Source organism: Mirounga angustirostris, unplaced genomic scaffold (genome assembly GCF_029215605.1).
Source record: "Mirounga angustirostris isolate CCGP_5_RB_7025 unplaced genomic scaffold, mMirAng1.0.hap1 SCAF_8, whole genome shotgun sequence".
Taxonomy (NCBI): Eukaryota; Metazoa; Chordata; class Mammalia; order Carnivora; family Phocidae; genus Mirounga; species Mirounga angustirostris.
The window spans coordinates 99102635-99174723 of record NW_026991716.1 but is presented as its reverse complement, the minus strand read 5'-3'; positions in this window follow the sequence as shown (position 1 = coordinate 99174723).

Here is a 72089-nt window from a genome sequence, read left to right as displayed (position 1 = left end):
GAGCCTTCAAACATTGCTAGTGGGAATATAAAATGGTTTGGCCACTTTGGAAAAGAATTTGGAAATTCCTTGAATACTTAAAAATAGAATTATCATTTAATCCATTAATTCTACTACTAGATTTCATTGACCTAAACAAAGAGGAAAACTGAGGCAAGCTCAAAGAGATGAGTTTATTTGGAATAGCAGAGGGATTGCGATTCAGGATAAGGAAACTGTAGCAAGCCACAGGCGAGTTCATTGAGGATTTGGGGTAGGTTGTGTTTATGGGTAGAAAATGTAAAGAAGGGGGAGTTCCCCTAAGAGTGAGAATCAAAAACAAATGGAAACCGGCCTTGAAAACTGCCCAAACAGACAAAATCAGTCCAGTTGCACAAACAAAGCTCAATTCAGTGCACTTTGTGAGACAGCCCAATTCAGTGCACTTTGTGAGACCAACACAACCTGGATCATCTCCTGTTTACATCTCTGGAAAAACTTCCCAAGGTGATACGAGACAACCTTTGATCAACCTTCCACCATCCAAGAGAATTCCAACATTATCAGTTTTCTGTAAATCACGCACTTATGGGAACTCAGCCTCTTGGCCTTAAGTTTTGTCTTCCTGCAGGTACATGAATGAGATTTTCCATTTTATAACAACAGTCCTCCAGTCCTATTTTAGATTAAAATTCTTTCACATTTCCCCCTTTTGATCAAGATCTCTTGCAGAAAGCATCACTGATTAATTTTTTGTATATGTCCCATGGAGCTAAGAAGGACCATCCTCAGGCATCTTTTCTCATGAAGGAGGGAAATGGAATTTCATTTGACCTCATTTGACAAGAGAATTGAAAAATGAAGAATCTCAGTATGTCCCTCTAAGGTGGATGATTTAGTTTACATACATTTGGGAAGAAGGCATTTTTACGGAAACAAAAGAAAAAGGTTAATAGTTCGTGCAAATCATAAATTCAGTTTCTGAGTTTTGGAGAGCAGCCAATTGAGAACATTTCAAGAGATGCCAGGTCCAAAGCATCTTCAGATGGAGTGAGGGCAGACAGTGGCAATCTGATAGACTTTTCTGGTTTGAGGTTTCAGTGTCTCTGGTGAGTCTTCTGAAGGGCCACATAGCAGCAGGCATGAAGATTGTCCACACAGGAACTGCTGTGATGATTTCTCTGAAGTTACTATCAAGTTGTCCAGCTTTAGCTAGTATGACGTTGTGAAGAGGGCAGTTTTAGTTTCATAAGGATTCCAAGTCAAAAGAGTGGGAGAAAGTTAGAAGTGTTAGTTTGGGGAGTTCTAGCTACATATTGGAGGAAATTAGAAAAATTCAGAACCCAGTCCAGCTTCTAGGTAGAAAGCAAACCTCAAAGATAATAGCACTGAAATCTGATATCCATAAAGGTGCATTATTGAAATAAAAGTTTTTTTCTACTTATCCCCATTTCTATCAAAGATAACCATAATAAAATTAATCTGTTTGTAAATCAAGTTCAGTCTTAATAAACCTGACTTGATTATTTATGCAAGTGCTGCAAGTGATTGTCCATATAGGCTTTTTAAAATCTGCATTGCTGAAACTTTTCATAAGGAATCTCAGATTGACTTTTCAACGTCTCTTTAGGCTAAAAAGTCAAGTCAAGGACTTGTCCAATTGTATCCCGTTACAAGGAGACCAGATTTTTATTGAATGTATATAATTATATATATATATATATATATATATATAATTATATACATTCAATAAAATATATATATATACTGTTAGGAAAATTAAGGATATTTAACAAGAGCTTCCAAATTCTGGAGAGATCAGGTAGGGAATAAAAGAAGAATGTTTTAACTTTTGTGCAAAGATACATTTTCTTAAAAGAGAAAAGAAAAAGAGATCTTTTAAATCTAGAAAACAAAACATTAAAAAACAAGCAATATTTTAAATGAAGCCATAAAAATTATAATTAGCATTAGCAGTTTATCCAGGCTTATGTATTTAATTCTTATTCTCTTTCATCTATTGTTAGCAATTTTATGAATTCATCAGTTTACACATCAGAGTTTTAGAAATTCTTACCTGGCTCAGTGTTATTATCTTAAAACTATCAGAAACCTGTATTCTAGGGTTCTCATCAAGGTCTTTTCCATGGTTTCTTTGAAGATGAAACCTATCTGTAAAAGCATCAGGATAAAACAACAATTGTCTGCAAATGGCAAAAGACCTAAAAATGACAATGGTTAAAGGTTAGATGAGAGTTCTTTACAATGTAATTGACAAGGAATTTGGTTATTTCTGTGACATACATTTTAAAATCATGACGAATAACATTATACCAGAACATATCAGAATTTTAGGAATCTGATATGACTTCTGGAATATTTATAAAATACACTTACATAAGTACAACATAAAGACGGCCTAGTGTTACTTTTTATTTGATAATGCTTCCCATGAATGGGTATTTAATATACCAAATAAGCCTAATGACTGTATATTCTCCTTTTATACTGAGAGAAAATTATCTATTTAACCAAAGTGGCAATAAAAGATTTTAAAGGCAAGTATAGAAGGTAAGAGCAAAATGTAGCTATTAATATTGAGAAAACTAGGTTTACTTAAACAATTAAAGACCTGATGGTAAAAATAACATAAAGCACAAGGAGATTATTCTGATACATAAAGTCTTTGTTTTCTAGGCAGATTACTTAAAAGATAAAGGAAACTTTTGCTTATGATTTTTTTATTAACAGCAGACCAATAATCTAAGAAAATGTTATGTTTTTAACAGAGAGAAAACCAAATTCTAATTTTGCAGCAATGTGCTTTTGACAGAAAATTTTTTTTAAACTTAAATAAATCCATCCGAATCTTAGTTTGATTACACACAAAGTTCCCTTCTCAAGATTTCCCTTCCAAAAACCTTCTGCAACTTACTCTATCTATCTAGGTTTGGTCCTATCTTTTTCCTTTCTTACTCTGAAACGATCAGTTTACTTTAGGACAAAACCATTTTTGTTTTTCTCAGCAAAAGTACATCTCCATTCCTCATGCCTTCTTTTTTTCAAAAACACACACCCTACTTTCCTTAATTCTTAGACATAATCATCTGTCTTTTCATCAATCATCAGAACTCTGCTCTTCATTTTCATCACTTTCCCAGAGATTCCACCTCTTAGAGTCCCGAGCAGGGTTTGTCGCAAGTGCCTGGATCTTCTGTGGTCTCCTGTGCCCTCCTAGCTTTGCAAAATAATAAACTAAGGCCTCCAGTGTTAAATTTAACATCCTGCCCTCCCATCTGGTCTGCCAGTCCTGACGCCAGCAAAGCAGTGGACACCTGGGCATCCTTCCCTAATCTCAGCTCTTCCACCTACTATTTGTAATCTTTGCTTTGCTATAGCACGTGTATCGTGAATTGTTTGTCATATATTGGGATCCTGTGGTAAATTAGCGAAGTTATAAATACATTTTATAATTTCTAGAAGTACATTTTCTTCATAGTAAAGTTTTCAGTGTGGCACAAAATATGTTTATTAATAGACCCAAATATCTTCAGTTCCTCTGTAAAGGAAGTCAAAAGTAGATAAATTTATTTTTTAGTAATGTTTCAGTATTTTACTTTATTTTACTTTCTTATTTTATTTTATTTTATTTTATTTTATTTTATTTTATTTTATTTGGAAATGACCTAGATACCCAATAAATTTGACTTAACTCATTATTTAACTTAGCAAAACTTTAAAGTTTTCAGTAACCAAAAGATTTTGGAAACTATTTGCTGAAAAGTTCACCTAGAAACTCTTATCTGGTTTATATCTGTTTAAATCATTTATTTTTAACAATCATATTTAGGTTACTCTTAAAGATTTCATGATACATTAAAGCAGTTAACCAACAATTTAAGTTATTTTTCTTGCTGACAAATTTTTGTAACAGAGATAATATGAGCTTATTTAATTTTCAGTAAATTTAGGTAGAATAAAATATTATACTTCATGTTGACAACTCTAAGGACATGTCTGTTTTAATTAAACCGACAAACTTAAGCTAACTTTTATTTATCAAAGATTATTCCAGATCATGTAAACTTGAAAAACATTTGAATTAATTTCTATGTTTCTGAGAATATACTTAATTTATATAAATGCTTGATTTTCTTTAAGCCAGTTAAATGGAGCTCTTTACAAATTAATTTTTCAAGGGAACTTCTATAGCAATCTGTACTTAAAAAGGCTCTTTTCTCCCTTTGTTTTTCTTTTAGCCTCTATGGGCAATGTTTTGAAGTCTATTGAAATTACTATTTAAATTTTTTCCTTCCTTCCTTTTTTTTTTTTTTTTAAGTGCAGGACAATTGTATTTCTAATGTCATGATTTTTTTATTGTATATGCAAATGTCTGAAGGAAAATAGGAAAGGATTTGAGTCGATTTTGATTTCAAATCAAGAATTTTTTATTTTAGGGGCGCCTGGGTGGCTCAGTCGGTTAAACGACTGCCTTCGGCTCGGGTCATGCTCCCAGGGTCCTGGGATCAAGCCCCGCATCGGGCTCCCTGCTCGGTGGAGCTTCTCCCTCCCCCTCTGTCTGCTGCTCTGCCTACTTATGCTCTCTCTCTATCTCTGTTAAATAAATAAATTTTTAAAAATCTTTAAAAAAAAAGAATTTTTTATTTTAATTCTCTCATTTTCTATTTTTTTAACAGGCAAAATTGGAAACAGTTTAGCACTAGATAAGAAGCGGAGGTCAAATAAAGGGAGTTTGGGCGTGGCCCCAGATACTTTTAAAATTTCTTTTTAGTTGTTTATTTGCTTCAGTTAACTTAGAAATAGTATTATGTAAAGAGGCAACTTTAGAATTCTGAATACATTTAGAAGCCTCTAGAGCTAATTAAAATAGCTATAGGAAAACAAGTTTGATGAATTTGCAGGTTCCCTATAAAGGGCATTGAAGTTCTAAATTATCTTTAGTGAGGTTGGTCCATTTAGTCATATATACATATGAAGAGGGACCATAATTTTTGAATGTAAAACTGATGAATGGTCCCTGAAGGAGGGATACCCATTGAGCATTTAGATGACTAGAATCCCATTTCTCAGAGGTTTTACTGAAAGCAAAAGCAAAAAAATCTCTAAATAGCCTGACGGATGTGCTTTTAGGGTTGAGAGTTGTGTTTGTTTCACAGTGTGCTTTTCATGGGATACTATTTCTCCTGGTGGACGACCTTTGCCCCAGTTGTCCAGCCTGTGATCAGGTGTCCCTTTTTGCATGGAAATTGTCTTTCAGTTGGCAGATGACCCACCATAAATGTAGTCTGTTCATCCATGACTAATTAATCCTCTTACAGAAATTTTTTGGGTTTGGTTTGGTTTGGTTTTGAAGTCTCTCATAAGGAGGTGGCAAATGCTTTAGTAGTGTTTATTTGCCCAACTACTCATGACCATGGATATTATTATTATTTTTGTTTTGTTTTCTTCTCAAGAATTCCAAAGGAATTATATTGAAATTCTAGTGTGTTGTCAACAAGAAAATAACCAAGTACTCACCAGAATGGATAAAGCTTTTAAGCAGATCCCAAATAAAGTCAGAGCTCAATCAAAAGTGAGGGAATGTAAAGAGGGGGAAATTCAGGGAGAGTCCATTAAAATCAAAAACAAATGGACACCAGCATTGTAAACTGCCCAAGCAGACAAAACCAGTCCAGTTATACAAACAAAGCTCAATTCAGCCCACTTCATGAGACCAACCCAACCTGTGTCATCTCTTATTCATGCCTCTGGCAAAACTTCTCAAGGTTGACATGAGACAACCTCTGATCAACCTCCCACTATCCAAGAAAATTCTAATACTATCAGTTTTCTGTAAATCAGGCATTTCTGGGAAATCAGTTTCTTGTCTTCCTGAGGGGACATGTATGAGATTCTCCATTTTATATCCTCTGATTCTATTTTAGACTACAATTCTTCCACAGTATATACCCAAAAGAATAGGAAAAAAAGGTACTCAACAAACACATGCACACACATCCATAGCAGTACTATTCACAGTAGACAAAAGGTAGAAATAACCCAAATGCCCATCGATGGATAAATGGAAAAATAAATTGTGGTATATACATCCAATGAAATGTTACTCAGTCAAAACAAATTATGGTATATACTTACAATGAAATATTATTTAGTCATAAAGAGTAATGAATGACACATGCTACAATATAGATGAATCTGGAAAGCATTATGCCAAGCTAAAGAAGGTAGACACAAGAGGTCATATGCCATATGATTCCATTTATATGAAATACCCAGAATAGGCGGAGATGGAAAGCAGATTGGGGGTTACCAGAGGTTAGGTGTAGAGAGTAATGGAGATTAACTGCTTAATGAGTGCAAGCCTTTCTTCTGGGATAATAAAAATGTTTTAGAACTAGATAGAGCTGATGGTTGCACAAAACTGTGAATGTACTAAATGCCACTTAATTGTTCATCTTAAAATGTTGGATTTTATGTTATATAACATTCACCTTACTTGAAAAACATAGAAGAGCACTAGACTTTGAGAAGTTACATCTTTTACCCGAAAGTATGAAAAAGAGAAGTAATTTGAGCTCCATACTCAGGCAGTATGACAGGAGATTGTGTACTATTTTTCTTTTGGCTGTACTGACTCTTTCTGTGCCTCTGTTTATTTTTTGTTTTGTTTTGTTTTGTTTTTTATTGAAAGCAATGTTTTTATATACCTATAGGATGTTTGTTCTAAAACCTATCATTGCCTTTAGGGTTTTGCCTTTACAAGATAAGAAAGGAAATACTTGTAATTGTCAAGAGATCCAAGCGATCCAAGATTTCCTAATGCAAGACAGAATTCTTTTAACCACTAAATAAGTATGCCATCCATTTCTAAAGCTCAAGACTAAAATTTCAAGAGACCTTTAAAAAAGAACCTTAAAATTCAAGTTGTTAAAAAGCAAATTTTATTCAGGGGGAACTTGCATTTATAGTGCCCAGCCAATTGCTAAGATTTGTAAACAACTCAGTTTCTACTGGAAGTAATCAGTCAAAAATTAACCTGAATCCATTTGTTTCCTTCCCTACACTCTAGTCCTGGGTGTTTCAAATTCTTCCATTAGGGTGGCTCTATGGTAACAGTAAGTTTCCACCCAAGATCATCTCCTCAGAAATCATAGATATTTAGTTGGATCAAGGTTTCAAGAAGAGAGAAAGTGCATATTATTAAGCTGTGGGGGGGGGGGGAACAAGATAGAGAGGATAATCAGTAACAATGAAGAATATGGATTAAGGTCAGGATCTCAGGGCTGGAAAAGAAAGGTTTGGAATTCATCAGCAGTAACTAACCTTAATGACTCCTTAAGGATTGTAGAGACAATCCAGAGAGATTGCACAGAGCAAGAGAAGAAAAGAAGGAAAGATCAAACAGCATGGAGTATTAGTATTTAAGGGCAGGGAAGTGAAGGGACACCCTAAATTATATATTGATCTTTGAAAAATACAGGGGAAGAAATAATAGAGAACTTTGACAGAGGCATCAAGGAAATAAAGCAAAACATAAGAGACAAATGGTTCATGCTGTCATCAAGGGATCAAATAAGATATGAAATAAAAATACGCTGAATTTGGCATTTATGGATTAAGTAAGACCCCAGGGAACATAATTTTAGGCAGAAGCCTGATTAGCAAAAAGTAGAGAAAAGTAAGATTCTGAAGGGAAGGAGGTAGGCATCTACCACCTAGAAAAGTAGTTTTCAAAATGGTTATAAAGATGGGAGAGACCTGATCCTGTGTATATGTGGAGGTAAGATAGATAGCAATGAAGGTGTGACTGAAGAAGACACTCGATAAAGAAGAGATAACTGATAAAGGGAAGTACTAAATAGGAAAGGATACAATATAGAAGATAGGAAGAGCTTAGCCCCTGAAAGAAGAAGAAACTACTACTTTTGATCTTGAGTGAACAAAGTACATGAGAATAAGTCTGAGAGGGGCACCTGGGTGCCTCAACTGGTTAAGCATCTGCCTTCAGCTCACATCATGATCCCAGAGTTCTGGGATCAAGTCCCACAGTGGGCTCTCTGCTCAATGGGGAGCCTGCTTCTCCTTCACCCTCTGCCTGCTGCTCCCCCTGCTTGTGTTTTTTTTTCTCTCTCTCTGTCAAATAAATAAATAAATAAATAAAATCTATAGAACAGAAATTTACAGAGACAATCAATAGAAACAAGAACTTCACAGGCAACATGATGACAATAAATTCATACCTTTCAATAATCACTCTCAATGTGAATGGCCTAAATGCTCCCATAAAATGGCACGGGGTTGCAGATTGATAAAAAGACAAGATCCATCCATATGCTGTCTACAAGAGACTCATTTTAAACCTAAAGATACATCAGACTGAAAATGAAGGGATGGAGATCTATCTTCCATGCCAACGGACCTCAAAAGAAAGCTGGGGTAGCAATTCTTACATCAAACAAATTAGATTTTAAGCTAAAGACTGTAGTTAGAGATACAGAAGGACACTATATCATTCTTAAAGGGTCTATCCAACAAGAAGATCTAACAGTTGTAAATATCTATGCCCCCAACATGGGAGCAGCCAACTACATAAGCCAACTGTTAGCCATAATAAAGAGTCATATTGATAATAATACGTTAATTGTAGGAGACCTCAGTACTCCACTCTCAGCAATAGACAGATCATCTAAGCAGAAAATCAACAAAAGAAACAAGAGCTTTGAATGACACACTGGACCAGATGGACCTCATAGATATATACAGAACATTCCACCCTAAAAAACCAGAATACTCATTCTTCTTGAGCACACATGGAACTTTCTCCAGAATAGACCACATACTGGGTCATAAATCAGGTCTCAACAGATACCAGAAGATTGAGATTATTCTCTGCATATTCTCAGACCATAATGCTTTAAAACTGGAACTCAATCACAAGAAAAAATTTGGAAGAAATTCAAACACTTGGAAGCTAAAGACCACTCTGCTCAAGAATGTTTGGGTCAACCAGGAAATCAAAGAAGAACTTAAACAATTCATGGAAACCAATGAGAACAAAAACACATTGGTCCAAAACCTATGGGATACTGCAAAGCCAGCCCTAAAGGGAAAATACATAGCCATCCAAGCCTCACTCAAAAAAATAGAAAAATCCCGAATTCACTAACTAACTCTACACCTTAAAGAACTAGAGAAAAACCAACAAATGATGCCTAAGCCATGCATTAGAAGAGAAATAATTAAGATTGGAGCAGAAATCAATGAATTAGAAACCAGAAACACAGTAGATCAGATCAACGAAACTAGAAGTTGGTTTTTTGAAAGAATTAATAAGATCGATAATCCACTGGCCAGACTTATCCAAAAGAAAAGAGAAAGGACCCAAATTAATAAAATTATGAATGAAAGGGGAGAGATCATGACTAATACCAAGGAAATAGAAACAATTATTAGAAATTATTATCAACAACTATATGCCAATAAATTAAGCAACCTGGAAGAAATGGATGCCTTCCTGGAAACCTATAAACCACCAAGACTGAAACGGGAAGAAATTGACAACCTGAATAGGCCAATAACCAATAACAAGATTGAAGCAGTGATCAAAAACCTCCCAAAAAACAAGAGTCCAGGGCCTGATGGAGTCCCTGGGGAATTCTACCAAACATTCAAAGAAGAAATAATACCTATTCTCCTGAAGCTATTTCAAAAAATAGAAGCAGAAGGAAAGCTTCCAGACTCATTCTATGAGGCCAGCTTTACCTTAATCCCCAAACCAGGCAAAGACCCCATCAAAAAGGAGAATTTCAGACCAATATCCCTGATGAATATGGATTCCAAAATTCTCACAAAATCCTAGCTAATAGGATCCAACAATACATTAAAAGGATCATCCACCACAACCAAGTGGGAATTATCCCCAGGATGCCAGGGTGGTTCAACATTAACAAATCAATCAGTATGATAGAACACATTAATAAGAGGAGAGAGAAGAACCATATGGTCCTCTCAATTGATGCAGAAAAAGCATTTGACAAAATACAACATCCTCTCCTGATTAAAACTCTTCAGAGTATAGGGACAGAGGGAACATTCCTCAAGTTCATAAAATCCATCTATGAAAAACCCATGGCGAATATCATCCTCAATGGGGAAAAGCTGAGAGCCTTTCCCTTAAGATCAAGAACACAACAAGGATGCCCACTCTCACCACTGTTGTTCAACATAGAACTAGAAGTCTTAGCAACAGCAATCAGACAACAAAAAGAAATAAAATGTATTCAAATTGGCACAGAAGAAGTCAAACTCTCTCTCTTTGCAGATAACATGATACTTTATGTGGAAAATCCAAAAGAGTCCACCCCCAAGTTACTAGAACTCATACAACAATTCAGTAATGTGGCAGGATACAAAATCAATGCACAGAAATCAGTTGCTTTCTTATACACTAACAGTGCAACTGTAGAAAGAGAAATTAGAGAAACGATTCCATTTACAATAGCACCAAAAACCGTAAGATACCTCAGAATAAACCCAACCAAAGAGGTAAAGGATCTATCCTCTAGGAACTACAGAACACTCATGAAAGAAATTGAAGAAGACACAAAAATATGGAAAAACATTCCATGCTCATGGATTGGAAGAATAAACATTGTTAAAATGTCTATGATGCCCAGAGCAATCTATACCTTTTTCTCTATACATTTTTCAAAGTGCTGGAACAAACAATCCAATCAGAAAAGACCCTGAATCACCAAGGAAATGTTGAAAAAGAAAAACAAAGCTGGGGGCATCACATTGCCTGATTTTAAGCTATATTACAAAGTCCTGGTCACCAAGACAGCATGGTACTGGAGCAAAAACAGACATATAAACCAATGGAACAGAATAGAGAGCCCAGATATGAACCCTTAACTCTATGGTCAAATAATCTTTGACAAAGCAGGAAAAAATATGCAATGGAAAAAAGACAGTCTCTTTAATAAATGGTGCTGGGAAAATTGGGCAACTATATACAGAAGAATGAAACTTGACCATTCTCTAATACCATACACAAAGATAAACTCAAAATGGATGAAAGACAGGAATCCATCAAAATCCTAGAGGAGAACATAGGCAGTAAACTCTTCGACATCTGCCACAGCAACTTCTTTCAAGATACATCTCCAAAGGCAAGTGTAACAAAAGCAAAAGTGAACTTTTGTGACTTCATCAAGATAAAAAGCTCTGCACAGCAAAGGAAACAGTCAACAAAACAAAGAGGCAAGCCACAGAATGGGAGAAGATATTTGCAAATGACACTATAGACAAAGGGCTAATATCCAAGTTCTATAAAGAACTTCTTAAACTCAACACCCAAAAAACAATCAAGTCAAAAAATGGGCAGAAGACATGAACAGACACTTCTCCGAAGAAGACATACAAATGGCTAACAGACACATGAAAAAATGTTCATCATCATTAACCATCAGGGAAATTCAAATCAAAACCACATTGAGATACCACCTTACACCAGTTAGAATGGCAAAAATTGACAAGGCAAGAAACAACAAATGTTGGAGAAGTTGTGGAGAAAGGAGAACCTTCTTACACCTTTGGTGGGAATGCAAGTTGGTACAGCCACTTTGGAAAACAGTGTGGAGGTTCCTTAAAAAATTAAAAATAGAGCTACCCTATGACCCAGCAATTACACTACTGGGTATTTACCCCAAAGACACAGATGTAGTGAAAAGAAGGGCCATATGCACCCCAATCTGTTCATAGCAGCAATGTCCACAATAGCCAAACTGTGGAAAGAGCCGAGATGCCCTTCAACAGATGAATGGATAAAGAAGATGTGGTCCATATATACAATGGAATATGACTCAGCCATCAGAAAAGATGAATACCTACCATTTGCATTAACATGGATGGGACTGGAGGAGATTATGCTAAGTGAAATAAGTCAAGCAGAGAAAGTCAGTTATATGGTTTCACTTATTTCTGGAACATAAGGAATAGCATGGAGGACATTAGGAGAAGGAAGGGAAAAATGAAGGGGGGGAAATCAGAGGGGAAGACGAACCATGAGAGACTATGGACTCCAAGAAACAAACTGAGGGTTTTAGAGGGGAAGGGGCGGGGGAATGGGTTAGCCTGGTGATGGGTATTAAGGAGGGTATGTATTGCATGGAGAACCGGGTGTTTTATGAAAACAATGAATCATGGAACACTACATCAAAAACTAATGATGTAATGTATGGTGACTAACATAACATAATAAAATTAAATTAAATTAAAAAAATAAAAAAATAAAATACCTCCTTTAAAAAAATAAAATAAATAAAATATTTAAAAAAAAAAGAAGTCTGAGAGATCATCCCTCTAGAATGTGTACTGAGTCCATCTACTCTGTCCACCTCATGAGGCTGCCACCATCTCTCTAGACTGTAGCAATACAGTCTATAGATCCTGTTCTTACCCACTCTCATTCTGTTCCCACAGAATGTGTATTTGTTAATACATAAATTAGATTATGTAGCCTTTGGTTTAAGCCCAGGGCAGTTTCTCATTACAATGACAATTATATCAGATGTCTGTCAGGACCCTCAAAGTTTCTCGTGAGAACTAATCACTACCTGTATTTCCATAATACTCATCATCCTTGCTGCCTTTACTCTCTGATCCAGTCAAGTTGGTTTTCCTTCAGTTTCATGAACACACTACTTCTTTTCATAGATAAGGCCTTTGTGGTTACTGTTCCCTGTATCTGAAATACGCTTCTTCTTGATACTCCACAGATAGCCAGCCTCTTCTCATTTTTCAAATTTCAATGCAAAAATCACTCCAACAGAGAAAACTTCAGTCACAAATCAATATAAAAAAGACCTCCCCCTCTCAAAGCATACCTCCCAATATTTATGACAAATTTATCTGTTTATTTGTTTAATCAACCAAATTATAAACTCAGGGATGATAAAGACACAGATGCTCAATAAACATTTGTTGCATGAATGTCAGATAGTATTTATATCTACTAGTGATACCAAGTGAAGTAGAATTGAGGTGTGAATAGCTGATACCACATTTCTCTGTGAATTAAAATCAAATTCAATTACTTTTGCTAGAGACCCTTAATGAGATTTTTGAGTTTTGTTAGGGGCCGTATCCTGAAGGCTTTTCAGAGGAAACCAAAATCTGAAGGATGAATAAGATTTAGCTACAGGAAGCTGAGGAGGAGGTGTTTATTTCCCTTATAGAGAAAGGGTGACCAGAGGGTCTGAAGAGGGGTCAGAAACTCTTAGTCCAGCCACAGATAGTGTTGACCTCCAGCCACAGATAGTGTTGACCTCCTAGTGGGAGATCTGCCTTGTGATTTTGTTATTGTTATTGTTATTATATTTGTTTGTTTAATTTTCATTTAAGATTCTGAGTCAGTTACAAGAAACAATACAAAAAGGGCAGCATATCTTTTTACTTCATTTTTTAAAATATTTAAACAATATACAGAAAAGCTAAGCTTAAATCACCAATTCACTGCCCTGCCCCTTAATAACCCCCCAGAAATGATCACTTGAAAAAAAAATGAACAAAAAAACTTTTTTAGGCCTTCTGGTGGTCATCCACTACTCTAAAAGATTTGGGCCCTATTTCTTGATCTTCTACCTTTAAAAGTCATCTCTTGACTTCTAACTACTTATCCATCCCTTCTTTAAATAATATTATATCATTCTTCTAATTTCTCTGATGATCTGTGCAGCCACAAATGGTGAACCTAAATTTTTATTACTTGTCCCATCAGACACAGACTCTTTCGACCCCAACTTTATAAAAGGAGGCATTAACCTGCACCATCCCTGCTCTCTTTAGCAGATCAATCTCTAGCCACTATAATATTTTTTCTTGACACAGTCAAAGATAATAACATTCTATCCAGTAATCATAATAAAGATTTCCTCACCCTGTCAATAGCTTGACCTTAAACACTGAAAATCAATGCAATGGGTTATGTTTTTTAAATAACTCACCATCTATTCTGTCCTGTCAGTGATCTGATGATTCCTGCTTACCCACTGAAGCCCCTTAGCCATGGGACAGAGAAGAGAGGAAATTCCACCTAAAGAGGAAGAAATGATAGTTTCGAAATTCCCATCAAGAAAGAAAATAAAATATAAATTTCTTCTGGGTTGGAAGGAAAATAGAGAATGAGAAATATCCATGCAGTAATAATCCACAGGGTATGAATTCTCAGCCTTTACACTACCTCCTTTCCCCATATTTCTCCAAGTGTCAAAATTCCAGGTTCAGAAATATATGAAAACACACAGGTTTAATTGAAACTTCCCCCCACCCTAAAATGTACATTGACAACCCTGTTCTGGTTTTCCTTCATATGCTTATCATTTGGTAAACACGGCAAATCAAGTTCCTAAGCAGAAAGTCTGAAGGGAAAACCACAGAACTTTGCCCTCATTGCTTAGAGTTTCAGGTCAGAAAGATACTATTTTTGTTCACTAAATGTTTACTAGAGTACACACTGTTAAGTAACATAGATAGATGAACAACAACAAAGCATTATCAGAGAGATACATGAAAAGAAGTGAAGATATAGAAAACTTTTCTGATATGTCTAACAAGTTAAATTGCAAGTTCCATTATGTATGTTTTACTTCCTATAAAAAATAAATATGCTTTCTCTGTAAGTGCCCATTGACTGCTATTTTTTTTAAAAAAATCAGTTTTTAGACAATATACAAAAAACATCAGTAAGCAACCATTTAAAAAAAAATTCAACTTTTCAGTCCACATTATTAACAACAAATATAGCAGGTTTATATTAATATTCAGAATCTTACAAATAATTAATTCTTATATAAGTTATTGGTACTATCTTATTTAAAAGGCCATTTATTTAGGGTCTTAAATAGGCAAAGAAATATAGTTCAGTATAGATAGAGGGAATGGTTTGAAAACTGAAAATTATAGCTGGAGTATTTGGAAGAAGTTGGAAGAAGGTAAAAGGCCACCATTAAAATGGGATAAATTTAGAACTAAATATGAATATATTGATCAGCTGATTAAGGAATCATTAAAATGTTGAACCTGAGCATGCTTTGACTTTCAAAACTCACCTTGTTCTCCAAAATTTTATTTCCCCCCATACTCAAGGTTTGAACACTGCTGTGTCATCAGATTCCAAAAACCAGGCTTATCCTGTTTCTTCAGACCTCCTCCTATCCTCATGTACTAAACATCTAAACTCAAATGAAAAATACATGTTAGGAGATTCTCCCTGCAACTTCCCTCCTATATGAACACTGGAGGAAAACATTTTCCAAATAATTATCTTGATGAGATAAATAATAATGATATAGATATTCATTCATTATATTAAAAAAGAATAATGTCCTTTTTGGCTCAGAATCCACTGCCCCAACTATAAACATACTTGAAATGTTTATATAAACAAATATAAACACAAATGAAAGAAAAGTGGGAAGGGAAACAGAGTTTGAAAAGTTACACTACATAGATGCTGATTGCCTGGAAGTGCCCAGGGTCACAGAACCTACTGGCTGCAACAGTTGAAGACAGAGTGGTTTAATTTGTAGAAAACCATTACACTGTCCATACTGCAAAGGCAAAGCCACTGCCATCAATGGAAAATTCTGCAGGCCATGGCCCTAGCTACTGTACAGAATATAGGCTGTCACCTAATCAATGTATATGACTCCAGGTCACCCACCTGTCTTTCTAACCAGGCAAGCAACTGCACTATGAAAAGTAAGGTCTTAAAAATAAACATGGATGATATATTTTACCTGTAGGCAGAAGTTGGCACTAAATATCTAACTCTACATATCTAATATCTACATCTAACATCTACAAAGGGCTTTCTCCCCACTTTGGATTCCCATGTTACAATAATAGAACATTACCTCAAAACTGCAAAATCTTTTAAAGCTTATCTTATTCTGGGAAGCAATCACTCCTATTTTCTCACAATGAATTTAACTTTCATAATAAAGAATGTTTAATTATGGCAGCAGTAACCCATTTGGAATTGAAGTTTGATATCTGCTGTTTTTTTTTTTTTTATGACAAGCTAGAGCTTTTTGAAGATATATTTTATTTTCCAGAAGATTCAAGCAATTCTTCAAATGAGTTTGAATCTTCAATTAGGAAAAAGGCACTTATACAGGCTTGGAGGAAAAGGCACTTATATAGTAGCTTCAATTTTACTTTGCCAGATAATGATATAAACCGCAACACATCAGAGAAGATAATGAGCTTCTAGAGCTTTCACCAAAACCTCATGAGCTTAAATCAGATCTTACTGTCTCTAGCCCATATCTGAACATTCCACTGGACATGCAGAAAATTGCTTAAAGACAAAGATATATGGTTTTGAGGCTTCAAAGTCCTTATAATACAGACACATATCACAGAGATTTTGACAAGCCTCCCTAGATACCAAAGATGAGTTGTCATGGCATACACATCCCCCATAGAAACAAGCTCCAATTATCAATTTCACCACTAATATATCTACCTTAGGAAAACATATTAACCCAATTCTGTGTATAGCAGTTTAATTTTTTTCCCCCAAGGCACTAGAAACTCCCCAAAATGAAAGTTTCTCACAAAAAGCAAAGTAAAAATTTTCTATAGCACACTGTGGGGGGAAAAAAAAAAGTGATTTTTAGTGATCTCAAATGATTTTTTTCACTCATTTTTCTGCACAGATCAAAAATATTTTAATTATATCACCTTCCAAAGCAAGTTTTGTAGCAAAATAAACAAAAGAAAGCAAAACCAATCCAACATGCCCATTAAAAAGTAGCAAAAGAGATCACCAACATTAAATCATTAAACGCTACACATCGTCAGTAACAAAGTGTAGGTCTTATCATTGTGATCAATCCACTGAACAAACACAAATATCGAGATACTTCTAGTTACTGTGAAATGTGGGTTTTCATTTCGCATGCTTTTAAGCTTCCACATGAAAAATAAAAGAGAATAAAATGTGCTTTAAAAATGTACCCTGCTAGGAGCGCCTGGCTGGCTCAGTCGGTTAAGCATCTGCCTTTGGCTCAGGTCATGATCCCAGGGTCCTGGGATCGAGTCCTACATCAGGCTCCTTGCTCAGCAGGGAGCCTGCTTCTCCCTCTCCTTTTGCCTGCCATTCCCCCTGCTTGTGCTCTCTCTCTCTTGTGCTGTCTCTCTCTGTCAAATAAATAAATAAAATCTTGAAAAAAATGTACCGGCTTTAAGCAAAACACAGTAGTGCAAAAGTTAGCTACTAACTTTTGTTTCAGGAGAAGGTATTATCTGCACCAAATTTCTAGCAATTAAAACAATACTGTATAGTAAAAGAAGACCTCCCTAAAAGGTCAATAGACAGCAAACATTACATTCCCAAAGACAGTTTTAAAGAATATAGTTTGGATTCTCTAGGATCTCCAAGAAGAGCATCAGATCCAAAAAGAACACTTTCACTGAGGAGAACTTGCTTAGTAATCAAGAATCTAAGAATAGTGTGTGGCTACCCAGGGGTAGCTACATAATTCACTAGGCTCAGTGCAAATAAAAATGTGAGGGCCCTTGTTCAAACAACAGGGATGGGGGCAGCTTGTTCCTTTTTTCTACCATCTCTCTCTCAACTTGTCTTGCTTTTGTTTTTGTTTTTAAGATTTTATTTATTTATTTGGTGAGAGAGCTTGTGAGTGAGGGGAGGGGCCGAGGAAGAGAGAGAGCGAGAGCGAGAACCTCAAGCGGATTCTTCGCTGAGCAGGGATCCCAACGCAGGGCTCCATTTCAGAACCCTGAGATCATGACCTGAGCAGAAATCAAGAGTCAGATGCCTAACCAACTAAGCCACCCAGGCGCCCCCTCAACTTTTGTTGGTTTTTTATTTGGTAGTTAAAGTTCCACTCTCAACTATGAGAAGAGTCCTGGGCAAGGGCAGACCTCCACAGGCCCACAGGACCTGCTGGGGTGACTTAACACACAGGGAGCATATACCCAATCACCACCCTCTCAGTGCCTGCACTCAGCCTCCTCCATGGGAGGAGCAGGTGGCCGAGAGCCTATCCCAGGGCCAGGAAGAGGTCATGGAAATTGGGGCCTTACCTGAGTAGAGAGTCCAAGTCTCAGTTCCAACTCCATTGTCCCATAAGACTCCAGGTACAAAACACAAATCCAAAAATAAAATTATTAATATTTTAGAGATAGTGATGCAGATATAAAACTTAAGCCCCTTCTGAATGCGTGGCCCTGTGAGACTTCACTGTTTGTAATCCCAAGAAGCCAGCCCAACTCTAGACCGGAGTTTTTGGTGCTATTGACATTTGGGGCTAGATAATTCCTTTTTGTGTGGTTGTCCTGGGCATTATAAGATGTTTCACAGTATCTCTGGTGTTTACTCACTAGGTATTTGCCAGTGTGATAACCAGTAATGTTTCCAGACATTGCCAAATGTCCCTTGGGAAATAAAATTGTCCCTGGTTGAGATCAAAAGCCCTAAATTAATATTTACCTGCACAAACCCAGGATGACATCTATGCACTTCTAACATTCTCCTACTGGTAAGCAGAGGAGGAGAGATTCTAAAATGCACAATTAACATTATGATCATCATTTAGCAGTTACCAATTAAAGAAACAGAAGGCATCAAAAGACGAGACTTATGACAGACTTTTGGTGCTCAGCACTGTCTACCAGGACGACTCCTGCCTGGGGCGAGGAGCAGGTGATTCAGCCTTGTAAGAGAGTTTAGGAAAAAAGCTCAAAGTGCATATTTCCTATTCTTCAAACAGAAGGCATAGAGTCCAGTTACTATGCTATTCATCTCCTATTTTCTTTGAGACAAGTAAATCAAGCAGATCTTCCCCACGTTGTAAGTCTCTTGAGAATTATTGCTTGGATTTTGTAGAGTTGGAAGAAGTAAGGGTAGATCAGACAGCTTTAGGAGTGCCATCTAATAGGGCATTGCCTGGGACACACAGGATCAGGTAGATCAACTTCTGTGGATGCCATACTGATTTTTAGTTTATAAAATTTATGTTTATATTCATTGCGTCTTCCTAAGTACCAAAATCCTAGTACAATAGTTGGCTTATTATGATTGATCAGCAGCTTCTTTTGCCATCTTTTGCCATCTCCTCTCCAACACCTCCCCAGTTCCCCTTCCTCTCCTCCCCACCTTTATCCCTGCCTTCTACGTATCCCAAGGACCCTCTACTTATCATCTGGAGTGACCTTCTTTCAGGGCCAAATCAGTTACCTGATAAAGGGGGAATGGGTATGGGGGGACAAGTACAATAAAGTACACAAGCTACCATTCCAGTCTTGTGTCCCCCCCCCCCCCATTTCCCTACAGGAGCTCACAGACTGATGAAGATGTGTGCAGACTCACAGATTCCACCCTGTCTTGTCTTTCCTCATGATGTGCCCATGACAAATGCTTGCCTCTACACTTGTTGAGCTTCTTTCATTTGTCCAGATCCAGATCAAATGCAGCTTCCGTGGGGCACCTGGGTGGCTCAGTCAGTTAATCGTCTGCCTTCGGCTCACTTTGAGCCTCGCATTGGGCTCCTTGCTGTGCTTCTCCCTCTGCCTGCTGTTCCCCTGCTTGTGCTCTATCTCTTTCTCTCTCGCTCTCTCAGATAAATAAATAAAGTCCTTAAACAAAACAAAACAAATGCAGCTTCCACCTTGAACCTTCTCTGACCATTCCATTCCACAATAATGGCAGGCTTTCTCAATTTCGTGAGCACACGTGGTCTGGGCAGTATATGGGGCATACCACCTGGCACATAGTGCTCAGTCAATTCCCATCTATGGAAAAATAAAATATCCTCACATTTTAAGTCAGTTACACGTTACAGTGTAATGCTTTGTCATTCTTCCTAAAAGAGCAGAAGTTATCCTTCCATAGGATGAATAAATTAATGCATAATTAGTCACTACTTTAATTTTGTGCTCTTAGTTTGTCCCCTTCTTAAACTGAAGCAGTCCTGAAGAAGGACTCTTTATTCTCTATTCTTGAAAAACCATCAGTCCCCAAATTCAGCTCTTCCCAATGCTGTAGATATATCCCCAGTCAAGGAAAACATTGACATTGACAATTTCTGCCAAATTACCGATTATCTATCAGCTCTTGGATTGTGTTATACTGGCTAAATAATCATCCTACTAGTGGCTGTTTTTCCATGTGTTATAGTTTACATACACAGGGCAGGCAGAAACATTGTGATTATTATTTTAACAAGAGAAGCACAGTCCCTTATATTCGTGGAACAAAATTAAGAAGCATAAGAGAATTGTTTATGTCCAGTCGGAGCAAACTGAGAATAATTTTTTGTTAGAGGTATTCAGGTAAATCAGAATGATCTTACAAAAGCATGAATGAACTGGACATCACTTGTGGCGTGATAGAAACAATCATCTTTTTACAATGAAGATAGAACAACATTATGAGATGTTTTATCAGCTGAGCTGATAAAAATGTAAGTTAACAGAGTGAACACAAATGAACAGTTATGGTTTGAGACCGGCAAAACAGTGAGAGAGCAGTCAACCTTTGTGGTGCTAATTGAAACTCATATTTTATTGGTGTATTTGTAATCTCTTCAAATCAAACAATAATTTAGATCTCAAAGGAAATGTTCAACAGTTATAGTCAAACTTGGCCAGGAGGAAGTTATAGTAGTTAATATAGGTCAGTTTTAATTGTGAATACATCTTGATTCCTAGAACACTTGTTGACCTACCGTTGATCACTGCAGAAGAATTATGAGATATGTAAGATATGCAGTTATAAGATATGTCAAGTATATGGTATGATTCTGCCTTTTATAGCTTTGTCTAACTGATCCAGAGATTAGTATTAGGATATCACCCAGTCATTTAAAATTAAGACTACATGTTCAAAAACCTTCTAAATAAAAGTTTTATGATTTTATGTAATTGAGATCTACTAAGTGAGACTCTAAAAATGGAGAGGGAAGGTTTTGTTATGCTAGTTCATTTTTCTTTTAATAGGAAGTACTCAGAATAGATTCTGAGATTTTTTTTAAGTTGAAACATATAATTAAATGTTTTTAAATAAACTGGATATATCAATTAAGGAAAACTAGAGAAAAGAAGAAATAAAACAAGTAACAAAAGTGACCAAAAAGCAAAGATGTTTATGTGCCAGTGAAAAACAGGGATATGGACTGGAAGAAGAGCAGTCACGATATATTCCATCCAGAACAGATGGACCAGGGAAGTCCACCTGCACCAGAAGCTTCAGAGGAAACTTAGACCGACTGGATTTTGAAGATAGAATGCTTTACGTTTCCAATCCCATAGACACTCAACAGGAGAGAATTGCCATCAATTCACCCCAATTGTCACATTTTGGCGCATCTGAGATCTGCCCATGTGGAGGTCCAAAATTTGTAAATAAGCTGTTTCAAGAATATATGGGGGGTAATATGCAGTGTGAGGACCAAGGAGTTGTTGGAAACTCCTTGAACACGTAGTTTAGGTTTGAAAAAGCTAAATATCATTTGGAAGTACCAGATAAGAGAACATATTTTCAATCCCAAAATAGATTTTCTCTTTCTGGCTCTGTCTCCCAAGTCCAAGAAAGGATGTGCTTAAAGGTGCTTGTGAAAGTTTGTACTTTAATGAATGCAGAGCAGCCAGGCTTGAAAACGACCTTCTGGATGTATTCCTGGAATCCTAGTGTGTTGTTCTAATGAGATGAGTGGCAGTCAGAAACTTCGTGTTTAGCTTCTCCTTTGACAAGAACCCACCCATCTGCATGACCTTTTTGTCACCCCGCGTATGTAAAATACCATAGTAGACACTATTAACACAAAAATTACCCTTATGCATAATGAATGCAGGAAGAAACATCCAAATGACTCAGAAAGTTACTTTTTGGACTGCAAATTCTCCTATCATATCTTGGGGACAAATTGCAAATGCAAAGATGTGACCTCTTGTGAGATGCTTGGCATGCTATGCACTTTATGTATAGTCTTTTCTCCTTCTGCCTGCCACAGAAACCAAACTGCACTCCAAATGACTCAGCTAAGTGGTATTCATTCACTCACCCAAGCATGGCTCTTTGACAAATGACAGACTCAATTTTATTCCAACATTGGAAAAATGTGGAATAGTGTTTAATATGATTGACAGAAAATTCATCCTTTCTCCCTCTCCTTGTTTTTCAGTAATCAGCAATTTCTGTATTATAGAAACATCAGAATCAGCCATTCTTAAAGTGAATAACATTTCTCCTACTACTTAAAATTGTATGTTCGGGAAAAAAAATATGTTGCTGATGTAATTTTCTTCTCTGTAGTTGATTAAAATAGTACTATATTCTTAAACATTGGTATATGATCATTAGCATAACGATTAACATAATGCTCAAAGTACCTTATTAAGTTTTTTAAAATAAAAAGTTTACTTTGGATTAATGTAGAAAAACAATTTATTATTTTTTATTAAAGTAAGTTAAGGCATAATGTTCTTTAGAGCAAATAAATACCAGTGGGAGAAACAGATAGATGAGAGATAGACAGAGAGAGAAATACAAAAATCATTCCTATGTTATCATGTAGAAATAAGATAAAGCTGCCATTTTAGAACTTCCAAAAAGTGGACCCTACCAGAATCAACCCAGAAATTCTAAGAAGGGAATTTCTGGTTGTCTGGTCCTTAAGAGATGTGGATGATCCCACTGTGCCAGGTTTCCAGCATTCTACCAGCAATCCCTCAATAACTCTTCTTTTTTTGATATGACGACTCTGAAAGAAAGTTGTATTTTATAAGTACAATTGATGCCACATTATATAGACTAGACTAGGGCCAGTGAAACCTGTTGCCAAATATCTTTGCCATTTCATCACCTAAAACAACAACACAGAAGACTTGTCAGGATTGTCAGGATCCTGGTTCCCGAAGGGTGAAAAATACACACAACCATCATATTCACAGAAAGCAATGCCCATGAGTGATAAGAGTTCAAATGGAATACTTTTTAAGGAATTCAAAGTATTAATAAGTACTCTAATATCATGTATGAATATTTGACAAAGAAATACTATTTTTAGATTACAAATAAATACAGGTTTCCCCTGCTATCTAAAGTAGAGCATTCTTATGAAAACTTTTTAAAGCCCAAATGGCATAAAGCAAAGAAGTAATTATCATTACTTTATATGGAAAATTTTTTGAGCATTCCCAGACGCCCAAAATAACCTCTTTTAGGGTTTTCTGATACCTTAAAACACATCTTGCTAATAGATGCATGAAATAAATTGAGATAAAGCCCAGATGCTTGGGCAAAGCTATGGTGACTTGCTGCTGAGATGCTGAGTGGAGTTCCAGGGCAGGGGGCTTGGTCGTGCTGCCCTCACTGCTTGGGATGCATGCTACCTCTGTAAGGGCTCTCTGCAAAACAAATGCTAAACACTACTTTTGCTTTTCAACTGTTGTCAATGCAAAAATCCTCCTCAGATTTCTTTTGGTTATGGAAAACAGGTAGTAACGTAGATCTTTTGTACAACCCAAAGGGCATAACGCAATCTTTCATAAAGCAGAAACTACCTATATAAGTACAAAACAAATTCATGCTCATTTTCTATAATTGTGGCCCTAGACATCAGTAGATATCAATCCTCCTTCCTTTATGCAAATGCTTCCAGGATACATGCATTACGATCTTTAATCTTTTCAAAATATTTCACAGTCAACACATTCTTTTGAAAATAAACTCATCAAAAAGATTGGATGAGTAGACAAATTCTACAGTCACTGAGTTTTGACACTCAAATCCTGGTATTGCTTTTATTCTAATTGTGTGCATCAGGGTCTTGGCAGGAAACATAGACACACTTATATAGGTTAATTGAAAGAAGTTGAATAAGGAGATGTTCATATGTGTGAGTCAGCTTCAGGGAAATGGACATGCCAGGCTGGCTTCATGAGTCTGCCATCTCTACAGTTGCACAGGTCCCCATGCTTCAATGCCCCGTGCTTGGTGTAATGCTCTACTGTTGCCATCTTGAAATTCTTAATAATTTTTGAACAAGGGCCCCCACGGTTTTGTCTGCCCTGCACTCCACAAATTATATAGTCAGTCCTGTCAACAGGAAATGTTGAAGTACTTGAAGGAATTCTGAACCAGACTTCCTTCAGACTCAAGACTGCAATATTAACTCCTCTCTAGGTCTCCAGCCTGCAATATTAATTCATCTCTAGGTCTCCAGCTGGCTGACCTCCCTTACTGTTTTCAGACATGTCAGGCCCCACAATCATGTGAGCCAATGACTGAAATAAAAATCTAGATTGAAAGATCTAGAGATAGATAGGTAGACCAGTTAACTCTCTGGAGTTTCCTGTTCCTTCCTGTTCCTTTAGATGTAGAAATGATAGTCATCTCTCTCTCTCTTTTTATCTAGTTATAGATATATAGAGATGTATATAGAATACTACATTATATATATATATTATAGATGGTAGGTAAGTAGATAGATGATACATAGATACATAGATACACAGATACATAGACCCAGTGAAATAAATACTCCAGACCTAACTCTTCTCTATCCTAAAATTTCCCTCTCAAATTCTCTCTTTGACTTAAGCTAATTGGAAGCTAAAGAATAGGAGAATTCACTTATGTAACCTACAAATATTGCCTTTTGAGGATCAGAAAAAGATGGAGAAAAGTGAGAATGGATCTAGAGGGCAAAATAATAATACCCATCATTCTAATATAATTTTCTAATTGTAAAATTCTATAGTTTCTAGTCAATGTAGTGTATGGTTATCAGTATAATGATTATCATATTGAACTTTTTTTTTTTTTCAAATTCATGAGATATAGTTGCTATTCCCTCTTCACAGAGTCTTAGAAAATTTAAGTAATGTGTCCAATATCATACAGCTACTAAATGATAGAGCTGGGATTCAAATGCTAGTCTGTCTGATCCCAGAAACAATGATTTTGGCTCATTCCTAAGCTGATGCGTGTGTTTTTCTTCAGTGCGCTCTTATCCTCAATACACCCTCAAACAAAATATTCAAATTATTTCCAATATCTCCCTTATATCTTATGATCAATTTATATCCTATACTTACAATCTTATTCTCCTGGTGGGAAATTATTTCTGCTGAGATGTCACCTAATAGCATACCCTAGAAGGTAAGGAGAAGTGTTCTCGAATACCAGGCATTCACAGAATCTGCAGTTGACTGCATGAAAAACATTTTTCATATTTATGTTTTTGTGAATATTCATTTTCTTACCAACTTTTTTGAATATCCTTTTAAAGGAAAGAAGAATTATGAGGTTGTTTTGTTTTGTTTTCTTTCCACACCTTCTACAACTCTTTACTCTGACAGTATGAATAGCTGACAATCAACATCTAGTGATTAAACATTTTCATAGCTAATAATCTGGGTGGTGTGTTTGATCATTTCCAACAGGAGATTTGAGCATGGAGAGTCTTGACCTTGTCTTAGTCCTACCCACTAAAGCAGGAAAAAGTATCAGGCATCAACTTAGCCATGAGTTTTGATAAGAGATTAAGTAGGACAAAGAAGCAGAGTTTAGTCTCTGCAAATCTCCTGCAAATGGGCCTCCAAGATAAAGTGTAGAACTTGGAGGCTGCTGCATCACAGAAGTTCTGGAACATGCAGTCAGAGGCATCTATCAGAAGTGGTAGAATTCCATTCAAAGGTCAGGGTTTAAGATCAGAGCTCTTTTTTTTTTTTTTTAAAGATTTTATTTATTTATTCATGAGAGACAGAGAGAGGGAGAGAGAGGCAGAGGGAGAAGCAGGCTCCCAAGGAGCAGGGAACCCGATGCGGGACTCGATCCCAGGACCCTGGGATCATGACCTGAGCCGAAGGCAGACGCTTAACCATCTGAGCCACCCAGGCGCCCAAGATCAGAGCTCTTGATTCAGGAGTGAGAATGACAAGAGCAAGTTACGGTCCATAAAGAGAAATTGCCCTGAATTCTGAGCAGGCTACTAAAAAGAAGGACAATTTTAACAACTGTCACAGGAGTAAAGAGCAAGGTAGAGACCTATTTATCCAACTTAAACCTCATACCAAATCCTCAGAGTGAGGGTTAATAGTAGTCTCAGTCCTGCCTGCCATTCTTGGACCATGCCTGGCACAAGATAAATCAGACTAGAGCAACTGATGGAGGCAGAGACTCTGTATCAGACTGAATTCCATAAATGCAAGGAGCCTTTATTTCAAACATCAGATGATATTTATTTTTTAACTTAGATACAAAGCAGAGTCCAATTTGGAGTAATCAGATGCCCTAGACTAAAAATTCATTGACTCATTAAGAGCATCTACTGTGTTCTGGTTTTGAGCTCTAAAGCCCCAATGAGTTCAAATCTTCTTAGTCAAACTAAGAGAGAGGCTAGATGGAATATTAATTTTGAACCTGGGGGCTCTGATCAACTTTTGTTCTTTAATTTCTCTGATTATTTATGAGTTTAATATAATGATTAATATGGGGGTGGAGGGCTATGTATACATAGTCAACCTCTCAGAAGTGAATATCTGAGTTACTTTCTCAGACATTTGGGAGTTTGGCCATTGGCCTGCTACACTTATGTAGGATCACCTATGTATCCAGAATTCCCAGATTGTAAATGGTTAAATTGTTGTTCATATATTTATGCATCACTTTATTTAATCTCTGTGGTGATAATTATGTAGGAGATTCTGAGTTGTTGGGCCCAACAATGGGTTGTACATGATCATTATATTCATTTGATGAAAACCTCTGGACTATCTATTACATCAAAGGTTAAGTGGTTCTGTCCATTTAGGGATTGAATAAAGACATCTATTGACACCTTGATTATATGATTGATAATCTGGTATAACCTCAGGATGCAGAGAGAATCTGCCACTGTTATGAGATACTACTACTCTTGTGAGATCAGATTTGTGATGTATGCAGAAAATGGAGGCTCTAATTTGAACATACTTCACAATTTTTATATTATTGGCCTTGTTCATTCAATAGCATGTAGATCCAAATCCACTGAAGCCATTCACTTTCCACTCTATGTGCTGGAGTAGATATTTAGATGTATAATTCTTTTCTATAGGACTTGACCATTAATTCCTGTGGTTCTAGAAATCTTGGGAAGTTTGAGTTTGAAATGATTTTTTGACTGTAATAAAATTTGCTAAACTTCCTTGAAGAAAGTCAGGCACATATAGTAAGCACCAAATCAAAAATATCAATGAACACCAATTGTACATTATAAACAATCACTGGGAGTCAAAATCCTCTCAGGATTAAATATTTATTTTAGAAGCTATTATGTTAATGATTCAAGATCACCACATTAATACAAGGACACCACAAGCAAACAGAAGAAAGTCTTAGGACAACATGATGATTACTGCTTTTGTGGACAAGTTTACTGAGGGTTACCCTAAATTTATAAATACCAGTAATTTTTAGAATGTGTATTAGTATCATTTAAGTGTAACTGACAAATCATTTAGATCTGTGCTGATCAGCTATACTCTAAGTGCACTGGGACAATGATAATGGTCCACGTAGCTGCTATAATTTCTTATTTATGAGTGGTATATACATATAGTTCATTAAAGGTACATTCAAGGGCTCCTTGGATTTCTCAAGAGATAGGAAACATTTCTCAGGGAAATATGGCCAAGAATTTTTTAGCAATTAACTATGAGCACCATATAGTTTTTGCATCACAGAAAAAGATAAAACAGTGAAGTTTGCGAAAAGCTGACCTAAACTGAATAGACGGGTTTTTTAAAAAAAGGTAAGTAGGGCGCCTGGGTGGCTCAGTCGGTTGAGCGACTGCCTTCGGCTTAGGTCATGATCCTGGAGTTCCAGGATCGAGTCCCGCATCGGGCTCCCTGCTTGGCAGGGAGTCTGCTTCGTCCTCTGACCCTATCCCCTCTCATGTGTTCTCTCTCTCTCTCATTCTCTCTCTCTCAAATAAATAAATAATATCTTTAAAAAATAAAAAAATTAAAAAAAATAAAAAATAAAAAAAAGGTAAGTAGAAGAAGGATCAGGACTTCTGGACTCTCTCTAAGGATAAACTAAGAATTCGCTGCTGGAAATTATTGAATTTACCAATAGAAAAGAGCAGACTAATAAACCAAAAGACTATATTTTTTGCAGAAAAATTACATCCTAGTTAAATCATTTAGCTACCTACTCAAAAAATAAAAATGAAACCTCAAACAACATATAAAAATGAGAATGTGGAAATAATCAAAGACATAAGGGATTTAAACAATTATGAGATTACTTTGTTTATATGTATACAAAAATGTTTTGAAGATCTGACTAAAATAGGTTTTTATATAAAAAATATAAATATGCTCATTGCCTCAAAAAAATTCTCAGTGAACTATTCTCTCCAAACATACACCAAATAATTGTAAAGATTAAGTCTTTCAAATATATGTGGAAAGAAAAAAGAAAATCTCTTTTTCTTGTTTCACTTATGAGCTGCTTGGGTTCAAAATCTTAGTGCTATATAAGATATATAAGATTTGTTAAATAAAATCAAATATCTAACAAATACAACAATTTTTTTAAACCACTGAAATCTTATCTATAAATCTTAATGTAAATGTCACAAACAATAGCAAAATTATTTCATCAATGCAATAAATGGATAAATATACAATGAAAAACAGATTTTATACTGGAATTCAGTGATAACAGTCTAGGATTACAATTTATTGAATTTAAATATTAATGCATATAAGTGGTTTAATAATATTTCATGATAAAAAGTTTTTTAAAAACAAAATTATATAAAAAATGTTTCTTTCTATAATTACCACTTACATAGAGAAAAGAAATACAGATAATTTTAAAAGAAACAAATGAAAACATAAAATACAGTATTTAATTGTATTTTTTTTTCTAAAAAATAACACTACAGGCAACTAATACTTTTAAAGACATTCTCCAAAAGGCCCTGGAGAAATAGACATTTTCCATAGAAGAATTCCCTTTGAACTGAGAAAAAAAAACTAATCTATGTAGAATTAATGCTTTTTAAAAATAAAATTGTTCTACATTTAAAGTGCCCAGAGCGACTAGAAATAATAACATATTCCTTATGTTCCCTTTATGTTAATAACTACATTTTTAAGAAAAGTGAGACCAAAAAGTTATTTTGGTTCAATCATCATCAATATAAATTCTCATATTATGAATTTCATTCTTACAAATAGAACCTTTTGCTACCATGAATTATTTTCCAATTTTAAACTCAGTCTAGAATCATGAGATAACCTTTGCCTGGACCTCTTGAATTCTTTATTAACAAAGAAAAGAAGAAGGAATACATATACAAAGAAAAGGTAGGATTCTTTTTTTCTTATTTCTATATTTTTAGTTTATTTCTACATAAAGTATATAAAAAACACTCCTCAATCTCATACTCAAGAGAAATAAAAAAGCAAGCATTTGTTGAGAACCTCATATATTTCCCAAATTGTGTAAGGGTATATGGAAACTGAAAAGTATACAAAATGGCTTCTCTCTTTAAGAAGCTTATGATACAGTTAAAGGGAACAACACAACCATAGCTGAAATAGTTTGAGAACATGTGGTACTTAAGGTGTAATGGCACTGTGGTCTCAGAGAAGAGGTATGTGACGTCTTTAGGGAGGATGTAAGACTTGAGCTGAGCCTGGAAGTTTCAGGGGATCTGAGTGGGTAACAGGGATAGCACAGAGGGCTGTGATCTTAAGGTGAAAGTCAGTGTCTGATTTTTGTAGTGTACTACAGAAATTGTCCTATTGGGAGTCTAGAATGCTTAAATGGGAAATGAGATTTTATGACAAGATTCAGTTCATATTATAAGTCAATCTTTATAATATAGAAGAAGGTTATGGGCAGCATTAGAAGTGAGACAGCGGGGTCAACCTGAAGCTGGAGCTACAGGAAACTTTAAGTTCTTGAGCAGAGAAGTGACATAAAGAAAGATAACTCTTAGAAGATAATTTGGTTACTCTCTGCCAACTTGATTTAAAGAGAGAAAATCTTAGGGTCAGGAATATCTGCCACGGATCTGTTGTAGCACTCCAGATATTAGAAGGTTTAGTAGTTTTAAAATGTGCACACCAATTCTTTAATACTCCTCCTTTCAGTAAGTGTAGCCTAATTCCCCTCCCTTCGAGTCAGCTAGATTTAATGACTCTTTCAGTATATTCCAACCAACAGAATAAAGTAGAAGTGATGGTATGTCACTTCTGAAACTATATCATAAAAATATATTATGGATTCCTCTTTGCTTTCTTTATCAGGTTAGTTAGCTGGCATGTCATGAGTATTTTTTTGGAGGGGCTCATGTGGGGAGGAGTTAAGCTTTCCAACCAACACACAGCTAGAAAGTGAAGCCTCTATATCACAGCCATGCAAGTGAACCTTCTTGAAGCATATTCTTCAACCCCAGTTAAGTCTGCGGATGACTACAGCTCTTGCCAGTATTCTGACTACAACCTCATAAGTGGCTCTGAACCAGAACCAACCGGCTAAGCTACTCCCAGATTTTTGACATTTGAAAATTATGTGAGATAGCAAAAATCTTTTAAGTAACTAAGTTTTGGGGTAATTTATTATACCACAACAGAAACCAATAACAGAATGTAAGTCTAAAAGAGCTAACAATAAATTGTTGGTTTTCTCTTGTTGTTTGGTTGGTTTCTAACTTTTTTAGGGAGTGTGGAGAGAAATATGTGTAGAATGCAACAGTTTGTGTGTGGTGTAAGGAAATGGTCCAGTTTCATTCTTCTGCATGTGGCTATCCAATTTTCCCAACACCATTTGTTGAAGAGACTGTCTTTTTTCCATTGGACATTCTTTCCTGCTTTGTCGAAGATTAGTTGACCATAGACTTGAAGGTCCATTCTGGGCCCTCTATTCTGTTCCATTGATCCATGTGTCTGTTTTTGTGCCAGTACCATACTGTCTTGATGATGACAGCTTTGTAATAGAGCTGGAAGTCCGGAATTGTGATGCCGCCAGCTTTGCTTTTCTTTTTCAACATTCCTCTGGCTATGCGGGGTCTTTTCTGGTTCCATACAAATTTTAGGATTATTTGTTCCATTTCTTTGAAAAAAGTGGATGGTATTTTGATGGGGATTGCATTAAATGTGTAGATTGCTCTAGGTAGCATTGACATCTTCACAATATTTGTTCTTCCAATCCATGAGCATGGAACATTTTTCCATTTCTTTGTGTCTTCCTCAATTTCTTTCATGAGTATTTTATAGTTTTCTGAGTACAGATCCTTTGTCTCTTTGGTTAGATTTATTCCTAGGTATCTTACGGTTTTGGGTGTGATTGTAAATGGGATCGACTCCTTAATTTCTCTTTCTTCTGTCTTGTTGGTGTATAGGAATGCCACTGCCTTCTGTGCATTGATTTTATATCCTGCCACTTTACTGAATTCCTGTATGAGTTCTAGCAGTTTTGGGGTGGAGTCTTTGGGGTTTTCCACATAAAGTATCATATCATCTGCAAAGACTGAGAGTTTGACTTCTTCTTGGTATTTACCCCAAAGATACAAAAGTAGGGATCCGAAAGGGTACGTGCACCCCGATGTTTATAGCAGCAATGTCCACAATAGCCAAACTGTGGAAAGAGCCAAGATGTCCATCGACAGATGAATGGATAAAGAAGATGTGGTATATATATACAATGGAATATTATGCAGCCATCAAAAGGAATGAGATCTTGCCATTTGCAACGACGTGGATGGAACTGGGGGTATTATGTTGAGCGAAATAAGTCAAACAGAGAAAGACATGTATCATATGACCTCACTGATACGAGGAATTCTTAATCTCAGGAAACAAACTGAGGGTTGCTGGAGTGGGGGGTGGGGTGGGAGGGATGGGGTGACTGGGTGATAGACACTGGGGAGAGTATGTGCTCTGGTAAGCACTGTGAATTGTGCAAGACTATTGAATCTTAGATCTGTACCTCTGAAACAAATAATGCAATATATGTTTAAAAAAGAAGAAGAAGGTAGCAGGAGGGGAAGAATGAAGGGGGGGAAATCGGAGGGGTAGATGAACCATGAGAGACGATGGACTCTGAAAAACAAACTGAGGGTTCTAGAGGGGAGGGGGGTGGGAGGATGGGTTAGCCTGGTGATGGGTATTGAGGAGGGCACATTCTGCATGGAGCACTGGGTGTTATGCACAAACAATGAATCATGGAACACTACATCTAAAACTAATGATGTAATGTATGGGGATTAACATAAGAATAAAAAAAAAGAATGCAACAGTTTGGCCATTTCAAGTAACAAAAGAAAATCTCAAATGGTTGATATAGTATCTTTGGTAAGGTTGGAAGATATTCTCATTTTGACCTAAAGCCATGTTGGTAAGATCACATCTTATGGAATCTGGTCATAGTTTTGATATTTCAAGACATAAAGAGATCAGGCCCTGAAAAACAAAATCAGGAGATCAAACTAAAGAGTCAGAAAAAGAAAAACAAAACAACTACAATGGGAGAAAAACTATGAAGAGGGTATGTAAACTTGTCCTTGCTCTGGGCTCCAGTCCAAAATCCAAATCCATGGGAAATCAGTTTATAATCAGATGTGAATTTGGCAAGCATAGAATTAAAGAAGACATATCTGATCTAAGTGATGATATAAACTAAAACTTCAAAATAGAGAAACTGTTTTGTGTGACCTCCATTCTTTGTATTTATTAGCTAAGTTCTCTGTGCCTTAAGCAGGGTTGAATAAGTTCTTAAAAACATGCATGCCAATTTCTTAGTTGATATACCCCACAGCATACAGCTTGTTGATACTGATTATCTTTTATGTTGGTTGCTTCTTGATGATATACTATACACATTTATCCTATTAGTAGGTTATCTCAACAACTAATAATAGGTAATTTTGTCCCTAGAATTAGCACTGTGTACTGAGTATGAAATCTTTTCTTTTTTTTTAAAGGTATTTGTTTATTTATTCATTCATTCATTCATTCATTCATTCATTCATTTATGAGAGACAGAGGCAAGAGCATGCATGAGTTGGGGGGAGGAGCAGAAGGAGAGGGACAGCAGACTCCACGCTGAGCACAGAGCCTGATGCAGCACTCAATTTCATGACCCTGAGATCATGACCTGAGTGGAAATCAAGAGTTGGAGCTTAACCAACTGTACCATCCAGGCACCCCAAGTGTGATATCACTTATCCTGCCCCTATCAAAATAAATATGGGGGCACCTGGGTGGTTCTCTTGGTTAAGTGTCTGCCTTTGGCTCAGGTCATGATCCCGGGGTCCTGGTACTGAGCCCCACATTGGGCTCCCTGCTCAGAAGGGAGTCTGCTTCTCCCTTTCTCTCTGCCCCTGCCTGCACCTTCCCCCCACACTCGTGCTCGCTCTTGCTCTCTCTCTCTCAAATAAATAAATTCTTTAAAAGAGAAAAGAAAAGAAAAGAAAAGAAAAGAAAGAAAAAAAAGAAAAGAAAAGAAAAGAAAAGAAAAGAAAAGAAAAGAAAAGAAAAAAAATGATGTTGGGGCACCTGGTGGTTCAGTCAGTTAAGCGTCCCCAACTCTTGGTTTCGGCTCAGGTCATGATCTCAGGGTCATAAGATTAAGCCCTGTGTGGAGCTCTGAGCTGGATGTGTAGGCTGCTTAGGATTTTCATTCTTCCTCTCCCTCTGCCCAAAAGAGAGAACACCCTGCTTGTGTTCTCTCTTAAAAAAAAATTCTTTTATGACTTTTATATGTTTGAATTCTACAAAAATGACTCAATGGAATTGGGAAACATAGTCAATAGACTGAGTTTTGATATGGACAGAGATAAAATTGTTGATATTACAGCCAATTTTGAATAGAAGAAAAAGTTATACTAAATTTGTGTTCCCAAAGGGTTTTTATCAGGTAGTAGTTCAGCAAGTTAATAGAATTTGTTCAAAAATAGATTCTGTAGTCAAAATATTTGAGTAGCAAAACCTGGCACACACATTTTGGTATGTGATGAGCTATATGTCAATTTTCAATGTTTGAAAGCTATGATAAATTCAGTTTAAGTCATATAGATGGAAATAACAAAAGAAGAGCACACATTGAATCATGAATCTCTAGTAACAGTTTAAACAATACCACAGTGCTCTGAAAAGTTGTAATTATCTCTACCACACTGATTTAAAATGAGTATAAAACAAGACATTTTGTGAGATGGATCCATATGTCTCTCCCTATTTCCCTCTATTAAAATTGAATTCCAAAATTAAAATAGCTGAAAGGCATTATATGAATCCAATAATGTGCAAACAGCTTCCTTGTGCCTAGACAAATACAAGTTGTCTGGATTGTGATGTTTTAATGATTTAATAAGTAGGAAAAATTAGAGGGTTAATAGAATCAGTAGGCAAATATGAGTCTTGTTATAATAGTCATTTCCCAATATTCCTAAGATACAAGAGAAGCAATTTTCATATTTTCCATGGTAAATAATCCTACTAATTAGCAAAGCAATACCCATCATTGCATGCAATGAACTAAAAGGAAGATGAGACATTTGCAATTATAGCAAATGATTAGAAAAAGGCCTCGGGATACAAAGTATCATCAATGTGCCCTGGTGATATATATAATGGAACAATGTGTCTATAAACTTTTCCACTGAGTAAATGTCCAATCATCTATATTCTATTTAACATAGGTTCAAAATAGTATTAAAAAAAAAAAAAAAAACTCTCTTGGAGCTCTGAAGGTAAGGTTGAAGGTACACTGTACTCTGTTTCCATTATGTTCTTATAAGTTTCAGTCATAGTAGAAATAAGCATTTGAAAATTTCCAGTATGCTATTTCCCTTCCTTTGTGGAGTTGAAAGTTCTAATATGAACATCTAAACTTTCTACTTTTTTCAAACACTTAGTAACAGAAACCTCTTGAAACTATTTATAGAGCAATGATTTGGTACGCCTCATGCCAACACACAACTTTTTACAACGAATTGTCAAGTTTAGTTGCTGTATTAATTTCAATAGGTAGGGTTTTCAGATCAAATATATGACACCCAGAGAAATTTGTATTACAAAACAACAATAAATACATTTTTGGTTTAACATGTCCCAAATATTGTATAGAACATACTTACACACAAAAAAGGTTTGTTGTTCATCTTAAATTGGAATTTAATAGGATGTCATGTATTTTCATTTGATATATATGGTACCACTAACAACGGGCAATTGCTTTTATAAATTAACTAAAAAATAGGTAGTGTAAAATAGGAAAAATAATATTAGATTAAGCAAAGAGATGAGTAATAGACTGTCAGAAAAACATTTTCATTGAATTCTAATAGACAATAAAATTGCTTTCTTCCAAAAAAAGGAATTTATGTATTGTGAAGTAAACTTTAAAGTTTGCTGTGCAGTTTCCATTTATGTAAATATAACATAATTTTCTATGTGGTACCTTTCAAATAAGCTCAATTATTTTTTATAACACCTTTATTGAGTATAATTCACATACCATAGAATTCACCATATTAAGGTGTACAATTTAGTGGTTTGTAGTATATTCACAGAGTTGTACAGCCATTCCCAAAATAAATTTTAGGCCATCTTTATCACCACAAAAAGAAAAGTACACCTATTAGCAGTTCCTCCCCATTCCCCCATACCTAACCTCAAACCCCAGGCAAACCTACAATCTTCTTCCTGACTCTATAGATTTGCCTGTTCTAGACATTTCATATAAGTGGAATCATATAATACGTGGACCTTTGTGACTGGATTCTGTTATTAACATAATATTTTCAGGGGTTTTCATGTTGTAGAATGTACACTACTTTATTCATTTCTATTCTTGAATAATATTCCCTTATATGAATATACCTCCTTTATTTATCCATTCATCAGTTAATGGATATTCAGTCATTTGCAATTTTAAGCTATTGTTAATAATGCTGCTATCAAAGTTGCCTACGTATGTTTGTGTAGACCAATGTTTTAATTTCTCTTCAGTAGATTCCTAGGACTGGATTATTGGGTCATATGGTAACTCTATGACAATTCCTTTGAGGAACTGCCAAATTGGTTTTCTAAGTAAATGAACCGTTTTACATTCCCAACACCAATTTACAAGGGTTCCAGTTACTCCACATCCTCTCCAAATTTTCTTATGATCTTTTTGTTTATAGCCATCCTAGTGCATATGAAGTGATATTGCATTGAGTTTTTTGTTTTGCCCTAATGATTAATAAAATGTTGATCACCTTTTCATGTATTTATTTGTCATGTGTATGTCTTTGTTGGAGAAATGTCTATTCTGATCTTTTTCCCATTTCTTAATTTTGCTGTTCACCCTTTTATTATTGAACTATGTAAGGAACTAAATTCTCCTTAGGGCCTCCAAAAAGAACACAAATCTTCCAACTGATTTTAGATCTTTGTGAGGAGACAGGTGAGGTCTAACACTCTACCTTGGTGATGTCACTGTCTCCTGCAACCTTAATGAATTTATTTATCAGTTATAACAGTTTCTGTTGTTGTTGAGTCTTTAGAGTTTTCCACATATATGATCATTTCATCTGGAAAGACAGATAATTTTATTTCTTTTTTTTAATTTGAATGCCTTTTATTTCTTTTTCTTGCTACTTTCTCTGGCTAAGATTTCAAGTACTACGTTGAATAGAAATAGCAGGAGTGGGCATCCTTGCCTTGCATTGCTTATTAGAAGAAAAGCTCTTATTTTTCCATGGATTATGATGTTAGCTGTAGGTTTTTCATATAAAGCAATATCAGCTGTCAAAATATAGTAAAAGAAACAACTAAGAAATCGATATATCGAAAAATACCTATTTAAAACAAAAGTAGTGAAGGAATAGAGCGGAAAAAAGACGTAAAACATAAAGAAAACAAAAAGCTAAATGGTAAACAAATATCATACTTTATCAGTAATTACATTACATTTAAATAAACTAAACATTCTGATCAAAAGACAGAAATTGGCACATTTCATTAAAAAAATCCAACTACATGCTGCCTATAAGAGATACGGTTTAGATTCAAAGATAAAATAGGTTGAAAGGAAAAGGAAGTAAAAAAGAAAAATACATACTATGAAAACAGTACCAGTAAGACAGCTGTGTAAGATCTTGATCTAGATTTTTTTTTTTTTTGCATATAGATGTCCAGGTGTTCCTGCACTATTTTTGAAAAGACTATGTTGGCTTCATTGCATTTAGTGCTCCCTTATCAAAGATCAGTTGACTATATTTATGTAGGTCTGTTTCTGGACTCTCTATTCTGTTCCATTTATTTCCCTATTCTTTTGCCAATACCAGACTCTTCCTCTCTGTAGCTTTAGCATGAAGTCAGGTAGTGTCAATACTTCAACTTTGTTTTTCTCCTCTGATACTGTGTTAGCTATTCTGGGTCTTTTGTCTCTCCACGTAAACCTTAGAATCAGCTTGTTGATATCCTCAAAATAAGTTGCTGGGATTTTGATTGGGATTGCAGGGAACCTATAGATCAATGGAAATAATTGATGTCTTAACAATATTGAGTTTATTCATGAACATGGAATATCTCTCCATTTATTTCTTTGATTTCATTCATCAGAGGTTTGTAGTTTTCCTCTTACGGATCTTGTACATATTTTGTTAGATGTATACCTAAGTGTTTTATCTTTTTGTGTATGCTAATATAAATGGTATTTTAATTTTAAATTCCTCTTGTTAATTCCTAGTACATAGGAATGTGATTGACTTTTGTATATTAACCTTGTATCCTGCAACCATGCTATAATCATTTATTACTTTCAAAAGTTATTTTGTTAATTCTTTCAGATTTTTCTGGATAGGTGATTATGTCATCTGCAAATAAAGACAGTTTTGTTTCTTCCTTCCCAATCTTACATTGTTATTATTACTACTATCATCATCATCATCATCATTGTTTTTCTTGTTTATTGCATTAGGTAGAATGTTCAGTTTGATATTGAAAAGCAGAGATGAAATGAGACATCTTTGTTTTGTAACTGATCTCAGTGGGAAAGCTTTGAGTTTCTCACTATCAACTGTGATGTTAACTGTTTTTTGTAGATATTCTTCATCAAGTTGAGGAAATTTTCCTCTTTACCTAGTTTACTAAGGTTTTTTTGTTTTGTTTTGTTTTTAATGAATGAGTTGGATCTTGTCAAAGGCCTTTTCAGCTTAATATAATCATGTTTTGTTCTGTTTTTTCCTGTTGATGTGATAAATTACATTAATTGCTTTTTTAGTGTTAAACTGGCTTGCATACCCGGGATAAATCCCACTTAATGGTGGTGTACAATTCTCTTCATGCATTGTTGGATTTAATTACTAATAATTTGTTGAGATTTTTGTATCTGTGTTAAAGAGAGATATTGATCTGTAGTTTTCTTTTTGTAATATCTTTGGTTCCTAACAGCATGATTTAGGAAGTATTATTCTATTTTCCTAAAGTGATTGTAGAGAATTGGTATAATTTCTTTTTTAAATGTTTGATAGAGTTCACCAGTGAACTCATTGAGCTTATTTTTTTCTGTTTTGAGAGGTAATTAATTATTGATTTGATTTATTTGATAGATATAGTCCTATTCAGATTGTCCTATTTCTTTTTTTTTAAGATTTTATTTATTTATTTGACACAGAGAGAGAGAGAGAGAGATAACAAACAGGGGGAGTGGCAGGCAGAGGGAGAGGGGGAGAGAGAAGCAGACTCCCCGCTGAGCAAGGAGCCCAATGTGGGGCTCAATCCCAGGACCCCGAGATCATGACCTGAGCCAGAGGCAGACTCAGCTCTGACTGAGCCACCCTGGCGCCCCTGGATTGTTTATTTCGTATGTTAGTTTTAGAACATTATGGCTTTCAATGAATTGGTCCATTTCATCTAGGTTATCAAATTTGTGGGTATAGAGTTGGTCATAGCATTCCTTTTTCATGCTTTTAATGTCTATAAGATCCCTAGTGATGTCCTGCCTTTCACTTCTGATATTATTAATTAGTGTCATCTTCCTCTTTTTCTTAGTTAATCTGACTAGAAGCTTATCAGTGTTATTGATCTTTTTGAAGAGCCAACTTTTGATTTCCTTTGATATTTTCTATTGATTTCTTCTTTTCAATTTTATTGATTTCTGCTCTAATTCTTTTTTCATAAAATAAGATGTAATTTACATATAAAATTATATTAGTTGCAGGTATACAGCATAATTATTTAATATATGTATATATTGCAAAGTGATCAATAAGACACAAAAAGTCTCTTTAACATCCATCACTACACATCATTATAATTTTTTTCTTACCACGAGAACTTTTAAGATCTATGTTCTCAGCAACTGTCCAAAATACAATACAATATTATTAACTATAGTCATTTATAGGACTTATTTTATAACTGGAAGTTTGTTCTAATTCTTAGTATTTCTTTTTTTACACTTCCTTTGGATTGTATTTGCTATTCATTTCCTAGTTTCCTCAGGTGGAAACTTAGAACCTCCATTAATTTTTAAATATTAAGTAATACATCCTAAAAGAAATCCTTGTATGGTAGTTGGAACTGACAAGTACTATGGGTCTCATTTAAGTTGTAAATAAACAAGGACAAAAACTTAAAGATTTATGTGACATATCCCAGAATCTTGAGTAGCATGTTGATAAATTAGCTATAAATATTTAACATTTCAGATATTTATTTTTATTCTGGAGTCTTTATAGGTTTTCTCAGGATTTTGCCCTTGTAAAATCTCTTTGGAAATGGAATATGCCTCAATAAGATTGAACAAACTACAAAAATATTTTTTGGAGGGAATCCTGGTTTACTATTTCAGATTCTAATTGCTCGTTTATGATGACAATGGGCTGCACAGATGTGACAGCACATTATAAACAGGAAGTAATGACAATAATTTTATAAAATACAAAAACTAAAAAAAAAAAAAAAAAAAAAAATTCCTGTAAGAGAAGCAATCATTTTTCCAAGTTTCCCATAAATAGTTTCTAACATTTTTTACTCTGAAAATCAGGAACACACTATAGCACGCAGTAATTTTAGAGTTCATTTTAGTTTTGGTAATACAGTTAGTTCTGTTGTAACATGAGGTAGTACATTTTTAAACAGGTCAAATTGTGAAGAAATACACAAATACTGCAATAAATATGGTACTGTACCTTGAAAAATACCTGAAGGGGCGCCTGGGTGGCTCGGTCGTTAAGCGTCTACCCTCGGCTCAGGTCATGGTCCCAGGGTCCTGGGATCGAGCCCCGCATCGGGCTCCCTGCTCGGCGGGAAGCCTGCTTCTCCCTCTCCCACTCCCCCTGCTTGTGTTCCCTCTCTCGCTGTGTCTCTCTCTGTCAAATAAATAAAATCTTTAAAAAAAAAAAGTTCCTATAACCTTTAAAAAAAAAAAAAGAAAGAAAGAAAAATACCTGAAGTTTACTGGTAGCAGTGAGCATAAAAAGGTTTTCATCTTGTGAGTTATTGTGAAATGAAAGAATAGGTTTATCTCAATGAGGAGGGACAGTTGTAATTAGAGATGTGGAGGAATATCTCATAAACATGTGGAAACTGGTAGATACTTGAGATGTGCATATGTGTGTTTGGTGTATCTCTTTACCTTGGTGTATTCGGCTAAATGTATTTTTTCCATTCATCTGGTGTTTCTTGTGGAGGAAACTGCACATAGGCAAATGCAGGATTTGTGTTAGGCTCCAATTGTTAATTATCTGTTGCACTGGAACAAATTTGAGTTTTCAAAGCAATCATAGCAGAGCTAACTATATCTGAAAACTTCCACATTAAAAAAAAAGTCTGATTGCATACTCACCACAGATGTATGCTTGAGTAAGGAGATTGAGCAAATAAACCCCCCTTTTCTTGTTGGCAATCCAGGGACTGTTTGGGAAGTCATTTGAGCTGACACCATTGAGGTGGTGAAGGCATGTGATGGATCTGTTGGGGAAACTGAAGATGTGCTGCATGAGAGGCCAGCCACAGCATTTGTAAACCTCAGAGAAAAACACACCTGCCCAGTCAGGTTTCACTCCAGCCATGCTTGCACTCCACTAAACCCCGGGTCATGAGTATAATGCCATTCTCCTAAACACGGATAAACAGTCTTTTTTCTTGGTGCTAAGGTAAAAGCATACACCTCATTTCTAAGCTTTCTTGGAGAATAATTTAAAGAAAGCTGATTTTATTTCAGGCCACCAGCCTGTTACACTAGCTAATACATTCTTCTGTGTATAAATTATATAAAAATAGAATCAAAACTTTAACAGTATCTAACTTCAAAATGGCCAAGATGTCTTCATTTGCATAATTTCATATTCTTAAAAGATTTTATTTACGGAAGTAAATATGTAAGAGGTAATACAAGATTGGTATGAGGAGGTTACAAGTTTTTTCATTCTTTTTTTCCTTTCTCATAAATATTTTTAGGGCTTTGGCATAACATCGTTCATATGCTCCTTTGTTCCTGTCCTATCTTACAGATAGCTTTATGTTTCATTAAATAAGGCATACCTTATTTTAGTACTTTTTGTCACTTTTTTGTTGTTAGTATTGGAATAAAATATGAGATATTTCTCACTTTCAACTATTCTTATAGTCCTCTGACTAAAATATTTTCAAGCCGCATTCAAGCTTAAGTGCTTGAATATTTGATGTATTTAGATGAGATTTAAAGCAGGTGTTATATTTTCTATACTTGATTTATATATTTATATGTATTATATGTATATATTATTTATATATTATAAATATGTAATATATGTCTAAATGTATCATCTATTTATATAATTTATATATAATATATAATATATAGGTACATATTTATATATACGATAGGTTAGCCTGGTGATGGGTACTAAAGAGGGCACGTACTGAATGGAGCACTGGGTGTTCTATGCAAACAATGAATCATGGAACACGACATCAAAAACTGTATGTATCTTAAACAAAAGATGTAATGTATGGTGATTAACATAACATAATAAAATAAATAAATAAAAATCACTCTTAACCTCAAAAAAAGAAATATGTATAATTTATATTATATATATATATATAGACATTACATATATATAATTTGGAAGAGGTGAGCCACAGATATTTTCCAATATTTTTTACAGTGACTTGTTTACAATTAAATACATAAGATGCAAAGCTTCAGAGATTATAGTATGTTCACCATATCCAAGCAGACAGGAAATATGTTTTTAAAACTTCATTTCTATAATGTAATGGTTTCTAAACCAAGAATTATATTATTTTCCCCTTTGGTTCCTTAGAATTTGGAGTAAAGAAAGTAATTGCATGGTACTAGGTTTAGGGCCTGCCAGATGTGACTGCCATTCAGTCTTTCTTTTCTGGACTAAACTTCAAGCAAAGAGAATTATCCAAATCCTGTTCTCTAATTATTACTGGGAAATTCTCAGCCCAAGTATTAGGCTTGTAGGCAAAATTACAGGTGCTGGCATTCTTTGGGTGTTTTGTTCCCTTCTGCAGCCCATGATTACAGCTGGTTTTGGACTTTACTCCCTCACATTAGAATAGGTTAAATTATACTATCAAATAGCCTAGCAATGAACTCATAGCTCTAGTATAATAGCACTAGACTTCTTCACATGTCCTGAATGTAAATTGGATTTCCAATGGAAATTTCCTTCTTAAAAACAAGATTTTACCTTGCCATCCCTTTAAATTTTCCTTATTTCATATCTCATCTAATAAATTTAGGATTTCATTTTAGATTTTTAGTTCTTATAGTCTCCCTGAATATTTGGTAATATTCAAATATTTTTGCTTAAAAAACTTTAAAGATTTTTTTGTCCATAATTTTAGAATTTTTAGATAAATTCAGAACTTCAGAATTTCACAATATTGATCTTTGCTTAGGGTAAAGCATTTTATTGTACTTATAATTATTATTTACAAACAACTAATTCGAGGATTAAAAAAAGCTATGCCCATCACATTAGGTTAAATGCAGAGATCTCAGTTCAAAAGCACTCAGATTCTCTAATTCTATATTAAGACTTTTATTTACATAATAAACTTAGGGAATATATGAAATCACATGCATTCAAGTAAATTACTGAACAAATGAACTCCATCATAATACATTATTTTATAATTACTTTGGTCAAATCATTCCATTGAAAAAAAGCTAAACAAGAAAACCTGGTGTGACAATAATAACCTCAAAAAGGAATCAATCTAAAATTCCAACACTGACAACATCAAAGTGTCCTATGACAGACACTTTCAATACAGCAAATTTTGGCAGAGCCTCACACTAATAGAAATTTTTATCTTAAACTAATTACTGATTTTGTAACAAAACATGGAATGCAGCTATTTAGTAAAACTACATGCCCACAAGTGTTAGAAATTTCTCTGAAGCAAAGCTTAATGTTCTTAAGTCTGATTTAATTTTATTCTAGTATTTTGACCAAAAAAAAGATTTTTTCTTCTAAACCTTACATTTCATGATACATTAGTCATATAGTTCACCTACTAACACTCAGATTTTATTATGGTTTCCCTGAAGCATTATTTGCATTATTTCATATTTCTTTATATCCAATATGTCTGATGCCTCTCAAATGAAAGAGTCAATAAAATGTGTCACCACAGCATCACCCTCCTTCCTAAATCATGATTGCATCTCTCAAGCTCTGGGCTACTACTTGGACACATACTTACGTATTCATCCATATATTTAAGCAAGCATTTATTTAATATCTACCTTGTGCCAGATAAATATTGTAGGTGTGAAAAATCATCAAGATGGAGTCGCCATGGGGCTCCTGGGTGGTGCAGTCGGTTAAGCTTAAACGTCTGCCTTCAGCTCAGGTCATGATCCCAGGGTCTTGGGATCAAGCCCAGTGTCAGGGCTTCCTTCTCACCAGGGAGTCTGCTTTTCCCTCTGCCTGACGCTCCCCCTCCTTGTATAAGCTCACTCACTCTCTCTCTTTCTGACAAATAAATAAATAAAATCTTAAAAAAAAAAAAGTTTAAGTTGCTAGTTTCAAGATGCTCAAAGGAGAATAGGGAGACAAGTAAAAAGAAGATAAAGGTGCACACGGTATATCTGAAAATAAGCATAAACATAAGAAACTATGAATTTCCTGGATTAAATTACACTGGATTAAGTCCTGTATCAATAAGATTTAGCCATGTGGAAAGTGAAGGAGGAAGTGGGAAAAAGTACCAGGAGTAAAAAGAATATCCTGTAAACGTTTTAGAGTACACAACATGTTACAGGCGGGTTGATGATCATGGGTAGAAAAGGTAGTGTTGGAAGAGGAGAGAAGGAATGGGATGGCGAGGAGGCAGCAAATGCAGAGGTGAGAACAAGAGCCATGTGTCCAAAGTCCAGTGAATCACTGAAGACTTCAAGGGAAGTGTCTCCATTAAAGTTTTATTTTAGAAAGATCATAAAGGAATAAAACCAGAAAACAAGCTGAAATGTGAAACTAGAAAATTGTGGCTATAATAAGGAGAATGCTGTAATCATCCAGAACAGAAATGTTATGAGAGTGTGAACTGGAGACAGGGATCACGAATAGACCTTAGCAAAGTCCTGGAGTTGATTTGTATTTGACTTGCAGCTCATTTAGAGGTAAGGAGTGAAGGAGAGCCATGGATGACCTCCAAGATTCTGCTTTTAGAAACAAATGAGACATTAATGAAAAGGAGCAAGTTTAGACAGGAAGAAAATTAGTGCACTTTATCCGTTCAGTTTTAGATACCTGCCTTAGAGATGTTCTTTATAGGGTTGGAAATGCTGATTGGAAGCTAAGAGAAAATGGGATTAGTGAGAGAGACTTGGGAGTAATTAGCACATTAATGATAATTCTAGACTTGGGAAGAGATGACCAAGAAAGTAAAGATTCAAAGGTTACCAGGTTGTTTTTTGAGTCAGTAGAGTGTCTATTAAATGTTTGCATTTGAACTTTTTTTTTCAAAAAAAAATTCTTTCATGAGGAAAGACCTCTCTAGTTTGTTCCAGCCCTCACCAGGCACCATCTCATGAAACAGCCTGCTCCACTCCCTTCTGTTACTAGCCTGAACCCCAAAAGCAATTGATTGCAAAACCCAGAAGAAGATAGGAAGAGGAAGGATTGATCTCTGAAAAACACCAACATTTAAGTAGTGGACAAAGGAAGATAATCAGGTGAATGATACTGGAAAAGGGATCTACATAGTGAGAAAAGGAGATTCGGAATAAACCTGCTGGTATTGGGATTCTTCAACTGATTTGCTCCTCAGTTGCTGTTTCTCACTCTCATATATATTTAATTGGCTAAACAAAGGAAAGACCTTTTATTCTTCTTAATAGTGTGGATATCCTACCACATTCTTTCACTAAAGATTCAAAGCCATTTAGGGAAATCATAATATAGAAGTATTGGAGATACCAAGAGTTTAGGGTGGTTCTCCTTCATTTTTGTTCATTCCCCTCTTTCTTTTGTTATTTGGAGAATAACTATTGCTAAGATGCCCGACATATAGAAGCTTCTAAACACGTGTTTATTCTTTTCTTTATATAGCATTTCTTTTTTCTCGAAGTTGGGAATGTGGATGTGTGTAATGGCATCCTTTACCTCATTAACAGCAAATTTTTGTAAAAAGGAAGGAAAATGAAAAAGAGAAAGGGCTGGAATAGGGAGATATTCATTTGTTTATTTGTTCCTAAAAGACAGTTCAGATTGAATTTTTTTTTTTTTTACTGGACAGAAAAAAGTGTGTGGAAGAATAGAGGTGAGAGAAAACTAGTCCCATCTGATAATAAAATACATTATTAAATAGCAGTAATAGAAATTGTACTTGACAAGGAATAGATGCAAACTAACAGGACAAAATAAAGACCCCAGAAATGGGTCCTTATATTCTTAACTATCAGATAAATGAGGACTGACAAATGTAATTATATAAACATTTAAAGCTAAGATAGTAAGAAACACCATTTACTTGGCAAAAATGTAAATAAAATACTGGGAGGATAATTTTCAATATTAGTTTTTAGAAGAAACATGGAATTAGTTTGCCACAATAAATAGTTTATATGAGTAAATAAGAAAAAGACATAAGCCCAAAGAAAATAGGCAAGGAAAATAAATAGGCAACTCATGGAATGAAAAAAAAAATGTTAAAGTATGCTCAATCTCACTAGCATTTGAAAAACTGCAAATTCAAATAATGAACTATGTCTTTTTGTCCAACACCTGGGCAAAATGGAAAAGATTGATTGCATTTATTAATCATTCATCACGAAGAAATAGCCCATTCTAATACTATATTAGTAGAGGGTAAATTGGTTCAGCTTTTTGGAGATCATTTCAACAATACTTATTACAATTTTAAATTTTCATACACTTAGATTCAATTTCTACTTCTATGTACCTATCCTAAAGAAATACTTGCACATGTATATAATGGCATGTATTTTAAACAATGCAACTGCAACATTGTTTGTAGTACTGAAAAAAAGATCTCAGCACTATGGATATACTTAAAGGGTACCAGCATACTAAGGAATATATTACCTAGCAATTAAAAAGTGTAGAGCTACTTGCACTGACCCTGGACTTCTCCAGGTCATGTGAAGAAGAAGGAGAAATAATAAGGTTGCATGGAGATTGGGGTGGATGTGGGGGTTGAAACTGTTTATGTCAGTGTTCCTCAGTTGGAGGTCCATAGCTAGACTGAATCGCATGGGATCTAGTGTCAGACTAGGAATCTCCATTTTGACCATGTTTTTCTTTTTTCTCTTTACTGAGGCATGTTTTTACATATTATATAATTCACCCATTTTATGTGTACAACTTAATAATTTACAGAAATTTTACCAATGTGTGGGGTGCCTGAGTGGCTCATTCCGTTAAACATCTGACTCTTGTTTCGTCTCAGGTCGTGATTTCAGAGTTGTGAGATCGAGCTCTGCATCAGGCTCTGTGCTTAGCATGGAGTCTGCTTGAGATTGTCTCCCTCTGCCTCTCCCCATGCTTGTTCTCTCCCTCTTTCTGTCCTTCTCTCTAAAATAAATAAATAAAATATAAAAAAAAAAGAAAGAAATTTTACCAATTTCTGCCACAATCACTATAAATCAATTTTAGAGTATTTTTATCATCTTAATAAGATCCCTCATGTCTTTTTACTGTTCATCCTCATTCCCACCCTCTGCCCAGGCAACCATTAATTTACTGTCTCTATCAATTTGTATTTTTTTGGACATTTCATATAAAAGGAACCACACAGCATGTCTCAAAGTTTAACATGCATAGGAATCACGTGGGAATCCTGTTAAAATGCAGATTGAGCAGGTCTGGAGCAAATCTGCAAATCTGCAGGTCTAACAACTTGTCCTGATCCATGGACCACATTTCCTGGAGCAGGGCCCTGAGGGTGCTTCTGATTCTTGCATGCAGCAAATTTTGAGGACCATTGATAGATACAATGAACATTCATTCCTATTTTACATCTATCATTTTTTTAAAGAAGAAAGTAAGGTAATAGGTAAATTTATAACTCTATCTAGTAATAGCAAGAATTTTAGACTGGGAACACCTGGGTGGTTCAGTCCGTTAAGCGTCTGCCTTCAGCTCAGGTCATGATCCCAGGGTCCTGGAATCGAGCCCCACATCAGGCTCCTTGCTCAGCAGGGAGTCTGTTTCTCCCTCTGCCTGCCCCTCCCCCTGCTTGCACGCTCTCTCTCTCCCTCTCTTTGACAAATAAATAAAATCTTAAAAAAAAAAAAAAAAGAATTTTAGTCCAATAACAATAACTGAAAACTTTATTAGGTTCCTGAAACCTTTGCAACTTCCCTAATTTTATCAATTTGTATTGTGTTTTATTTTCTAAAGAAAAGCTAATCATAAAATATGGGGATTACTTGGGGCAGCAGGAACATGGAGGATCCACCTAATAGAGATAAGGGTTTCAGGAAAGAAGAAAAATATTGAAAAAGAAAAGCACACCAAATGAATTTCTGGGCCTGTAGTCAGGTGGCTGACCAAAGAAAGACTGAGGTAGGACCCAGGCTGCTCCCCACTCTTGATACTACAAAGAAGTGACAAAAGGTATTTTACTTATTTATACCCTCTCTTGACAAGTTTACTTTTAGTGCCTGCCTTTAAATTGTTTTTCCTACCCGATTAGTGGTTAGACCAATTTATTTATGGTTTTGGATGGATATTTTCTATTTGTTGTGTAAGATAAACTCCTAAGGCAGCACTCTTCTATTATTATGTACCTTTATTTGGGGTCTGAAGAACGCATCACCAGCTATGTTAGCATTTGGTTTCTCCCTGAAGAATATCGTTTTATGAACACAAAGGAAGAACAATAGAAGATGTCTAGAACACTGTTATCCTTATTGTGAATTCTTGGTTGAGTAAATCTAAATCATACTTTAATCCAAGCCAATCACTTTTACTCAGTGTGTATTTACCATACTCCATTGTTCATCTCTCTCTTCTTTTCAATGCTACTATTGAATTTCCATATGAAGAAAAACTGTGGTTTGGGTAATCCAAAGCAATAGTGAAATCAAAATATCTAGTTTTGAAATGTTTTATCAAATTCTGTTTTTGTTAGCTTGAGTCTCCAAAGCCCAGAAGTTAGGTATAGCGAATGCTGGAGATATAAAAATTATCTGAGGAATATCAGAAGGAAAGGAATACAATATATATTTTTAATTTTTCCACCCCTTTTTGCATTCCTGAAAGTATGTCTTTTTTCATAACAATCATTATTTGTTTTATACAACAATAAAACATCTTTTGGCCTGTGATTTTATTATACAAAGAATTTGTCATCCCTCTAATGACCTTAGCAGATAAATTGAAGTTTTTTCTTAGGAAATGTTTTCATATTTGAGCACACAGTATCACTTCTGCAAATACACATGAGAAAAAAACCTTGAAAGCAGAAAAACTTTATATTTGAAGATGCTCATCACATTATAATATAAGAGAGAAAATACTCAAAACAGCCTAAATGCTGGATAATATGAAAATTATTAAGTAATGATGGTATATCTGCTTGATTAAGTGAGCCAAAACTTAAAAATAGTTTTTATGGTAAATTTTAACATGTATTGTTTTTAACTGTATTCGTTAACTTATTCATATATTTAATAAATGTTTTTAATATATGCCAGATTCTATATAATAAAAAGTATTCATATGATAAAAGTTCTGAGACACAGCATGCAAAGTTATAAATTATATATTATTGAAACTGTTTTAGTACCACGATGACAGAAATTGTGAATATAAAAAGACCAGAAGAAAAGGGAGTCACAATGAAAAATGAATGTTTATCTTCCAGTTTTCAGTATTTTATCATTTATATTCTGACTCTTACAAGGAGTAGTCAAAAAAATTTATGAATAAGTAGAGCTTGAAAACCATGGCTTACAAAAATTAGTGACAAATAAAATACACTTTCTAGGGTATATATATATAATTTTTTAAATGCACTGTCTTTTTCAGTTCTCTCTTCTCTTTATGCATAACAGAGCTTGTCTACTCTAGTTATTTTCTATTTCAATATCAATGATAACCAGGCCAGAGGGCTCCCAGTCTTTGAAAATGTAGTATATAACAGATTGGGTATAGGGTATCAGTAAATTGGATCTAAACCCAAGGCATTTCTCACATGCCTCTCAATGTTGTTTTTCAGATTCTTAGTTGTAACTTCAGTAGCAGCACAAGTAGAAAGCCAGCTTAGCCTACAGAAAAAACCTTTTCAACTGATATTAATTTTTATGTCCAAAGTAAAAAATTTCAGGGGTTGACTCACGGGCTGGCTACATTAATTTCAAACCAAGTGAAGTTCCTGTACAGATACGGACATAAGTTTTTTGCAGAATATATCTGAATTTTCTGGCCACAAGACAATGATAAGGGAAAAAGTGCACTGAGTGGCAACTGATTTAATAAAAAGGTGTGTTATCTGCTAAATACTTTACTTCTATCTCAGAAGCTGTGAAGACCATCTGTGATGGCTAATTTCATGTGTCAACAACTTGGCTGGACTATGGTACCCAGGATTTGGTCAAACATCATTCTACATATTTCTGGAAAGATCTTTTGGGGATGGAAATGACATTTAAATCAGTAAATTTTGAGTAAGCAAGTTGCCCTCCATAATGTAAATGGGCCTCATGCAATCAGTTGAAGGACCTGAGAAACAAGACTCTCTCTCTTTCTCCATCTGGAATCAAACTGCAACTCCCCTGTGAACTTGCTAGTCTCCACAACCATGTGAGGCAATTCCTTAAATAAGTTTATCTCTTTTGTTCTCTGAAATATCCCCCCACACACACTCTCCACACACACACACACACACACATGCTCACACACTCTATTGGTTCTGTTTCTTTGGGGAACCCTGACTAATCCATCATCTTATGTCACCTTTTTATCACACTGGCTATTATCAACACCAAGTGTACTGGCCTTCTTCTCTAAGTATCATAATTAACAGAGTTGCTTGTGGAATATAAAATAATTAACCATGTCATAAATTCATAGGAAATTCTGTCATAATTCAGCTGGTGAACCAGGTCCTAGTCCAGGTGTCAGGTGTCTTCCCCATCCACCCCTTTCAAATACATTGACCAATAAGAGGATATTTGTATGCTAGAGCTAAGAATAATTGCCATATTCATAAAACCGTAAGTGACTGAGGTTTTGCCAGGAAATTTTTAAGCAAACAAGTCATTTTATTTGGAAGTTTCATTGTAGTCTAAGTATATCATAGAAATGGATGTTTACGTTATTTTATTGACAATACTTGCAAGGTGAAGGAAGTGTCTTTCAATGTACTTAGTTATGGTAAATAGGTAAGTCCACGTGGGTTTTATAGAACTTTACCTCAGATCTGAAGCCACAGAGACCTTCTGCAAGCTTTGCATATGCTGTGAACTCATTTTTAGGACTTCCTGTCAGGAATAAGGCTTCTGAGCTATATGACTAGCCTTGTGGTTAAGGTTGACGCAACACTGCTTTTCACAGTTTGTCTAAGAGCGAAATGGCATCTTAAGTAATTTTACATTTAAAGAAAAGAAAAAATTACAAGACCACATCTGCTCCAATCTAAGAAAAAAAAAATATTTTTCTACCCAAAGTCTTCATTTATAGCTCTTATCTGCAACACAAAAGATAATACTTCAAATTAGAGAAACCCAATCAGAATTAATATGACCATCTGACATACTAAAATGAGATCAAAATTAAACTCCATATTTAAAGGTTTCATTGATTGGATCAGATATTGGGCATATCCATTAGTGATTTAAAAGGAAATATTAGATCTGTAATGTTTCCCAGTTCGTTTGCTTTCACTTATAGCCACAGTTCACCAGGATAAAGATTTGAGGGCACAGAAAGTGAATGCATCGTAATACAAGGGCTTTGTGATATACTGACTGTATTGTCAAGCTTATTCAGAGATATGTGGTGACAGAATTGTCTGCACAGCTTTTGTAGAACTTCGTATCTTAATGCTGTTTACCAGGCCTCTCTAAGCTACTGAAAAAAAAAAAAAATACATAGAAAACTTGAGGATAGATCTTTGTAGCCTGAGCTCCAGGGGTTAAGATAGCCAAGTAAAGGGAAGGATAATCTCAGTGAGAGCTAGATGGACAGAGATAGCTAGCCTCATATGAAAGAGTGTGGCACACCTGGGCAGGCAAACAGCCACTGAAGTGAACAGTGTTCTGGTGTATACCAAGAAAAGTCATTTATGTTTCTTCCAACCTGACTCCAAGATACTTCACAGAAGTAACCTATGGAAAGTTGGAGAAATGAGCCAAACTACCCTTACAGGTTTTACTATAACAGTAAAATGAACAGAAGTCAAGAAGCTGCTAATAAGTAAAGCAGCTTATAAATAAAGTGAGAACAGAAACATGGTTTAAACAACAGTAAGAAATTTCTACAGTCAGCCCTGTGAAAGCATGAACCACCTAGCAGCAGTGGGGATAAACAAAACAAAACAAAACAAAACAAAACAAAAATCTGCTGGCAGCTTGCACTTCCAATAGTTCATAGGGAAGTTGCACAGGACCTAAAGCCATTATAGCTACTCAAATCTGGATTGTTCCTCGAAGGAGTCGAGAAGCAAGGGACATTGACCCAAGGTACTGTATTTAATTCATCTTATTTTTTTAAATAGCAAAATGATGCACAATATTAGAATATTGGCTCAACATGTTTTCATAGTACACATTTTCATAACTGACCAATAAAGAAGACTGGTGAAATTCTTATTTCCCTGAGAAAATACAGTCAAACAATAACTTTGATTTGAAAGAGTAACTTTAATATTGCTATAGTGGTCAACATAATTGCCAGCTCCCCTTGAATGCAATTACCTTATTAAAAACAAAACGTTCCAAAACAAAAAAGTTTAGTACTTAAATAATAATTTCTCTCGGCTTTTCTAGATTTCCCCTTGTCTTGATGCTACCTCCTTCTCAACCTCTGTGGCAAGGTTCTCATTTATTCAGATTACTTAAATAGCCAGGCTTCTCAGCATTGAGTATCAGGCTCTCTTCTCTTCTCCCACTGCACTCTATCCTTCGACTTTTTGCCGGCTCTTATGCCTTCAATTCAGTTGGCATCTACTGGCCAATGACTCCCATATCTCCAGTCCAATCACGTTGCTTATTTCATATATATATTATACACACACGCACATATAAAAATCATATGAGTAGAGGCTAGACTATATGAGTAACTTAGCATGTTGGATGTCAATTTGGGCGATGTACAACAATTTCAAACTTTTGAATATTCAAACATTTGAAAACATGAATTATTAATCTCTGTCTGCAAAACTTGCTTCTTCCCAGTCTTTATTGTATCAGTAAAGGGCATTTACAGCCTTGTCATTTCCTTCTCCTTCATTTTCTGCGGTCAGTTCATGACCAAGTCCTCTAGCCTCTACTTCCAAAATATATATCAAAAGTATGTGGTTCTCTTCATTCTTACCATCCACACTCTAATCCCATCCATCACTATGCCTTACCTGGATCATCACTAAAGACTCTTAACTGGTCTCCCTGCTTCTTCTTTACTTTTACTCTAATTCTTCCCGCACATATGCTAATGCGACCCTCCCAAAATATAATCTGGATCATATCACTCTCTAGCACAAAATCCAGGTCCCATTATATTCAATTAGTATCTAAAAACCCTCCACATGGCTTGGATGCTCTTTACAGATTCATCTAATGCCATAGTTCATCTCCACCTCCACTGACCTGCAACCCTTTATCACTCAACTTCAGACCCATCAGGCACCTCTCAGTTCCTTAAGTATGTCAAGATCTTCTCTGCACAGCTCCCAAAGGTACAGTCCCCTCTAATTGGATTATTCTTCCTTTCTCCCAGTCTCCTTCCCATGATTGGCAGGGATAGATTTTTAGTATCTACCACATCACAACTTCCTCTAAGAAGACTTCCCTAAGCACTTAACCAAAGTTAGAATCCTTATTTTATTCTCACATTGCACACGGTGCTTTCTTAGAACACTTATGTTATATAATCATATATTGGAGTAATTATGTGTTTAATATTGTCCTTTCACCTTAGACCCAGGAGAATGGAGTTATATTAGTGTTGTTTAGTATTATGCAATTAGTTAGTAAATGGCTCATGTTAAATAAAATAAGGGTTTTATTTTATTCAATAATAGTATGAAATATTCATAATGACACTGACACAAGTTGTTTCCCTCAAAATGCTTTGTTTAATTTTATAGCTTAACATGACTTAGGAATTCATAAACAGTTGTTAAAATTCTTTATGAATAATCTATCTTGTTCCATGAAGGACTTCTTGAATAATCTCAGTCATAGGATTTAAGAGTACTTGTTCAAAGGTTAGTTAGTAGTCACCTTGTTTCCTTTAGAAAAGTTATTTTCCCTTAACTTTAGTGTAAAATCTCTGAGGATCCCCCCCATATTTAAATTACATTGCATCTTTTATGCAGACAGACCCTGTCTACTGCCAGATTTTTTTCTATCCATAATTATATGGACCTGGCATGTGTTATGCTATTAAATTTGTAGTCATTTGTATTTTCCCAAGTGCTGTCAGTATGCAGATCATAAGGGCTGCATAAGATAGGATACCTCACTAGAAAAACATTTACAAAGAAAAAAATAGTTATGTGGCATTGGCATAGCTACTTCAGAAACTAGAGTGAAGTATTTCGGTTTTAATAAGATATTATTTGAGAGAGCTAGGGTATCGTTTAATTTTTGAGTTTTGTTGCTTTGCTTTTATTCTTACCAATTGTGGTGTAATTTGCTCTCTCAAACTAGGTTTTCTATGAAAAGTCTGGAACTGTACATTACTTCCTTTGACCAGTAACTTGCTCCCCCTGGTGGTCTTGCTAAGTTCAAACTGTTGACCAAACAAATTTAATTTCTAATTTGGCTTTTTTTTCTTAAAGTTTTCGAAGAATGACATCGCAACAGCGTATTTCTAGGATAAGATGAGTTGTTACTGAACTTAATGTTAAGAAATGTCCATTACTATGGAGGGATCATTCCCGTGATAGCTGTATTTCAAAAATCTTTCATTATTATAGTCCCTAAATCACACCATTTTTATGTGCTGTTGTATGAGTTAACATTAACAAGCATGGTGACAGGACAATAACTGAATGCTTATCAGAAGAATCTATCAAGATGGACCAATATCTAGAAATGGGGGATGGAGGAGGCAAAGAATTCTTGTTTGGGAACAATCTTCCATCTTGACCCTGTAACATTATTTTGCATTTTCTTGAATATTATTACAACTCAAGGAATTCCTTTTGAAATCACTGAATATTTCTGACATAAGAGATACAAGTTGAAAAGGATTTGGATTAAGGGTAGTAGCACTTACTTGAATCCAGTCTTTCAAAATAAGGTAGAACATTAAAAATAAATGGCCACATTTCTAAAGATCATTAAAAATAAATGGTCTTTTCTAATTTGACATCACGTAAATACTTCAAATGTTTAATGGTGGCAGAGTACAAGCTAAATTCTGAGTCAAATGCTAAAACAGTATATTTGTGTCAAAATGTCATATTGGCTTCCAACTTAAGAAGCCTTCAGCGAAATGCTCAGAGCAAAGGGGAGGGGAGCTGTCTTCAGCTGAATATATGTATGCTCCCAAGCTGTACTTGAAATGTTTTACTCTGGGCTCTTCATGCTGGAGGAGGCATTCAGAAGGAAATCTACAATATATTTTCCTCAGATGTCTTATTGTGAAGACTTTGCATTTTTTAAGCCTCCCTATCTGTCAGAGCCCAGTGAAAAGATGGATTCACTCCAGTAAGTTTTGAAAAAACTACTGGCCATTAAGAATAATGCATAAAAAAGGAAAACAGAAAGAAGGCTGAGAACAATAGAGGGAAGTGAGTTGAGCATTTACATCTGAAATATAAAGGACTCCAGAATGTTTTGGCTTAACAATGTTGTTTACATAACAAATACTCAAGCAGATTTGGAACTCCTTGGAATCATAAGGATTTAGGTGATTTTAGCGACGTTTCATTCAACCACTATTCAGCACAGATTTATATTAATGCTACTAGACTTATCCCATCAACATTAGCTGCTTATGGGCTAGTAGGTACTGTAACTGTGCAGAAATAATAACTAGTAACTGTAGCGTATTAAGAATCCTCTGGAGAAATCATCTGTGACATTCTTTTGTAAGATCAGGACATCTATGAAGCTCTTCTGTATTGATTTGGAGATATTGGAGAGTCTGGAACGGGGTTAAACCTTTTCTATTTATGGTAGCCCTAATCTTAACAGAGAGCCAGCTGGTCCCTGCAAAGCCCTCTGTTACACTTAGCATGAGGCTTTATTGTACATAGTTCTCTTGAGTCAATTAAAACTTGACATTTTGTACCCTCTGTAATTAAAATGCAAATGAAGGGGAAAATTTTGTTTTCACAAACAGATTACACAGGTTAATTAAGATGAAAACTTACCTAGGCCAAGGTTTACAGATAAGTAGTGCTTTCAAAGACCCTACTCACATGGTAGAATATGAATTCTGAGCCTGTGTTCTACATCATGGAAAGATCCATTATCTACATGACAAAGCAAGGGAAGGAAGGCCCAGAGACTATAAAATATAATTATTAGGTATATTCTTTAAGTAATGGTGAGGAGAAAGCCATTCACCCCTTTCTGTTTGAAATTAACTTTTCCATGGTTCCACTTTGCTTAAGACTTAGAAAATACTAGCTTTAGAAAGCACGGAGCTTTTAGATGGTATGGAGAATGAAAATTGCCACAATGGATGCATTTATGAAAACCATAAACTTTTGTGCACTCTATTTTTAATCTGTCCACCTGAGTAATTAAAGGAAAGCTTCTGGACACACTAGAGACATTTGGGTCACAATTCAAATACATAACCTCCCTCCCTAAGAGGAAAGGTGAACAAAGCTAAGAAAAGCAAACACTTTAGAAATGACCTTGCATTATTCTTGGTGCTACTGCAAAAAAAATGCAGTTCTAAGGGTGATGATGGAAAGGAATAAAATGCAACATTCATTTTCCACACTGAAAAGCCAAATAATGCTTTGTTAGTGGTTTTTCTAAGGGAGCATTTTCTAGTCTTTGCCACTTAATCATAGCTGAACTTCTTGCACATAAAAAACACAATGTCATATTTAATTTTTAGCCATTAGAAAGATGGATACTGTGTAAATGTTTAAAGCAGCAAAGATAAAGAAACAATTACATGATATTTATGGCATAAGAAAGAAAATATCCCCAGATACCACAGATCAGATGCAATAATTATTTTTAAAACCAAAAGACCTAACACCAAATTGAAAATTTGGGCATAGGATAATTAACAGAGGGTTAGAAAAGGTCACCATAGCTACCTTGAAACTAAAACTATTGCTACAATATAAATTAGGCCCTTAGAAATTGAGTGTGGGAGTTGAACCAGCATCCACAGCATGATACAGCACCCTGGAACATCTCATTAAATACTTCAAATTGATGAAGTGCTTTAACATCCTTATGTTTTTATTTACTGATTTAAATTTAGTCCTACAAAGCAGAAAATAAGACAGAGTACATTCTAGAGCGAAAGGAGAGCTAAGAGGAAGGAGACGTTTTCACTGGATACTTCAGAATATATTTGTTTCTTATGCAAGTTACTTCAGTGGGATTTTAAGGCATGGTTTTTCTCAAGAGAAAATGAAGACTGCAGATTTTTCGCTCATTGAGATATTTATCCTCCTCCATCTCTCATGCTTTTTTAAAGAACCAAATCCCTAATTTCTTTTACCTTTATTCTATAATTTGGACATAACCAGATACTTGAAATCCCAACCTAATAAAATCTGTGTGCTTTTGGCTTTTAATAACAAATGAGTTTCCCAAAGATATTGCTTACCATTTTCATTAAACACTCAGTATGTCAGGCATTCTTTAGGATTTTTGTTATGTTTTACACACACATACACACACACACTTTAATATTTTATTCTCTGGGAAAGTTTTCTTCTGAGCCTTATAAACATTTACAAGCATGATAAGAGTCTTTACTCTCAAGTATGTTATATTGGTTCTCTTTCTTTGTCAGACTTCTTAACTCCTTGCTTTCAATCTTTAGTGCACCCTTATCATTTCAATCATGTGATTCCAGAAGGCTTTTGTTACAGGGTATCCAGATGTGGCCAAACATGGGTCCTCTGTATGGCAAACTAGTAGATCCTGGTTATTTAGGAAATGCAGCCCTTTGATCTACTCTAAGAGCATAACAGGAACTCACAAACCCAATCCAATCTGGTTTAAATTGCAGAAAGGCACTACTGATTGTGCTCCTGGGACTAGCTCACATCCTTTCATTCCCCAGCTGCTGGTCAAGTCCTTTAAAGAAGATGATGGGCAGCAATACATGAGTGTTGCCAGGGGAAATTCCACCAGCCCTGAAAACAAGCAAACCACCCCTTTGGGATAAATAGAGACTTGCCACAGAGTCAGCCTGGCTTCTCCCTCATTTACTTTCTCTCCTCGGTGACTGCATATGCTGCTCTCAGAAACACCTTGTTTCTCTTTCTAAGAGTTTCTTTCAGTTCACCCCAGGGGAGATTCCCTGTTTACATTTTCCTCCCGTCCTAGGGAAGACAATTTTCCTTAGCTACTAGCTACTGTCTCAGTAGGGAATCAGGAATCAGTACCACGGATCGTTACTTACAGAATGAGTTTAGAGTTCTCTGGCTCCTTCTGAAAGAAGGAGATTTCCCATCCACCGGAAACCACTACAATTTACAAAGAAGTCTTCTGTCCCAGGAACTGAATTATCTTTCCTCTCTAACCTTAATCTTGAAGTTTCCAGAGACATTATAAAATAATGAGTTTTCATGAACAGTTTGTTGGAACTGTGAAGAGCAGTTCATCTGCCTGCATCATAGATCGTCTGACAACACCTGGAACCTGGCCCGGTAGAAATGGCATTACAACTGAACAACAGAGATACATGGAACTCCAAGATACAGCAATACCACCACACTTGACACCCTTATCACCCTTAATCAGAACCCGAAGCCTAGCCCTTCACTCGTTTTCATATAGCTTTGCGCTTGATTTCCCTAGTTAGCCTTCACTGGCTTTCTCCTCTCAAAACTTTATCTATTCCTTCTAAATCCATGTTCCATGGTAAGCAAGGCAAAACAAAATAAAACCCTCTTTCGCATCTCTTTGCCAAACATTCCCTCCAGTTCCTTGCTTTTGCTGAAAATTGTCTCTTCTTCCATTAATTCCAGCTTTCTGCAATGGAGACAGAGAAGTCATAGGGACAAAGAATTCATGCATCAGAAAGGGGGCCAGCATTCTGCTACTCCCCAGCTCCACTCCATCCCTAGACTAAGCACTTGAGAACTCTTAATCCTCCACTCCCATAGATACGGACTGCCTTGCTCATATCATCCATTTGGCTTCACAATCCAGAGTCATGCATGAGCCTCTAAGTCATTCCTCCATATTGATTCAGCACCATGCTGTGGTCTTACCTTCCACTTAAATTCTTGTCAATATTCTGTGTTAGTTCAATGCCCATGCAGGAGACCAGTCCATTTGCTTATTTCACAGTTTTGGGTTTTTTGTTTTGTTTTGCTTTTTGGGTTTTTTTTTTTTTTTTTAAGTTTTTCAACTCTGGTGACTTGTATCCATTTTGCCATAAGCCCTCAAACTCAAAACTCCACCTTGGATCATGTAAGCACCTAGAACTACTCCATCTCTAAAGTGTTCAGCTATAAATTTCAGCACCTATCCTTCCATTGTCTCATTTATTTACTCCTATTATGGTTGTAATTGAAGCCTGTAAAACCTCTCATTTCTTCTGTCCCTACCATGCCTCAATCTATGAAAAAACCTCCATTTTCCTTCTTATCTAGTCTACACCCACCAACATGGATGTATCTCTTATTGACAATATTAACTTCCTTTCCTCTTCTGCTGACCCTGCTCTGAAATAAAGCTGCAGCCTGGATCTGGAACATCCCACCTCCTCTATGCTTACATGAGAGCTACTGAAATGAAATTGGAGATAATCACAAAGCTGTGCACATTGGGCCATAGTAAATTACAAGTGTCCAACCTCAGCTTGGCACCATACCCTGCCTGGCAATCATTCCAGTTAGCTACCTTGTACAGTTTACAAATACTGGTTACTTCAACTAGTCTCAATTCTTGTATTCTGCCACAACCACATAAATTTTAAAATTAACATGATACAATTAAAAATGCACAAAATTTTACAACTTGATGGGTTTTCAAAAACTTAATATGCTTGTGTAAACCAACACCTTAACTAGGAAACCAAGTATTATCAGCAACCCAGAAACACTGCTGTGCTCCCCAGCCTCCCATTCAACTGACTTTGAACAGTACCAGTTGCACTGTATTTTTTAATCCTTTTTTCTTTTTTCTTCTCTCTCTTTCTCTCTCTCTCTTTTAACTATTCATTTATTTTTTTTAATCATATACCCTGTATTCTTTTGTCTATCACTTCAAGATAATCTTCAAGATAATGCTCTTGAGATTCATCAGGGTTAGAGTGTGTAGCTTTGTCATTCTCTATGATGTGTAGTATTCCATTTTATGAATATGCCATAATGCATTTATCCATTGTATTATAGAGAGACATTTGATATGCTTCTAGTTTTGGAGTATTAAAAATAGCCTGGTTAAGTGGCTCAGTTGGTTAAGTGTCTGCCTTCAGCTCAGGTCATGATCCCAGGATCCTGAGTTTGAGTCCCATATTGGGGGTATCTGCTCAGCAGGGAGTCTGCTTCTCACCCTGGCCCTCCCCCCTACTCGTGCTCTCTCTCTCCCTCTCTCTCTCACTCTCTCTCTCTCAAAAATAAATAAACACAATCTTTAAAAAGAGTAAAAATAGTTCTGTTATAAAAATTCTAGTACATGTCTAGATGAACATAGTTGTACACTTCTAATGGATGTATACTTAGGAATGGAATTAGATTATATGGCCTCCTATGTTCAATTCTTTTAGATAGTGCCAAACCACTTTCCAAATTGGGTGTACCATTTTATACTCTTATACAGACTTTGACCCCATGGAACTACTTTTCAGTGAAAGAAAATAAATAAGAAGTAAACAAATAAACTAAATAATTACAAGTTGCACCAAGTGTTACGAAGGACATAAACAAGTGATGTTGATGATAGACAGGACTTGGAAAAGTAAAAGTGTTACATGTGTAGTGAAGAAAGAACATTCTGAGGAGATGACATTTGAGACTGGACTGGACTTATATTAGGGAGAGATACCCACAGGAAGAACCAGGAAAAACACATGCTAGGGAAAAAGCAGAGCAAATGCAAAAATCTGATGCAGGAAAGAATTTGATATGCTTAGGGCACACAAAGGAGGTAAGAGACCCAGTCAGCTGATAGCTTATTAAAAAGAGAGAGAAGGACATGAGTTTTGTGTTGAGTTGGAAAAGGTGAGCAAGAATCAGCTCATGCAAGGCCTTACATGCTATTGGCTGGAGTTTGCCTTTAATTGTATGTCCAGTAAAAGTCTACAGGAAGTTTATATTCAGGGTCAAGTGGGGAGGGTTTACTGTTTACTCTTCACTCCTTCCTTGTTCCAAGGAAGAACAAGCCGTATAGAGACAAGGGTGGAAACAAGAGCATCCATTAGGAGAGTGGCCATTCATCTTGGGGCCCTTGAATTTTGTCTAATGTTCCATCTAAATATAAACAACATCTTTTATCAGTCTCAAAAATGTTTTTTTTTCTAAGTTAGGAAGTTAAGTATATGGTCCCTATCTTTTAAGGGATTTAGCAGGAGTATAGAAGGTAGATAATATTGGCCTGAACTGGGATGGTGGTGGTAGAAAGAGAAAAAAATTATTAAATTCAAGACCTATTTTGAAGGTAGCACTGAAGGACATATTGATGGATTGTATATGAGAGGTAAGGAAGAGGAACAGAAATTTCTAGATTTTTCATCCTAAACTGATGGTGATACCATTTACAAAGATAAGGGTGTCTGAGGTAAAAACAGGCTTGGGTAGAGAAAGACAGGTCTACCCAACTGACTGAGAATCAAAACAGGAGAGATGAAAGAAAACACAAAAGATAAAATTGCCAAAATAGACATTTACCTCTTTTCTTCATCTTTTAATAGAAGCAAGGCCTCCCCCAATCTGAAGTATAACCTTCCACTTGTTTACTGAATCTTCTCCCCCTTTCTCCTTCATCTGCCTCATACTCTTATTATCCCTAATTCGATGCTATCTTCACCATCTTCTAATTTGCTTTCTCTGAAAGTCTATAGATATGAACAATTATAAACCATCTTAAAAAGAGATGAATAAAAAAGAAAAAGAAAGCCCTCAACTTTCCATGGACCTTATACCTTTTTCTCACTTCCACAATTCCCTGGACCTTTAGAGCCAAGTTTCGGAAAAGCATAATCTACATTCAAGTTCACTGATTCTGTGACTCTTATTTCCATAAAATCCCTGGCACTATGATTTCCATCCTCATCACTTTGATTAAAATCTTTCCCAACAATAACCGCCCCATGTTAGATGAGTGGATACTTGTGAGTTTTCATTTATCAGATTTTCCACATCCTTTATCACTTTTGTGCTCCCTCTCTTTTGGAACTGTCCTCACCCCCTGTTAGTCCCTCTACCCCTCTTTTGAATTCTTTTTACTCAGTCTCTAACATTTTTTCTACCCTTCCTTAAAATTAATATTCCTCAGGAATCTACTTGAGCCCAATTTTCTTCTCATTTTAAAAGATATTCCTACAATGGGCGCCTCAGCAGCTCAGGTAATTGAATGTCTGACTCTTGATTTTGGGTCAGGTCATGATCTCAGCATTGTGAGATGGATCCTTGAGTTGGGCTTCACATTCAGGGTGGAGTCTGCTGGAGAGTCTCTCTCTCTCCTTTCCCTCTGGCCCTCTCCCCACTCTCTCTCTCTCAAATAAATAAATAAAATCTTTAAAATAAAATAAAATAAAAAATAAAAGGTATTCCTCCAAAAGCTTCCTCTTGACTCTTATACTCACTTCAAAAGGGTAATAAATATACTTCCTATTTTGATTGTGGTGATATTTTCATGAATGTACACACAAAGCAAAGCTTATGAAATTATAGACTTCAAATATGTGGAATTTATTGTAAATAAAGTTGTTTTAAAAGTTACCTCTTAGTTTAAATGAATTTCGGCAGAAAATCCATCAAAATCCATCCAAGGAAAGATTTGTTCCCACATCACTCTTGCTATGGTAGAAATTCTCTGATCTCCAGTGGGACATACTTGGTAATGTGAGTTAAATTATCTATCACTAGCTATTTATCACCTAGATGTGGACAATCTGTTCCTAGAAGCAAAATTCAATAAAACTGACTTTAGTGACATCAAGTATGAATTTGTGACTTTTCAGGTGAGTCTGTTATGAAGCTTCTTTAATGGATTTTTTTTTGTCATGAATTCCTCTCTCCCATCTTAGGTCCAAAGAACCAAGATGAGTTAGCTCTGTTTTCTCTCTGAGCCTCCAAGTTACCACAACTTATTTTCAGAGTATGGTAGTATGCTAGAGAGTACTCCATTATAAAATGATAAAGTTCCTAAAGTAGACCTCCTGCCTCTCCTACCAGAAGGGCTCCATTTTTCCCTCCTGGTATGACACTGAAACTCCTAATCACTTTGTTAGGCAGCAACCTTCAAGCCTAGGGTTTCATCATTGCTGTGGTGTGCATTCCAAAGATCTTCCAAGGTATTACCTTTGCCAAAACTTTTAGGATGAAATAATATCAAGTGTTTGCTGCCTCCGAGGTTCTACACATTCACCCTTGCCAGGGGGGGCTTTAGTGCTCTGACAGCACAATCTGTAGGACAGAGCAAATGCATCTCTTTTGCTCAATCCTAACCCCAAAATAAAGTCTGGAATAGTCTCATAGAGCTGCCATTTTGAAATTCATTGTAACTTCCAGCATAGCACTAGTTAAGACAAAAGGGAAAGAGACATTATCAGTCCACATTTAAAAGGCAGTGTATACATATGCTTCTGATCATTATCAATGGTGAACTACTTCAGCAGTAAAACTTACATTTAGAAATGGGGCATCAGACTTAGCTGTCAGATGGGTTCCTTCAGAAAATGCACCTTTCCCTAGAGAGCAAATGTAGCACCCTGAGCTTTCCAAATTGGCTTCAGTGGTGCTATGAAAACGTTTTGGGTGGTCAGGAAAACTCAATATTGGAATAACTCAAGGTCACTTTCAGGCATTCCCTGTCTCTTATCTGATGCTTATATTTACTTTTTGGGTATGTATATTGATATTCACTAAATGTTAGCATCTACTATTTTGCCTAAAGCAGCCCTAGGCCAACTTACCAAGGATAATCCCAAATTCACTATCACTAAAAGTAGTATCTAAATTTCTTTGATCAAGTACTTATATCATTAACAATTAATTAATTTAAAAATAAATATAAATAATAAAATAACAGTTATGTGATCAGAATGTAATATGCATTCCTTTTCTTTAAAAATTATACATGTGTACTACTATTATAAGCTAATGTCTCAAAGCACAGTATATGGTTAAGATGAGGTTTATTGTTAAAAATAGTGTATGTGGGGGCACCTGGGTGGCTCAGTCATTAATCATCTGCCTTCGGCTCAGGTCATGATCCCAGGGCCCTGGGATCGAGCTGTGCATCGGGCTTCCTGCTCAACTGGAAGCCTGCTTCTCCCTCTCCCACTCCCCCTGCTTGTGTCCCCTCTCTTGCTCTCTCTCTCTCTCTCTCTCTGTCAAATAAATAAATAAAATATTTTAAAAAATAGTGTATGTGAATTTACTTCAAATAGTTTTCTTACCAATATTATAATTTCAAAGAATTTAGCTGACTTTCTTTTTTTTTTTTTAAATCAGAACTAGTTAAGTCTTCATTGATTTTGCCTTGAAGTACAGTGGGAAAATGCCCATATTAGCAGCAAAAATTTCAACTGTGATTTTTTTAGGAGGTAGTGAGAAAGGCTGTTGTTTGCTTATACTTAAAAATATTATCTTCAAATTAAAAAATTCATGGAAACAAATGAAAATGAAAACACAACTGTTCAAAATCTTTGGGATGCAGCAAAGGCAGTCCTAAGAGGAAAGTATATAGCAATACAAGCCTTCCTCCAGAAACAAGAAAGGTCTCAAATACACAACCTAACCCTGCACCTAAAGGAGCTGGAGAAAGAACAGCAAATAAAGCCTAAACCCAGCAGGAGAAGAGAAATAATAAAGATCAGAGCAGAAATCAATGAAATAGAAACCAAAAGAACAGTTGAACAGATTAATGAAACTAGGAGCTGGTTCTTTGAGAGAATTAATAAGATTGATAAACCCCTGGCCAGACTTATCAAAAAGAAAAGAGAAAGGACCCAAATAAATAAAATCATGAATGAAAGAGGAGAGATCACAACCAACACCAAAGAAATACAAACAATTATAAGAACATATTATGAGCAAATATATGACAGCAAATTAGACAATCTGGAAGAAAAGACGTATAAACTACCAAAACTGAACCAGGAAGAAATAGAAAACCTGAATAGACCATAACCACTAAGGAAACTGAATAGTAATAAAAAGTTTCCCAACAAACAAGAGCCCAGGGCCAGAGGGCTTCCCAGGGGAATTCTACCAAACATTTAAAGAAGAATTAATACCTATTCTTCTGAAACTGTTCCAAAAAATAGAAATGGAAGGAAAACTTACAAACTCATTTTATGAGGCCACCATTACCTTGATCCCCAAACCAGACAAAGACCCCATCAAAAAGGAGAATTACAGACCAATATCCTTGATGAATATGGATGCAAAAATTCTCGCCAAAATACTAGCCAATAGGATCCTACATACATTAAAAGGATTATTCACCATGACCAAGTGGGATTTATCCCTGGGCTGCAAGTTTGGTTCAACATCCGCAAATCAAAGTGATACAATACATTAATAAAAGAAAGAACAAGAACCATATGATACTCTCAAAAGATGCAGAAAAAGCATTTGACAAAGTACAGCATCCTTTCTTGATTAAAACTATTCAGAGTGTAAGGATAGAAGGTACATACCTCAATATCATAAAAGCCATCTATGAAAAACCCACAGCGAATATCATTCTCAATGGGGAAAAACTGAGAGCATTTCCCCTAAGGTCAGGAACACGGCAGGGATGTCCACTATCACCACTGCTATTCAACATAGTACTAGAAGTCTTAGCCTCAGCAATCAGACAACAAAAAGAAATAAAAGGCATCCAAATTGGCAAAGAAGAAATCAAACTCTCACTCTTTGCAGATGATATGACTCCACCCCAAAACTGCTAGAACTCATACAGGAATTCAGTAAAGTAGCGGGATATAAAATCAATGCACAGAAATCAGTGGCATTCCTATACACCAATAACAAGACAGAAGAAAGAGAAATTAAGGAGTCGATCCCATTTACAATCACACCCAAAACCGTAAGATACCTAGGAATAAATCTAACCAAAGAGGCAAAGAATCTGTACTCAGAAAACTATAGAATACTCATGAAAAGAATTGAGGAAGACACAAAGAAGTGGAAAAACGTTCCATGCTCATGGGTTGGAAGAGCAAATATTGTGAAGATGTCTATGCTACCTAGAGCAATCTACACATTTAATGCAATCCCTATCAAAATACCATCCACTTTTTTCAAAGAAATGGAACAAGTAATCCTAAAATTTGTATGGAACTAGAAAAAACCCCGAATAGCCAGAGGAATGTTGAAAAAGAAAAGCAAAGCTGGTGGTATCACAATTCCAGACTTCAAGCTCTATTATAATTCTGTAATCATCAAGACAGTATGGTACTGGCACAAAAACAGACACATAGATCAATGGAACAGAATAGAGAGCTCAGAAATGGACCCTCAACTCTATGGTCAATTAATCTTTGACAAAGCAAGAAAGAATGTCCAGTGGAAAAAGGACAGTCTCCTCACCAAATGGTGTTGGGAAAATTGGATAGCCACATGCAGAAGAATGAAACTGGACCATTTTCTTACACCACACACAAAAATAGACTCAAAATGGATGAAATACCTCAATGTGAGACAGGAATCCATCAAAATCCTTAAGGAGAACACAGGCAGCAACCTCTTCGACCTCAGCCGCAGCAACTTCTTCCTAGAAAACAGTGCCAAAGGCAAGGGAAGCAAGGGCAAAAATGAACTATTGGGACTTCATCAAGATAAAAAGCTTTTGCATAGCAAAGGAAACAGTCAACAAAACCAAAAGACAACTGACAGAATGGGAGAAGATATTTGCAAATGACATATCAATAAAGGGCTAGTATCCAAAATCTATAAAGAACTTATCAAACTCAACACCCAAAGAACAAAGAATCCAATCAAGAAATGGGCAGAAGACATGAACAGACATTTCTGCAAAGAAGACATCCAAATGGCCAACAGACACATGAAAAGTGCTCAACATCACCAGACATCAGGGAAATCCAAATCAAAACCTCAATGAGATACCACCTCACACCAGTCAGAATGACTAAAATTAACAAGTCAGGAAATGACAGATGTTGGTAAGCATGTGGAGAAAGGGGAAGCTTCCTACATTGTTGGTGGGAATGCAAGCTGGTGCAGCCACTCTGGAAAACAGTATGGAGGTTCCTCAAAAAGTTGAAAATAGAGCTACCCTTTGACCCAGCAATTGCTCTACTGGGTATTTACCCCAAAGATACAAATGTAGGGATCTGAAGGGGCATGTGCAGCCCAGTGTTTATAGCAGCAATGTCCATGATAGCCAAACTATGGAAAGAGCTTAGATGTCCATCAGCAGATGAATGGATAAAGAAGATGTGGTATGTATATATAAAATGGAGTATCATGCAGCCATCAAGAAAATGAAATCTTGCCATTTGCAATGACGTGGTTGGAACTAGAGGGTATTATGCTAAGGGAAATAAGTCAAACAGAGAAAGACATGTATCATATGATCTCACTGATATGTGGAATTCGAGAAACAAAATAGAGGATCATAGGGGAAGGGAGGGGAAAAATGAAAAAAGATGAAACCAGAGAGGGAGACAAACCATAGGAGACTCTTAATCTCAGGAAACAAACTGAGGGTTGCTGGAGTGGAGGGGGGTGGGACAGATGGGGTGGCTGGGTGATGGACATTGGGGAGGGTATGTGCTATGGTGAGCACTGTGAATTGTGTTAGACTGATGAATCACAGACCTGTACCTTTGAAACAAATAATACATTCTGTGTTAATGAAATTAAAATAAAATAAAATAAAAATAGAAAAAATATTATCTTCAACCCCATGTTATTTTGCTGCATTCGTTTTGATCTACTTGTTCATTTTCAGAAGCTTATTATATTTAAAACTAGATTATATAATCCATATAACCAGTTAATGAGACCCATGTAGACCACAGGGCTTTACAGAACGGTGAAATCAAACATCCCCTTGCTGTTGTATTTTTTCCCTCAGATAACTCATGGATTCCACATGAAGTAAGCAATATGATGTAATGACCTAGAGAAGACTCCAGGAGCTATTCACATTTCAAATATCGACAAACTTGATTTTTATTTCCTCTTCAGGAAAAAAAGAAATATCAGTGCTAATATTTTCTTCCCACACTTCAATGGCTTATTGTTTGCATCTCATGGTGCACTCACCCCAATTCAGAGACCGCTGATTTATACATAAGTGTAAGCCATAATTCTTGCTGGTTCTATCTTCTCTGCGTATTTTAGCATGGGTAAGATCTCTTCCACCCTGGTAATGTGTATTTTAAACACAATTAAGTAAGACATTATGTGTCTGCTTTTTCTTAGTCTATATATGTAATGAAATCTTAGTAAGACCTTTAATTCTGCAACTTTTTTTTATTCAAAAAAAAAGGTAAATTTTAATTTTTAACCTTATCCTATAACAGTGTTTAGTTACCTCATTCAGTACTAGTAAATAAAGTAAGTTATTTGATTTAGGAAATCCTGCAAACAAATGCTAATATACAGTTGGTATTGATACCTGGCTGGCAACAACCTAGGCCTCCAGCTGGCTCTATTTGATGGACACTCACTCAGTTTTGCCTCGATAGCAAACTCTACATGTTCAAGAGATGCAATGATTGTTGTTTCACTACCATTATCTAAAGGAATAAAATATGAATCCCATTTTTATATATTCCTGCCCTCTAAGAACATTAATATTTAAACATTATTAAATATTCAATAGTTTAATTTCATAGCTAGCTACTTAGAAAAAGTCACTGAGTCTTAGGCAGGTTATTGAATAGACAATACCTATAACGGCATTATCTATGAGTAGGGCAAAATAATCTAAAATTGAACACGCAATAATTTTGTTCAGTAATAATTTTGCATATGAGTGTAACATGGAATTAATTCCATTTATTTAATGAGCGCTCACTATGTTTAGAGCAGGCTAGTGGATCCTGTTGTGAATCATCAATTTGACTGAAGGACTAATTAAAAAAAGAAGTAGATGATGAAGACAAGCATTAAATACAAAGATGAGGGGAAATAAATGTGTCGTAAATGAAAGTAAAGGGGATAGAGAGTTTAACTGAGAAGATAAGAGGGAATAAACAAGGTATGTTCCTTTTATCAGTAAATAGAAGTTCTGGAGTTCAGAAGTCAGCTGGTCCCAGAAAAACTATCATCTTGATTATCTTTCTAACGTTTTAGTTTATGACTCCTGGCTTAATGTAATCTTTTTTAGAATGTAACTTCTACCTGATGCTCAGTAAGTATTTGTTAAAAAAAATAAATAAAAACAAAGTAGAAAAAATGGGTATTAGATATAAAATGCACAATTTTTGTTGTTTGTGGTGCTTAGTATAAACTTGCATTATCTCTTTTGTTATGGTCCAAAATATTAAGATTATGCTTTATATAATTTTATATAGCCTCTGGTACTATGAAAAAAGTGCTTTTTAAAATTTTGAACATACAGTGGACTTTGCTACTTATGGTGCAATATGGTCAGTATTAAGGTTAGGGTTCAGGTTAGGTTAAGTTAAGAGAAATAATGCTTATAATCTGTATAATATCTGTTCAATGTTTTGCAGATATGTGTTCTTGTTGTTGGACTAACGTGACAGCAAACATTTTGTAGACATCCCACAAAGAGGCCTTCAATGTTGCTGTTTTGCTAGCACTTTTCTCTGACTATAGATATAACTAATTTTTGAAAATTAGAACATTCTGAAGAGTAAAAAGAATAAAATAAAGTCTACCCACAGTCAAGATTAATGTTTCAGTGGATTTCAAGCATGTCGTCTCTTAGGTGTATACATGAAATTATATTCCTACAATATGCAGTTGCATTTGACTTGTTTTTTCATTGAACCCCTTATTGTGAACATTCATTAAATACTCTCCAAACACATGACTTTTAATGTTTTTATAATATTCCACTCTATAGTTGTAGTGTAATTTATATAGTCTTTTTCATATTTGTGGATATTTAGGTTCTATCAGATCAAAACCCACATATTATGAAATGTTCCTACATGTGGAATTTCTGGCCCAAAGATTATTTAAAACTCCTGATACAATTTGCCAAGTGACCTTCCAGAAAGGCTTTATAGGTTCTTATACTTCTTATGCCCAAGTGCGCAATGTTCAAGAGAAACTCCCTGTTTTACTACAGTTTTATAAGTGCTAAATATCATGTTACTTAACCCTTACTAGCATGGAAGATTAAATGGTATTATGTATTCAGTTTTTCGGTTTTTATTTGACTGTTCTTATAAACTACCAGCAAACATATTTTTACATCTTTGTTTTCATAGATAATTTTTGAGTTTACTCTGTATGTTCTTTTCTGAATTTTCTCCTGGTGTTACAATTTTCTAACTGATTTTAATTATATATTTCATTACATATTAAGGATAATGCTGCTATGTTTAATATATATATATATATATATATATATATTCTGAATATTTCCCTCAGTTTATTATTACTGCTAACTTTCTGACCTTCAAAGTTTAAATCATTTTAATCCAACCTTTATTTTTTATTTTTCTTTTGCCATTCATTCTGCTGTTTTCATGCTTACAAAGTTCTTCATTCTGAAACCATATTCATGTATACCTAAATTTCCATCCAGTTGTTAGAGTTTTGTTTTCTTATATTCCATTATTTAATCTATCTGAAATAATTTGGTACAGGGTATATAAGAGATTAACTTTATTTTTTGCTCTGGAACAAATGTCTCAGCACTATATAGTGAATCCACATTTTCATTCAATAAGCATTCCATGCTTAAGTTGAGCCAGTCACTGCCCTGGTCCTGAAGCATTCTTCTTTTACCACCGTGGTCATTGTTAATCTTTTAAAAGTATACTGTAATCATTTCTTGTGCCCATAACATATTACTTTAAGTATTGTCTATTTATAATACATTCTTTTGCTTGGTTGTTGTTTTTTATTGAGATGTAATTGACACATAACATTATATTAGTATTAGGCACACTGCATGATAATTTGATGTATGTATATATTAAGCAATGATCTCCCAATGAGTCTAGTTTACATACAGCTTCATACATAGTTAACAGTTTTTTCTCATGATAAGAACTTTTAAGATCTACTCTCTTAGCAACTTTGAAATATATAATACAAGATTAACTATAGTCACCATGCCCTATATAAGTTGGTAGGACTTATCCTAGAACTGGAAGTCTCTACCTTTTGACCCCTTTCACCCATTTTGCCCACTCCCCAAGCCCTGCCTCTGGCAACCACCATTCTAATGTGTAATGGGACACCTTTTTTTCAGATGTCCCTAGCCGTTCTGTTTGTTTGGATACTTAAGGAGAATGTGTGGGACTGGAGGGGACAAAGAAGGTGGACAATAATTTTTTACTTTTTTTTTCTTCATTTAATTATGTATGGTTTTAATTTTAATAACATAGATCACTTTTACAACTCCTTTATTACTTTTTAACTACTTTGTCAAGTTCAATGTTCCTCTCATTATTCCGGTTAGAATCACATCATATTAATGAATGAATATGAAAGTAATTAATGTGTCTTTTTTTATAATACTCAACTTCCCATTTAAGACTATATTATGTCTCTTTGTTTAGCCATTTAATTTTATCCTCATTACTTTTTGCAATTATTTTCACAAAGACCTTGCGTATTTCTTTTTTACAGTACAATTGTTAGACTATTGAGAATGTGATATTTTAAAATTCTCTGGCAGCTATTTTTGGCTACTATACAGAACTCCACTGTGTCATATATTTACTTCTAACAGGTTTCTTTAATAAACTTTTAATATTTCTAGTTTATTTTCAGTGGAATCTCTTAATTTATACTTATTTTATCTGAGACTGCTGTGAAATGTATTTCTTTTTTAATAGTACTAACACTTATAACTGCTGATTGCTGCATTTGATTGGTTTTTGCTC